The 72,089-nt window shown below is 38.3% G+C and overlaps 2 protein-coding genes across 3 annotated transcripts; both read left to right on the top strand.

The window, feature by feature from the left end:
• LOC109225321 (RNA cytidine acetyltransferase 1-like) lies at nucleotides 13,745-31,124 on the top strand. The gene is made up of 26 exons (XM_019389943.1): nucleotides 13,745-13,958; nucleotides 14,065-14,156; nucleotides 16,494-16,665; nucleotides 16,794-16,916; nucleotides 17,185-17,358; nucleotides 17,608-17,718; nucleotides 19,490-19,623; nucleotides 19,716-19,809; nucleotides 20,103-20,201; nucleotides 20,625-20,761; nucleotides 20,968-21,062; nucleotides 21,764-21,887; nucleotides 21,971-22,058; nucleotides 22,162-22,261; nucleotides 22,353-22,405; nucleotides 23,964-24,140; nucleotides 25,392-25,429; nucleotides 26,116-26,209; nucleotides 26,586-26,765; nucleotides 26,855-26,963; nucleotides 27,289-27,358; nucleotides 27,435-27,582; nucleotides 29,635-29,763; nucleotides 29,956-30,081; nucleotides 30,321-30,386; nucleotides 30,466-31,124. Exons 1-26 carry the CDS (start codon nucleotides 13,854-13,856, stop codon nucleotides 30,718-30,720), a joined length of 3,093 nt encoding a protein of 1,030 aa, XP_019245488.1. The 5' UTR covers nucleotides 13,745-13,853; the 3' UTR covers nucleotides 30,721-31,124.
• Nucleotides 37,196-46,743, top strand: LOC109225322 (alpha-L-arabinofuranosidase 1-like). Of its 2 annotated transcripts, none has more exons than XM_019389944.1 (18): nucleotides 37,196-37,491; nucleotides 38,797-39,027; nucleotides 39,511-39,565; nucleotides 40,049-40,260; nucleotides 41,114-41,235; nucleotides 41,318-41,468; nucleotides 41,948-42,017; nucleotides 42,787-42,932; nucleotides 43,092-43,137; nucleotides 43,242-43,294; nucleotides 43,729-43,873; nucleotides 44,070-44,188; nucleotides 44,293-44,364; nucleotides 44,442-44,545; nucleotides 45,214-45,270; nucleotides 45,374-45,572; nucleotides 45,887-46,033; nucleotides 46,517-46,743. In XM_019389944.1, the coding sequence occupies exons 2-18, from the start codon at nucleotides 38,851-38,853 to the stop codon at nucleotides 46,661-46,663; spliced, it is 2,022 nt and encodes a 673-aa protein (XP_019245489.1). In that variant the 5' UTR covers nucleotides 37,196-37,491; nucleotides 38,797-38,850; the 3' UTR covers nucleotides 46,664-46,743. The 2 variants fall into 2 exon arrangements, with proteins under 2 accessions (XP_019245489.1, XP_019245490.1); XM_019389945.1 differs by having other exon boundaries at nucleotides 41,321-41,468.

Consider the following 72,089-nt stretch of genomic DNA (forward strand, 5'->3'; position numbering starts at 1 on the left):
ACAACCCTAAAGGCAAGAACTACAAGGGAAAAGTCACTGCTTCAACTGGCCAGTCTGAAGAGCCAGTAGTGGTAGTGGCTCCAACTCAGCCTCCTTCCACATCAGCAGACATGCCCCCAGGTCCATCCAGTTCTACAGTTCCCGACATACCTTCCACCTCTGCCTACCCATTGACTGCCCACCGTCTGAGCCAGGCCCTCCTCAGCATCAACAACTGGATGCAGACAGTTTCTTCTAAGTTGTCTGTACTAACTACTATGGTGGCATCCCAGTCAGCACCTCCTCCTCCACAGGTCCCACAGTCCATTGAGGACACTCTCAAGGAGCTTCTAGACAACCAGAAGAAGCTCCTAGAGAACCAGAAATTGATCACAGAGGCCATTGATTCTCATGGGAAGGCACTTAAGGAGCTTGCAAAGGAGTCAAAGAAAATGAGGAAGACTCGGGCTTCAAAGGAGTTGGTGAAGAAGCTCAGGGTAGAGGTTGACTGGTTGAAGGCGGATCAGCTGCCTTTAGATTTGTTATTGCATGACCCAGCCAGAGCAGGAGTTAGACAGGCCTCCCAAGAGGAGGAGGGTGATTCCCCGTGCAGATGATGCAGTCATACAATTGGAGGACCCGCAGGGAGATTCCTCCAGCCAGCCCCAGGAGTCAGCCCAGGACTCGGTTCAGGTCCAGCACAGGACCCCGCAGAGCCACGGGCCACAGGGAGCCAGTCATAGGTTCCCGAGCAAACAGAGGACCCAGGGACTCAGACTCAGGATCCCATCCAGATGGAGGACCCATAGGGAGTTTCTTTTTCCTCCCTTCTCTTTTTGTGCTTATTTTGGTTAGTTGGCATTGAGGACAATGCCAGCTTTCATTTGAGGGGGTAGCCCTATTTGGATTTGGATGATTGTACATATGATAATACTTTTATGCTTTCTTTCCTTTTTATCTTTGGTATGTATATAACTTTAGCATTTAATTGCACTTTTCGTACTTTTTACTTTGGGTCTGAATATAAAGTTACCTTCTTATGTATATATTCATTCTCCCTATTGGATATTCGTCTAAATCCCCTCTTGTACATATTCTTTCTACTTTCCGCATTGTTTTCATTTCTTAGCTTCTTATTTTATGTTTGTAGCTTCTTATTTTGAGTTTTTGCAATAAGCCTTTGATTTTCTTAATGCCACGGTTCTTTCTAGAGGTGGAATTTGTGTGAACCGGGTGGCTCTTCTCGATGATGGATGGCATGACAACCTTTTTAAGGGTGTGAGTCTGTTTTTCTTTTTGCTTTTTAGTAGTAGTTGGTAAGGGTGCCTCAAGCAAAGCTTCACTTGGGCCTAACACATTGTCTTTGATCCCATGGTAAAAAATAAATCGTTGTGTGTATGATGGTGAAAGTTGTGACCTTGAGACTCTTGTGTTGGCCGATAATCATCAACTGGTTTTTCGGGACCATTGTGTGCTCAAATCTTATCTAAGGTTGTTGTGGGCCCCCGGCTTCGTGTCTTTAGCAATCCCAAAGCTTGTGTGGTGAGAATTTGAATTGTAAGTCCAAGTCCCGAGCCATTGGTCTAGAACTTGCCTTGAATGTTTGTCTAGGCGAAATCCTAAGTGGAATTTGATTTGAGACGTGATTATAGGCTCTCCTTGATCCGAATAATATCTTGAACACTTCCATAGCCTACCAATAATAAAATCCCTAGTCAGATCTTTTGAGCCTTAGACCTTTTACTTTCAAGAACCATGCTACAAGCCTTCACCCGTTCTAATGATACCCTCTCTTGGCACCCGATCCTTCCTTAGCACATGGCAAAAGTACAAGTTTGGGGGGAGAGACGAGGATTGAAACAAAGTGGTAAAAGGTACAAAATGAAGAAAAGGACAGGCAATGAAAAAGAAAGAAAATCAAAAAGACAAAAAGAATGTTCAATGTAGAAAAGAATGAAGGGATTCGATAAAAGCAAAGAATGAAAGGTGTGGAAAATTTAGAAAGGAGAAAAGATTTGAAATGTACGAGAAAGAGTGACAATGTGTCTCTCTAACCCTTAGAAAGAAGTAGAATGACTTAAAAAGTCAAGTGAATGTGTGCCAAAATGAAGCAAAAGAAGTGCTAAAGGGAAGATGGAACCTACTTAGACCAAACATTTCCTACCCTACACCAAAAGCCTTCACTATGTTTCCAAAAAAGCCTTATTTGATCTTGAGTTGAATGAAGCTTACATTAGTGGTGACTCACATAAGGGGCAAGCATATGGTACCTAGTGCCGGACTTTTGACTTTTCTTTGAGAGAGATGAGTGTATTTCCATTAACCTTGTTCTGAGTGATACTATCCTAAAGGTGAGGTTTGCTTAGGGAGAGTCGAGGATGCGTGAGTTTGGGTTCCACAATGACCGAAGTAATAGAAAGAGTTCCTTTGATGTGTTGAGTCAACTCTTGATGCTCTTGTGTCGCACTAGATCCATGGTGTTTAAAAGAGTGGATGTTGTTAATGATTCATACGAGTTGAGGGCAATTGTGTGTCCCAATTAATTCTAGTTGAGGTCACCTTAGGTCAACCGAATTTTCTTGGATTTACTCTTAAGGGGTGGGTCTTATTTTGTTTGCTTGAGAACAAGCAAAAGCTTAAGTTTGGGGGAGTTGATAACTAGAGATTTTGATGTATTTTACACTCCTTCTTACTTGAGTTTTGATTAGAAATGTGTACAAAATAGTCCCAAAGTCTTACATGTGTACTTGATTGCAGGGTTTGATCAACAAGGTGACTATTTGTCAAAAACCAACTCAAAAAGGAGTGAAACATGCACAAGTACCAAGAACAAGTTCAAGCTCAGAAAACAGGACCAATGCGGCCGCACTTCATTCTGTGCGGTCCGCAATGAAGAGATTCAGAGAGTGCTAAATTCCAGGCAGCCAAGTGATGCGGCTGCACTGCATTTTTGTGCGGTCCGCGTTGATACCATTGCGGCCGCACTCGATTCTGTGCTGTCCGCAGAGCTCAACTTCAGAGAGTTGTCAAATTGGAGAATTATTGCCAATGCGGTCCGCGTTCCATTTTGTGCGGACCGCAACAGGAGCCACCGAGGCCGCGGTGCATTTTTTGTGCCCCGCGGTGGCCATGTTCAGAGAGCAATATTTTCAGCTAAGAGCCTTAGTGCGGCCGCACTCGATTTTGTACGGTCCGCACTAGCCCCGCAAGGGTATTTTTGTCCAGAATTTTTGGCCTAGTATAAATAGTTTCTTTTCCCATTTTTAGGTCATCAGTTAGATTCTACAGCTGAGTTGCGCTCGTAAATAGTGCTTTCTTGCTATTTGGAGTAATTTTACAATAGTTTTACCATTGAATCTTCAAGTTTTAATTAGTAATTTAATTTTATGGGTTTATCTTCATCTATATCTTTGTTTTTCTCTATTATCATGAGTAGCTAGACCCATCAGCTAGGGTTGTGACTCAACCCTAGTGTGGGTAACTGATGGGTCTTGTGATTTAAGGTTTGAATGTCTATGGGTGTTTGATATTTGGACTAATTTATGGTTTTATTGTTGAATTAGTGGTTGCAAACACTAGTTTATGCTTTGTTGATTTTGGCTCTTCTTGAGAAAGAGAGCCTAAGACTCTAGAATTAGTCCAACAAGGAATTAGGGCGTACTCAAGAGAATTGATAGCCCCAATTAAAGGGTTAAACCGAGATATCGTAATACCCAACTTGAACCTCAATTGCTTGCACAAATGATCATACCCAATTGATCTTGAGAAAGTCAATCGGGGCAAAATCACTCGAACTACCGAGAGGTATAGAGTGAGTAGAATCGTGCAATGGTTATATCGTAATCCCCAAATATGACAACCTAGCCTTAGACACGAGAACCCGTCGATTATCCACCTAGGTGAAAGTCACTCCCCTAGTGCCTTTTAACTAATTAGAACATCTTCAATAGTCTTCTCTTAGCTTAACTTAGCTCAATTTAGCTTCTTGGTGGTATAAATTTATCAAAAACCAAAAATGTTTAGAAGTGCAATTAGGAATAATTACACAACTCTAACTTAGATAGAAACTCAATTCCAATTTCTAGCTCCCTGTGGAAATCGATCCCAACCTTATCGGGTAGAAGCTGCTTCGGCCTCTCTTGCTACTTTATAGTAGTACAGGGTTGGCAACGATCACCCATCGTATAGGGGTACGTGTATACATTTAAAAACCATTCTACATGAGCCATGATGCTCTCTTCCGGTAAAGGTATCTACAATACCACCCATCCGCGGTCTCTCATCACTACCTCGAGGTGCCCCTCTCCTATTAAAGAAATGAACTTCGATGCATGCTCCCAATGACCCTGAACATTGGGAGGTCTCTCTATCGAAAAATCCCTCCTCGAGATAAAACATCTCGGGGTTGGCTCACCAGACGCCGGTGGTGTACCACCGACCGAGCGGGAGCCAGAGGTGGAACTCTCCTCTTCTTAATGAACGAATTTTGGCGTAGCAGCCATAACTATGGTAAAACGAGAGAAGGGAAACGAGAACTTAAGCGAAGCTTCGAACTAAAATGGTGAAAGAGCTGACGCAAGAAAGCAGAACCTCATGAAAAAGTATAGCTGCTCAAAATAGCGGAATCCTCACTCTGGGAAAGCAAAGGGAGTGAAGCGCCACACTAGGTGGAATTTAAGAGAGATGAGCAACAGTTCACGGTCCGCATATCCTCTGACGCGGGGATGATTTGAAGCCCCTCCCCAATTATTTCGGGCCAACAACAACATAAAATCATTGCAATCCTACTCAGTGGGGAAAAGCTCTAAGAAATAGCCATGGCATAACTGGCAAAACCGCTGCCGTGTGACTTTACGGTCACGGGCTTGAACCATGGAAAATAGAGCTTGGATGAAGATGAAGAGAAGAAAAGGGTTAAAGGCTGTTGAAGAATGACTGGATGGAGTTTTGGCCCAACCTCCCATTTATAGAAAGGCAGTAGCGCAACAGACGACACAATCAATGCCTTTGGGAAACGTATCGACAGGGCGCAGTCAATGATTTTTGGGAAACGGATCGGCGACGATATCACCGTTTTTGGGAAAATAAACCGACAGTGTATTAAAATGCTCCTAGAAAGACGAATCGATTGGACGTTTCAGTCATCACAGAAGCTTACGCCATACACATGATGTCATCACGAGAGGATCAAGGAAGAATGGTGTCAAAATCGTTTCATATCATCCTATTCTAAGAAACGCGGGGACTATCTGTATACGGTAAAATCAGAGAGTCCGATTTTATGGTCGTCATGACGCTTCATAAGCACGTCTCCAAAGGCTCGAGGCATGGATCGAGGTTCGACCCCAAGGGTTCTTAATGGTCGATCTCGGGGCAGTACAAATCGATGGCTACGATGGACAAATGGGAAGTTCCCAAGGCACATGATTAAAGCTGACCAAGTCTATTAGGCTAGTTCAAGCCCGTACCGAGGCATTAAATGGTTCTACCAACCACGTATCTTTGTAATAAATGCATCTGTACCATGTTGGGATTTTTCCTCATATATAAAGGGGGTCCTTATCATTTTGTAGGAAGATACAACATAAAAGAACAAGAACATCATCTGCTCTCTAACTTAAACACATTCTCCCTTGATTCTATTGCTTACATTTATTATATTACTTGCATTTATTGTGTTTTCATTGATTGTTCTCCATTTATTACTCATCATTGATCATAAATAGCCCTCATCAAGGCCCTTAGAACTGTTTGTTCTCCGTCGATTGTCCATAGCCTAACACTTAGCTCAACCCCGAGGCCCCGTATAACCTAGCTCGAGGCCCCGATTCTCAGTCACTCGGTTCGCGCATCACACTACATTCAAGCTCTTATCTTTATTTTCTAGTCTCACGCTTAGCATCTACTGTCTAACAACTAGCATAAAAATAAATCACGTATTTTTAGAACCACAAAATCAAATCTAATTATAATTACTATTTTTTCAAGGTAAATATTATTATAAAAATTATTAAAAAATAATAAAAATAAACAGAAAAGCAATTTAAAAAATCCCAAAGACCCAACCCTTCCCGTCATAACCCATTCTGCAACCCCAATTCCCCTATTTCTATCTTCTTTCTTCCCTATTCATTTCCCTTCAAAACCCTTCATTCTGCCCCTCTTTACTAAGCTTTGATATTAAATAAAATTATTAAGATCAAAATACTTTACTAATTCACTTTTAAACCCCCTGCTGGCGTCCTCCTCTTCCTCATCCTCCATTTTTAATTGTTGTCAACCACCATCAAAATTGAGGTTCTTCATCGATCGTCGTGAAATATTTTTTGGCCAACATCGATGAGTTTTTGAAGGATAATATGAAGTTTTTATTTATTGTTTTGGCAGGTTTTATGGGTTTTTGGGTAAGAGTGAGGGCAAGAAAGAGAAAGAAAATTTAGATCTGTTTTTATCTTTATTTGACAAACGTTCGTTAGCTAAAATACAATCTCAGATCTTTTTAGAGAGAGGTTTTAAAAAATAGGATAAAGGAATAGATAATGGAATAGAAAAGGAACAGAGTTTCATGGTGGCCGGAGAAATTTTCCGGCAAGTGCGAAATATGGTGGGCAATAAGAAGAAAGTGATGATTGGGAAGGGAGGAAAAATAAATAAAAAGTCAAACAAGAAAAAAGGTTAGTTAGGGTTATTTTACGTTTTTTGTAAAAATAAAAAATGATATGGCATATTTTTATCTGATGTGGATTCTGACATAGTGTGATTGAGAGACACACATTGTTAGAAGGGTTTGAAACACTCGTTTTGATAAATTAAAAGTATCTAGATGAAACTTTGTGGAGTAGAGGGACCAGGATGACAAATCGAAATAAGTACAAGCGTCTAATAGGCTATTCTGCCTCCAAATTTTGTGACATATTCTCATGTTAGAGTCAGACACTTTGTACTATTCACGGACTGGAGAGGACAAATTGTCTTCTTTTGGGGTTAACTTTATCATCTTTTTTGGCTAACTAATTATCTTCCTTCTTTCTAGTACAATGATCCCTCTATTTTTTAAGTAGAATTTATACCTAGTTTCCAACAATGAAATTAGATATTTGCTTCAAAAAAATCATCAATTGCATGCAGCACATCATTAGAAGAAAAATTGTAAAAAATTGTTTATGATTAATTAGAGCACCCTATTAAATAAAATAACATTCGAACCCTTTGGTAATCAATGACCGAAGTATGTCGTAAGTATAGTGGCTGTGATCTGGGATGGTAGAGTAAGGTCATATCCTCGGAGGGTGCCGGGGGTGAGAAGGGAGGTGGGGAGGGGGTCAGTGGGTGGGACGGGAGGCAAGGAGGGTAAGGGGAAAAAGGGAGCTTGTAGGTTGAGGAACGGGTGGTGGAACATAGGCACGCTGACAGGTAAATCTATTGAGTTGGCAAAGATTCTCCAGAAGAGAAAGGTCAATATAGCTTATGTCCCGGAGACTAGGTGGGTAGGGTCGAAGGCGAGGAATGCTGACGGGTATAAGCTGTGGTACTCTGGGGGCGTGAGGGGTAAGAATGGAGTTGGTATCTTGGTGGATAGGGATCTTAGAGAGTCCGTGGTTGAGGTAAGGCGAGTGAATGATAGGCTAATGTTTATTAAGTTGGTGATTGGTGAGTGCACCTCAATGTCATTAGCGCTTACACGCCACAAGCGTGCTCGAATGAGGAGGTTAAGAGGCGCTTCTGGGAGGGTTTGGACGATATTGTGCGTAGTATTCCACCTACTAAGAGGTTATTTATAGGAATGGATTTTAATGGCCATATTGGGTCGGATGATGGTGGCTATGGCGAGGTGAATGGTGGCTTTGGCCTTGGGGATAAGAACGAAAGAGGTACTTCGCTGTTAGATTTCACTAAGGCCTTCGAGCTGGTGATTGCGAACTCGACTTTTCCGAAGAGGGATGAGCATCTGGTAACTTTCCAAAGTTCAGTGGTGAAGACTCAGATTGATTACCTTCTCCTCAGAAGACGTGATGGAGGGTTGTGCAAGGATTGCAAGGTTATCCCGGAAGAGACCCTCGCGACTCAACATATGCTCTTAGTGATGGATGTCGGTATTATGATAAAGAGGAAGAAGAGGTATGCTCGTGGTCGACCGAGGATTAGATGGGGAGCTTTAACTAAGGATAAATCCCAAGAGTTGGAGGGGAGGTTATCAGCTATGAGAGCTTGGAGGAGTAGTGGGGACGCGAGCATTATGTGGTCAACGACGGCGAACTATGTGAGGGAGGCGGCGAGAGAGGTGCTAGAGATATCGAAGGGTTATTCTGGCAGGTACTAAGGCGACTGGTGGCGGAATGACGTAGTCCAAGGTAGAGTGGAGGCGAAGAAGGTAGCATATATGAAGTTGGCAGGGAGCAATAGCGAGGAGGGGAGGAGAGCAAATAAAGAGAGGTACAAGGTAGCGAGGAAGGAGGCAAAGTTGGCGGTCACGGAGGATAAGAATGCATCGTTTGGTCGTCTGTACGAGGAATTGAGGGAAAAAAGGTAGGGACAAGAAGTTGTTTCGGCTGGCTAAAGCGAGGGAGAGGAAGGCTCGAGACCTAGACCAAGTAAGGTACATCAAAGATGAGGACGGTAGAGTATTGATGGGAGAGTCCCGGATTAAGCAGAGATGACAGACGTACTTCCATGGTCTTCTACATGAGGAGGGGGGCCGGGATATAGTGCTAGGGAATTTGGTGCATTTGGAAAGTCTCTGAGACTTTAGGTACTGCAGGCGCATTAAGGTGGAGGAGGTCGTGAGGGCTTTGCGTATGATGAGTAGGGGTAGAGCGACTGGGCCAAACAAAATTCCGATTGAGTTTTGGAAGTGTGTGGGTAGAGCAGGCTTGGAGTGGCTGACTGGGTTGTTCAATGTAATTTTTAGGACGAAGAGGATGCCTGATGAGTGGAGGTGGAGTATAGTGGTACCGTTGTACAAGAACGAAGGTGATATCTAGTGTTGTAACAATTATAGGGGTATCAAGTTACTAAGTCATACCATGAAAGTCTGGGAGAGGGTGGTGGAGGTGAGGGTGGGGGTGAGGAAGACTGTCACGACCCCAAACCACCCCGGTCGTGATGACGCCTATCACAGTACTAGGCAAGCCGATTCAACACTAATAACATAAAGGTCTTTTGTAAATTCATTTCCAAATTAGTTATATCACAAGTCTTTCATTTTAATATAACAAAATACGCGAAAAACAAATACGCAAATACATCCACACTGCTCGATCGTGGTGTCACTAGTCATGAGCCACTAAGATACTGTCCAATACTGTCTACTCAATACAAGAAAAGACTGAAATAAACACTAAGGATAGGAAGGAGAAAGACAGGGCTGCGAACGCCGTGCAGCTACCTTGCTATCTCCGAAAATACTCAGGAGCTGCTGAATGCCCTCACTCGGATGCTCTGGCACCTGGATCTGCACACAAGGTGCAGGGAGTAACGTGAGTACGCCAACTTAGTAAGTAAATAAAGTAAATAAAGGCTGAGTGCAGTGACGAGCCGTAAAATCACATAAAATTCATAATATAAAGTCTCAGTGAAAAATAGTAAAGGCCAAATCAGTATCCCAGTCCAGTTTTAATGAAAAACATATAAAAGCATTTTTGTTCAACAATTTTCAGTAGAGGCTCAATATAAAAGAAGAGGAGTGAAAACAGTAATTTCATAAACAAGCCCCTCGGGCGAAGTGCCACTCATATATATAGCCTCTCGGGCAAGTATCATTCATATATAGCCCTTTGGGCAAGCCTCTCAGTCACTCGTGACTCAACACTCATTATCCAGCACTCACACTCAGCACTCACGCTCAATAGGCACCATATAATAACCGCTGCGGCGTGCAGCCCGATCCATAAATATATAGTCGACTGCGCTCACTGGGGGTGTGCAAACTCCGGAGGAGCTCCTATAGCCCAAGCGCTATATCGCTGCGGCGTGCAGCACGACCCATTATCGATGCAGCGTGAAGCCCGATCCATATATCGCTGCGGCGTGCAGCCCGATCCATATATCATTGCGGCGTACATCCCGATCCATATATCGCTGCGGCGTGCATACCGATATATATATATATATATATAGCCCGATCCATAATTATAAAATCCTCACCATCAGATCCTCGCCCTCTCTCAGTCATCAACCTCACAAGCCACTCGGGCATTTCAGTGAAAAATCAGGGAACTCAGGCCAAACAACTTTCATATATTTAAAAGTAGAGTAATGAAACTGAATCAAACAATAAACAGGTAAAAATCATGGCTGAGGGTATATTTTCGAATCAAAACAGTTTGAGGATAGTAGTAAAATACCCCTGAGGGTTCAAACAGTATGGCACAAGGCCCCGAACATGGCATTTAGCCCAAGTTAACAGAATCATTCCTAAAACACATAGATATCATATAAAGTTTATCAAAATAAGCAACTCTATAGTTGCCACGGGGCGGACCAAGTCACAATCCCTACGGGTGCATGCCCACGCGCCCGTCACCTAGCATGTGCGTCACCTCATTTATCCAAACAGTACAAAATTCCGGGGTTTCATACCCTCAGGACTAGATTTACAATCGTTACTTACCTCATACCAGATGAAAATCTACTCCGCGATGCCTTTGCCACTCGACTCGGCCTCAAATCGCCCCGAATCTATCCAAAGTCAGAATCATAACATCAATATATGCTAAAGGAACAAAGCCCACGCGAAAATAATCAAATTACATCAAAAATCCCAAAATTGGCCAAACCCGACCCCCGAGCTTACGTCTCGGAATCCGATAAAAATCACATCACTAGAATCTTTATCCTCCCACGAGTCTACACATACCAAGAACATCAAAATCGGACCTCAAATGGCCCCTCAAATCCCCAATTTAAACTCTCCAATTACAAGCCCTAATTCTCCAATTTTAACCCTTAAATTCCACTAATTTCATGTCTAATCAGTTAGAAATCACCTTAGAATAGAGTATTGAGTTCAAAAACCTTACCTCCAAGTGTTACCCCTCGAATCCCTCTCAAAAAGTTCCAAGTCCGAACACAAATTGTGGAAAAATGACCAAATTTCGCGAAGGCAAGAATTTGTATGTTATGCCCAGGGGTTCCACATCTGCGGTCCAACTAACGCACCTACGCTACCGCATCTGCGGTCAACCAAGCGCACCTACGGGCTGCGGATTCCACTTATCCGCCAAATTACGCATCTGCGACTATCCCCTTGCACTTGCGGCCCCGCAGGTGCGATAGAACCTCCGCACCTGCGATCAAGCTTCAACTGGCCAAAAACCGCATCTGCGACCTCCCTTACCCTTCTGCGACCACGCACCTGCGGTCCCCAATCCGCAGGTGCGGTTATGACAGAAAACATCAGCTGAAGCTACTCAATTACAATTCCAATCTTTTCGACAACCTTCCGAATTCATCCCGAGGCCCCCGGGACCTCAAACCAAAAATACGAACAAGCCACATATCATCATTCAAACTCATACCAACCCTCGGAACACTCAAAAAAATGTCGAAACACCAAATCACCCTCGGATTCAAGCCTAGGGATTTCCAAACTTCCGAATTCCGCAACCGATCCAAAAACCTATCAAACCTCATCTGAATTACCTGAAATTTTGCACACACGTCACAAATAACACAACAGACCTACTCCAATTTCCGAAATTCCATTCCGACCCCGATATCAAAACTTTCACTGCTGGCCAGGAAATGCCAAATTTTTAATTTTGCCAATTCAAGCCCAATTCTACCACGGACGTCCATATCACATTCCAAACGCGCTCCCAAGTCCAAAATAAGCTAACGGAGCTAACCAAATCATAAGAATCCAAATCCAAAATCAATTAAAAAGTCAAAACTTGGTCAAACCTTTCAAATTTAAAGCTTCAAGCTGAGAATCAGTCTTCCATATCTGTTCCGATTAACCTGAAAACCAAAGCCGACAATTTACATAAGTCATAATACATTATACGGGGCTAGCCATGCCCGAGAACTGGAAAGCGAAGTGTAAATGCTCAAAACGATCGGTCGGTTCATTACAAAGACGACCTCTATATCCGACAACCAGTTTGGTTTCATCTCGCGTCGCTCCACTACGGAAGCTATCCACCTTATTAGGAGGCTGGTGGAACAGAACAGGGATAAGAAGAAGGACATGCACATGGTATTTATTGACTTGGAGAAAGCGTATGACAAGCTCCCTAGGGAGGTGCTCTAGAGATGTTTTAAAGCAAAGGGTGTGGCGGTAACTTACATCAGAGCGATCAAGGACATGTATGATGGAGCTAAGACTAAGGTTAGGACTATGTGAGGCGACTCGGAGCATTTTCCGGTTGTTATGGGTTACACCAAGGCGATGCACTTAGCCCGTTCTTATTTGCCTTGGTGATGGATGCACTGACACACCATATTCAAGGGGATGTGCCATGGTGTATGTTATTTACTGATGACATAGTTCTAATTGATGAGACGAGGGATGGTGTTAACGAGAGGTTGGAGGTTTGGAGACAGACCCTCGAGTCTAAAGGTTTCAAATTGAGTAGGTCTAAGACAGAGTACCTGGAGTGCAAGTTTAGCGCTGAGTCGAGGGAAGTAGGCAGGGACGTGAGGCTTGGATCACAAGTCATCCCCAAGAAATAGTTTCAAGTACCTTGGGTCGGTGATTCAGGGGGATGGAGAGATCGACGGGGACGTCACTCACCGTATAGGGGCGGGCTGGATGAAATGGAGGCTTGCATGTGGAGTCTTGTGTGACAAGAAAGAACCACAGATACTCAAAGGTAAGTTTTATAGAGCTGTAATAAGAACGGCCATGTTGTATGGGGTAGAGTGTTGGCAGGTTAAGAACTCCCATATCTAGAGGATGAAGGTAGCAGAGATGAGGATGTTGAGGTGGATGTGCGGTCACACTAGGATAGATAAGATTAGGAATGAAGATATTCGGAAAAAGGTGGGCGTGACCCCTGTAGATGACAAGATGCAGGAAGCGAGACTCAGATAGTTCAGGCACGTGCAGAGGTGAAGCCTTGATGCTCCGACGAGGAGGCATGAGCGGTTGACTATGGTGGGTACGAGAAGAGGTAGAGGGCGACCTAAGAAGTATTGGGTAAAGGAAAGGTGATCAGGCAGGACATGGCACGACTGCAGATTTTCAAGGACGTGACCCTTGATAGGAAGGTCCGGAGGTCAAGCATTAAGGTTATAAGCTAGGGGGTAGTAGAGCTTTTCCTACTTCATATCCGGGGTGGGGGGTGGATATGGTTGATCTTAGAAGGCTTGTAGTTTATATTGAGTCCACACTATCCTTTCTGTTTAGCTTAGCCCCAGGCCTTAAATAGTGATTACTGTTATTGCATGTCATTTATCTTTTGGTTTTTATGCTTCTGTTACTATTTCTACGGTTTTTGCTGACGTTACTAATGAATTGTCTCTTCTTGTTTTATTTTCGTCTTCCTGAGCCGAAGGTCTATCGGAAACAGCCTCTTTGCCCCATCGGAGTAGGGGTAGGGTCTGCGTCGTACACAATACCCTCCCCAGACCTCACTTTGTGGAATTTTAGTGGGTGGTTGTTGTTGTTGTTGTCGTCATTGGGGGAACGAGTTTAATTTTTAAGCAAACTTGAGGGTGTATAAAATACTAAAAGTTACAATATTGCCCTAAAGTTAAATGTTACTAGTATAAAATTAAATCCGGTCGGGCCGGTCGTCCTCTTCTTATACATTTCAATAAACCCTCTTTAAACCCTAGTACAAGAACGTAGACCAGAACATACAAAAACAGAGGCAGTCCTAAAAAATATTACAACTGTTGAGCTTGAAGATAAACCCTAAGCAAAAGAAAAAATGAGGAAGAAAGTGGATGAACGCATAAGAACCCTAATAGAAAATGGAGTTAGAAATCGTCACCGTTCTATGTTTGTCATTATCGGCGACAAATCCCGTGACCAGGCATTTTCCAGTTCCTCTTTAATAATTTAATTATATCTCTGTAAATTTTATCAAAAATTTTGAAACTTGTTTCTAATTCCTCTCTTTTATTTATTTTGTAAAACAGATTGTTAATTTGCATTACATGTTGAGCAAAGCTGTAGTGAGGTCACGGCCTACTGTGCTTTGGTGCTATAGGGACAAACTTGAACTTAGCAGGTTCGCTAGTTACTCCAATTTTGCTTTTATATATTTTCCATTATGGATATAATCTGTTCTTGTTAAGTTTTGTCCTTTTATTGAAATATGAAGTGGTTAATTCATGGGGAAGTTAAATTAAATCTTGTACGGAAATGCAAATTAGCTACCATGGATTTTATTTGATACAAAGAGAGTTTCAAAAAGATCAATGAAGCTGCTTCACCAAAATTCTTGACTTTGTTGTAGCAGTTATTCTGTACAGTTGTTTTATGGATAGGGAGATTTTGGTTTTATAGTCCATTACAAATGTTATTTTAGTTAGGTGGGAATACATCGACACCCCCTTAAAGTTGTCAATGTATTTTATTGACACACTCGAGCTAAGACATGTTCCAATCGGCACCTGAATATATGATAAAGTGTTCCTATTAGACACTACCAGCTCAAATTTTGGAAAATCTTATGCGCGTGTTCTCAAATTCCCATTATGTTGATAAGTTAACTACTTAAAATATGCCATCTCCTTTAATTATACACATCAGATATAAGCTTTTGCTGTAACAAACAAAAACAAGATAGGTCAGTTAAAATATATGACCTAATCAACTAAAACAAACTCCTGCTTCGTTAAACAAAACACGCCCTATGTTAAAAGAAGAAAACCAAGAGCCATTTCCCAAAATCTCCCTAATGAGTGTCTAGTAAGAACACTTTATCATGTGTTCAGGTGCTCAATTTGGACGAACCTTAGTTCGAGTGTCTAAGATGTATTTCGCCTTTTAGTTATATGACCTTTTCTACAGTACATCAACAAAAAAAGAGATTTGTAAATTAAACAGAGGAGATCCTTGTAGAGTCATTTGCTTATATTCAAATTAAAAGTGGGTGTAGGAAATCACTTCCTCAGTTAGATGTTAGGGAAGAAATGTGAAATTCTTTTTTGAATATTAAAACTTTAGTCATTCTGTTTGTTGTGTAAAAAAATTAGTTTTAGCTATATATATGGCGTAAATTACTGGCAAATTGCAGGTGAGTGGAACATATGCTAGGTCATTGTTTTTAGTGGTTATTATATTGGGTTGATTATTTTGTGAGGTTGACTGACAGGAAAACAAGTTGTATTGATTAAGACATTGCATAATGATCCGAACACTTTGTGGTATCTCTTCGACAATGTTTTCAAAGGCGCGCTTAAGACCTGAAGCGAGGCTCAAAACATGTTGAGCCCTTCACCTCGCTTAGCGGGCGCTTCAGTGTCCTCATCAAGGCTCTATGGCATACTTTTTCTTGCCAATGAGAGTAATCCTGAAGAGATGTCACAAAACAATTGATTTTCACTTTATTGTAATTTTTTTCTATTTCTTTGTCAATATATTTGTTATTCATGCTTATAATTATTAGTCTTGGGCTACACATACACATTTGTATTTTCTTCTCTCTTGCGCCTTTTTTCATAAAAGCACATACTTTATTTGCGCTTAAAGCCCCAATGGACCTTAGAGCTTTTTTTCGCTTTTCGCCTTTGATAACACTGCTCTTCGATACGAATGAAATAACGATCATAGTGATCTCCACTGGTACCTACTGGTATGTCATGATCCAATTGGTCATGAACATCGTAAGGTGCTGCTTTTCACAAATCCTAGCATACCCTAGAACCTCTTAACATTACACCATTGAATCCCCAATCCTTTGCTTGCTGTGCAGTGAAAATGCCATTTCATTAGGACAACACTTGCTTAGTCTTTTTCTAGCTTGATTGCGAAGCATGGTTTGAAAAGGTCAGCTGAAAGACGGTATATAAACATTCAACCCTATTCCTTTGTGGATCAAAATTACCTTTTGAACTTCTTCCATATTAGGAGTGCTTGTAAGCATCTTATTATCTTCAGAGGATTCACTTTCCGAAATTCCAAGGGACGTGATTCCTCCTCCAGAAGCTAAAGTTGAATGTGAAGTCTCTTTTAGGTTCAGTTGAACAGACCGGAGCGAAGTCATCAACTCAACCATTCGAATGCTCTCCCCTAAGATTGACCTCTTTTCCAAATAAACTGAACCTTGATACCACACCTTCGTGGGTGGAGGTTGGTTGAAGATGATGTGATGCAAGTGAACGCCTACGAAAAAGTTGTCGTAAAGTTTCGTTCTTCTGTTCCGTCGTCGATCAATCTATCACTCAATGACAGACCGCTCTGTCATTGTTTGTTTTTTGGTTGTCAGATCACACTCGAAACTATGTATCTACTTTTTACCCCTGTTCAGTAGTTCTGTAGCAGGTTGTTTCAGACGTTTTCTAGGAAAAGAAGTGTTCGTCTCAGTTTATCATCAATGATAGAGTCAATCATCTTCTTGCAGTCACAAGCAAAAGAGAAAGAAGCAAGTGAAAAAATATATGCAGAGGGGACTACTGGACCCTGAAAAAGTAGAGCCTTTTGAACTTTTTGTTGAAACTGGAGGCGTCAGCTATTGCTTGTATAGAGATTCAGAAAGAATTCTAGGAAACACCTTTGGCATGTGTATATTGCAGGTAAATGAGAGGTGTTAAATTTCCATAAACTATTTGAAGCAGATCGACTACCTATTTCCTCTTTTAAGGCCTCTATGTGATTGTGATCTTCTGGAAAATTTCATTTCTTTTCCCCTATGATGTTCTAGGATTTCGAGGCTTTGACACCCAATCTTCTTGCGAGAACAATAGAGACAGTTGAAGGTGGTGGGCTAATTGTATTGTTGATTCGCACTTTGTCCTCTCTTAAGAGCCTCTGCACCATGGTCATGGTAAGCTCCATCCCAACTGCTCTGCTTTCTGGGCTGGAAAACTTTGAATAAATAGTAGATTAATGACGTCTCTTCCCTTCTTACTTCTTATTTGGTTTTTCTTTCTTGCTCTTTTGTTTTTTAAATAAGATTTCAACTTATCTCACACAGACATACACAAACAAAAAGAAGAGTATTTGAATGAAGAAGCTACTACTAGCTTTCAGATTACTAGTTGATTTTCTATGCGTGTATAATCTTAATACTCGTAAGGTTTGTGAAATTGCAGGATGTTCACGACAGGTTTCGTACAGAATCCCATTCACAGGCTACCCCTCGCTTTAATGAGCGATTTATACTCTCTCTTGCATCATGTGAATCCTGTATTGTCATGGATGATGAACTAAATATTTTACCTATCTCCTCCCACATGAAGAGTATTACTGCTGTTCCAGTTCAAGAGGTAAACTTCTCCCTGGATCAGTATGGTCGTGAATTCTTCTGTTTACTGATTTCTATATCTTAGATGATATGCACTGATTCAGATGATAGTCCATATAAATTATGGTTCTCACATATAATTACACCATATCAGATGTTGAACTGCGAAAAAATTATTCTTTCTGGAGTCACTTTTAGTACAGGGTAAAGTATCTTTGATAATCTCTTGATTAAGCATTCATAATTTTTTCTTTGATTTACTTTGATGAAGGATTCTGAGGGGCTTTCGGAAGCAGAAAGGGAGTTAAGGAGTTTAAAAGAACAATTGAATGAAGACTTCCCTGTTGGTCCTCTTATTCGGAAATGCTGTACCTTGGACCAGGTTACTTACTGTGCTTGAACTGTGAGAATTGGCATTTGTTTCTCAATTGTTCTCTGAGTATGTCATGTGTCCTTTTCTCAAGTAATTTCTTGATCAACATGTAATTGGGTGTAATTAAGAGGGAGCAATTACATTCTTTATTTTCTTCGTTTTGCTTAATTGAGCTACTATTATTCTAATTTCTTGAAGTCATATCTCCTGAGTTCTCAACAAACTGAACTATATTGAAAGATTCCATTAAAGCTGGGTTCATTGTTTAATGAGGTCTTAACCTTCTGTTTTTTTTTTCCTTTTGAATTATCTTTAAATTAATATAAATATTTACTACAAAATATACTTTCTAAACTCATAAATACTTATCTTTTGTTATTTGAATAAATGCAACGAAGCATGAACTTCATGCTATATTCACATGAATTAGTGAGCAATTTAAATTCTTAACTGGAACTTTTACTAATGAATTGAACTTGAAATATCATTTATTTTGAAACTACCAATTATCTTTTACGATATTAGTTACAAATCTATAATTACTTAATTCTATATTTTCAAGAAATGATATGGATTTTTTTTATAAGGTAAGTAATTTTATTAACAATTGGGGAAACCCATATACACGTCGTATACCAAAAAGAAGAGAACCTACACCAAAATATGGTTCTCAACAAAGGAGACCCAATCCTCTATACAAGTAGGGACCTCATGAATACACCAAAAAGAAACTAAAAAGAGAAGACTACTTTGCAATTTTACAAAATCTTGTTCCACCCCTTCAAAAGATCACCTATTTCTCTCTTTCCACATAATCCACATGATTACTTAATATTTCTTATATAGACACATACTTGTCAAACATTAATGTTTATTTACTTGTTCATATGAAAAGAATATTTATGTAGTTCTTGATAATTTAATTTAATTTTAAAATTTAAATAGATCTAACTATGTAATTACAATTGTGCAACCAAACATTAAATTGTAGTTATGTTATGACAACCAAACATATCTTTGTGATTATTATACTGTATAATTACTTTACAAGGTGTCCTTCCAAATAGGCTCTTAATCATTAATGGTGCTTGATCATTTTCTTTTCTTTGTTTGAATAATTCTTTTCCTAGTTTTTTCAATAGAAATTTAACTATCGACATGTCAAAATTGTGAGAGTTGTCAGCACATATAAGTTTTAATGTTTTTCCCCTTAATTTGATGAAATCACTAAAAGCAGATTTCTCCATCCAAAGTTTTGATAATGAATACAGACTGAAATAAGCCGCTGATCAAATTGTGCAATCCTTTAGTCGTAGAATCCTACAGTTCAGTTGGGGCAACCACTCATAAATAAAACAAAGCTTCACGTACTTCTTATAAATAGAACAGAGCTTCACTTACTAAGTAAAAGAATATGGCTTGCTGACTTGAAGTTAGTTAGGAATTTTTGTTACGGCTTAACTAGCATGTTAAATCCTCATTCCTGCAATTATTGTATGTTAAAGCTCTTGCTTTTCCTTTTCATAAAAAATAGTTGCCTATTCTTCCGTGCTTTCATTAAATACATCTTAAGTTTTTCTAATTGTAATATGAATCTGATACTAAATTTTTAAAAAACTATTTTTACTAGCTTAAATGGATGGATTTTAGTGATGATGTAGATTCAACATATTTAACTTATAATACTGAGTTCACCATTAATAGCAGTTGTGGGTCCACTCCAATTTTAATTTTTTGTCTTGCGACTGTATGATGCTATTAATCCAACAATATGAAATAGGGAAAAGCAGTGATCACGTTTCTTGACGCTATTCTGGATAAGACGCTCCGAAGCACTGTTGCTCTGCTTGCTGCTCGTGGCCGGGGCAAGTCAGCTGCTCTTGGGTTGGCAATTGCAGGGGCTGTTGCTGCAGGGTAAATCTGGTTTGGCCGTTTGGGTTTCAATATCCTTTCCTCTCTGTGATCCTACTTTGTTCTTTACTAACTTCTATAGTTTGCTATTACAGGTATTCTAATATTTTTGTAACAGCGCCTAGTCCTGAAAATCTGAAAACTCTGTTTGCCTTTGTCTGCAAGGGTTTCGATATGCTCGAGTATAAGGTAGGATGCAAATATATCTGTTTGAGCAGGGTCGATTTGCATATTCTCTATGAAATCGATCTTTGCCAGGGATTTTTTCCCCTTTGAGTCGGCCATTTGGCCCTTCAAGTATTTCTAAGTGAGAAAATGCTTCCCCTGCTGAAATGTGTAGAAACATAAGCATGGTTTAAAATTTTCTTGAAGTTCTCGTGTAAGGGATTTTTCGTGTCTCATATATAGTTGGTACCTGAGATAGGTTTCATGTTCTGCCTACAGTATATAGAGATTGTAACTCAATATGCCTCTTCTTACAGGAACACCTTGATTATGATATTGTGAAAAGCAATAACCCAGAGTTCAAAAAAGCTACCGTGAGGATCAACATCTATAAGCAGCACAGACAGACAATTCAGGTCAGTAATATTGACGAGGAGTTATATCGTGATAATGGCTCCTTTCCAAGCTCATTCTTGCAGTGAATAATCCTGGAATCTGACATCAATCTCTTTCTCCTTCACTTTCTGCACCTTCTGTTCCCTTTGTCCCTGAACATTAGAAGGCATTTTGAAATTTTGCTTCAATTTAGTTCCGCTTGGTGCCTGTATGCTGGATAGATTTCTTGTATTGCTCCATCTCTTGTGCTTCTCTGTTCTCTTAAAGGTTGTCAATATATGGGTTCCTCTTTTTACAAACATATCTTTTACACCCATACTGTTCATTCTTTGCAAAAACTTCTTGCAAGTATATGATCATTGACGTGCTTTACCATGTCTAATGCAATTAATATTTCTTTTTCTGAGTTTCTGATGTTCTCGACATCATTTATGCAATGTCAGTATATACTACCACATGAGCATGAAAAGCTATCACAAGTGGAATTGTTGGTGGTTGATGAAGCAGCAGCTATTCCATTACCTGTCGTCAAATCTTTGCTTGGTCCTTACCTCGTCTTCCTTGCATCAACTGTCAATGGGTACGAGACGGTTTTCTGCTTAGTTTCCATCTAGTATTTTTATTCTCTCCAAAGAACCTATCCACTCATTTGCCAATATATGTTGCTTCTTGAAGTTTTGTTCTTACTCAGTTATATGCCAGAAGAATTATTTCCACACAGTCTTGTGTGTTTACCCTGGGGTTAACAGAGCTGATAATCATTCTATTCTTGTTATCTTCTTAAAGCTATGAAGGCACTGGAAGATCCTTATCATTGAAGTTGCTGCAGCAACTAGAGGAGCAAAGTCAGAAGTCCAAAAGCACAGATAGTGCACTTTCAGGTATTTTCAGCCTACTTTCTGTAGTCCATCGCTTGACTTATGGTGTGTAGAGTCCATGTGGTCTGAAATATAATTGTATCAGCAGAACTAGGATAGCAAAGAAAACTGAGATGAGAGAGCGCATACATTGGGTTGGAAGTTCCTTATAGTTACTAAAAGGCAGGAGATACATCTGGAATTGTGCTTGTATTTGTTGAAAAACATAGGCCTTCTTATCTTAATTCATGCCTTAATTTGTGCCTTGGGCAATGCAGTTTTGGTTGTTAATTTAGATCTTGGGTGGGAATTTTTCTATGACTGGATTTGCAAGTAAAACCAAGTATTATGGTGAATAAGGATGGAGTTATTCAAAGTAAGCACTCATAATACATGCTTTTGAAATATTCAAACTCCAAAGTTGTTGCAGATCCACTTGTGAAATTTGAATAATGGAATGTTTTCTATGACTGGATGTTCTAAAGTAAACCCTAGTATTATAATAAATCAAGCTGGAGTTGTTTAAGTGAATGTTGATATTACACTCTTGTTGTTAAAAATATTGCTTTCCTTCAAGGCTGTGTTCATTCATGAGTGTGAATCTTTTTCTCGGTGTACTTTTGCCTCTCATGATTATCGTAGTATGATAAATTGTCCAAGGTCTCCGCAAAATCTTGTTTTTTTCATCTAGTTGTTTAAAATCCAAGTTTTCCCATCAAATGTAGGTCGACTTTTTAAGAAGATAGAATTGAGTGAATCCATTAGATATGCTTCTGGCGATACCATTGAGCGATGGCTTAATGCATTGCTCTGTTTGGATGTTACAAATGCTATCCCAAGTATCAGAAGGTAAATCTTCTTTGGCTTAACCTAGTTCCTGGAGAAGCCAATCATGTTCTATCTCCAGTAACAGTTCTCTTTTTTTCAATCAGGTTACCACAACCGGGTGATTGCGATCTCTACTACGTTAACCGGGACACACTTTTCTCTTATCATAAGGATAGTGAGTTATTTTTGCAGGTAAATCACCTATGCCTTTGAAGTAATGTATTCTTCACCGTTTAGGCTGATTTTTGCCTGCTCAGCTTTGATTTATGGTGACCCTTTGGTGTTTAAATTGCAGCGAATGATGGCCCTCTATGTTGCCTCTCATTACAAAAATTCTCCAAATGATTTACAATTGATGGCTGATGCTCCAGCTCACCACTTGTTTGTGCTACTAGGTATAATTTTACCAGTTGATGCTTCTCATAGAACACGAGATTAATTTTGAATTAAGTAAATGCAAGAGTGCCTACCTAACTGTTTTCACAGGCCCTGTTGATGAGTCAGAAAATCGTCTTCCTGATATTCTCTGTGTCATCCAGGTCAGTGGTCTTGTCTGTAGCTGTTATGCAAATGTTCTCTTTGGGATGCTACATTTGTTAGAAATCTTCTGACAATCACTGTGCTACTATTAGTTTCCGTGTTCTTTTATATTTAGCCAATTCTTCTTTGCGTTTACAATTTTACTCTCTTTGCCCAATTTATGAGACACTCTTTTCTTTTTAGTTTGTCCGAGTAACAATGACACCTTTCTATAGTGAAAACAATTTAACTTTAAACTTCCCATTGTACCCTAAATAGGATGATTTATCGCCATGGAAATGAATGTGGCATGTTTTAAAACACAAGTTTCAAAAGTCTTTCATTTCTTAAACTCTATGCCCAGTCAATTTAGAACACAAGTTTCAAAAGTCTTTCATTTCTTAAACTCTGTGCCCAATCAAACACCCCACATAAATTGGGATGGAAGCAGTATCTTCTGTCTGGTGGTCCAATTGGCAGGACCACAGTTACAGTAGTTCCTCATCTTTATATGCAGCCTTCTTACGTTAGTGACAGAGAGCAAGAGATGTTTTGCAGGAGAAAACGAATTGATGTATGTTTTAAAGTATAGCTGTTTGCAACATTTACTCTGCTGGCATGAGGAATACCTTGTATTGAGCATATACGATCTTTTGGACTTGCTAAAGTCTGTTTCTGAGTAGATTTTGTACAATTTTTCTACTCCCTCTTGGTACCTATTTGGTACTGTTTCCATAAATAAAACAACCTACCTTCTAAAAAAGTGATAGAAAAATAGAATATCCTCTACATAAGGTCCTGGTAGTTGATACATGATTGACTTTCTATTTGTGTAATATTTTGGTCCTAAAATACGAAATCACGACTGAAATTGGCTCGGGTTAGTTTTGCCTTCAAATATGTCATCATTATGTTCAAACCATCAGTTAGTAATTTGTGTTGTTGCACTTGTAGTATATTCTGCTCCAGTCCATGTTTTGTGGTCTATTCAGCTCTAGAACTCTCGGAAGGGCAAAACTTAGCTCAATGCCTCTTACTAGGCCATGTGTGTTCTTTCTGTATGGTTAGATTTGGTTTGGGTCCTTAAATCATCTAATATCAGTTGGTTCCAAAGTTCATCTGTAATTGGTCACAATGTTATCTTTGTTTTCTTCCCCTAATGTGAGCTAATCATGTTTTTCTTTTTGCCACTTATTGATCCTCATCTTCTGCTCTGTCACTGATTCTGCCTCTTCTTGGAGGGAGTGCGTGTATTAGTGCATTTTCTTTCATTGTTTCTCATGGACTTAATAGATAGCATATTGAATCATCGTCAAAGATCACATTTTTTCTTAAATTGGATTGATACGGGTCTAAATGGTGCTACATGCTTAATGAAGATTCATAAAGCTGACGTAAACTAGCTTGGGCTTGATGCGCAGTGGTAGTTTATTTTTGATAAGTCAATCATGTAAGGTTGATTCATAAGTCCTTTCGGATATGGATAGTAGAGTTTCTGATTTCACCTTAACATTTTCATGGAATCAAAGAAGCAGCACTAAGAGTTTTTGAGCTGTCTTATTTAATTTTAACACACAGGTCTGCCTGGAGGGTCAAATTTCCCAGGAGTCTGCTAAAAGAGCTCTGATGGAAGGTCGACAGCCCTTTGGAGATCAGATACCTTGGAAGTTCTCTCAGCAGTTTGCTGATGATGTATTCCCAAGCCTTTCAGGTGCCCGCATCGTACGCATTGCTACTCATCCGAGTGCCATGAGGGTAATGCTTTACCAATTCTATGAATTTAGGAAAAAATTTCTGAGACCTCCCTCTAGGTTTATTTTTGTAATATTGATCTCCTTCGTGGTTTATGATGTTACTGTAGCCTCCTTATTTTGCCTTAAAAGACAAATAGTTTAGTATTGGAAAGAAATGGTCCTGAATGGAGTGTACTGGATATGAAGGATTTGCGTAGACGATCCCAACTAGCATGAACGAAGGGGAATTGATTGATCGAATGAAAGAGACGAGGTTCAAATGATAAAATTTCTATACCCCCAAAACTCTATTTGTGCTGCACAATTGGGAAATTGTGGGTAATCTTTTCAAGTTATAATAAGAGATCGACAAAATCCCTTCATATAATTGATTTTGAAACAAATTAGTTCACCGAAATTTATTGGAAGAGCGATAATAACTTTCAACTTTAAGAATTTCATTTTATTCTTTCTTGGTAATTTATCTACTATGCTTCATGTACTTAAAAAAATGGCAGGGCTATTTGTATTAAAATTGCATATATTGTTGTATTTGTCAGATGTAACCAATTTAAAACTACAAATGTTAAATTCACTAACATGTGTAAAACCAATCGAGCCATAAAATTACATTCTAAAAAATAAACTAAAGTATAAGTATAGTACTTATACAAAAACCTTAAGTAGGAGACAAAATATTTATAGCTGCCCAAATACAGAAGTATTTCCCAATTGGACCCATTGCCATTGTTAGTTGATTTATTCTATCATGTGGAAAGAAGAATTTGTTTTACATTCTTTTATTGTTGAAGAGATTGGTGAAGGTTTCACACCAATTTTGTAGTATAAAGAGAATTTATGGGAGATTTACAACAACACAACAACAAACCCAGTGAAATCCCACAAGTAGGGTCTGGGGAGGGTAGTGTGTATGCAGACCTTCGCAGACCTTACCCCTACCTTATGAAGGTAGAGAGGTTGTTTGCGAAAGACCCCCGGCTCAAGAATTATGGGGAGATTTGCGATAGAAAATTTAGCACTAATAATTAAAGCTGCAAAAAGACAGATTTGGAATATCACGGGAATCTTGTCACCCTAAACCAGTCTCATTGGAAAAAAGTTCGAAATGTGGGCAGTCTGCATATCTTACGACAATGGAAGTTTGTGTTTAAACTTTAAAAGCAGACATGGAAGGAGGTTTTTGAAAATATTGAACAATTTATTTCCTTAACTTTATCAGCATGTCTAACCATGTCTCACTGTGGTGTTACAGCTTGGATATGGTTCTGCTGCCGTTGAACTCCTAACCAGGTAGCTACAAATTTCACTGCAATTCTCACAATTTTCGTTTTTCAATATGATTCGGCAGTTGCTTCAATCACACTTGGCTTTATAATCCGTGAAAGATTAAGCAACTCCATAGGTGGATGCTTGTTATGCATACTGGTGCTGCATAATATGTGGAACAACACGCGCGCGCACACACACACACACATATTCTGCTAACCTACTACACGAGCTTAGCAGGTTAACACCATCCCTATTTTTTGTTTGTCCAAACTACCTCTACCCCTTCTTAAAGTCACTTGATATAGGTCATGGATGATTATGTCATTTTAGTTCAAAACCAAAAAGAAAAAATTCTAAACATCATAAACCCTTTCACTGCCTCATGCTATCATCACAGCTTTTGGATAGCAAGAAGCCTTTTTCTCCCACATTTTGGACTTAAGAGTTATCTCTTTGTTTGTTACCATTCAAAAAAGAAAGGAGTAATTTCCTTGTTTGGTCAATCATCAAGATTTAAAGATGTGGCATCTTTTAAAAGTGTTTTCAGTTTAGTACATTTTTGTTTCTTCAACTTATTAATGGGCTCAATTCATCTGTGTTGAGTTTGACATAGTCACAGTTATTGCATATCTTTCATACATGGATCTTTGAGGCACAATAAGTTAATTTACCGCTAATAGGCCTTATCAAAAATTTACTGGTAATAGGTACTTTGAGGGTCAGTTGACTCAATTATCTGAAGTAGAGACGGAAGATGGTTTGGAGACTCCTCAAGTCAGTGTAACTGAAGCTGCAGAGAAGGTATTCTTATTTGATCTAACTTTACAATTTGTACTTTAGGTTATTGGCTTTCCTGTTATCATTCGGTTCAAAAATTGCAAAAAGTTATATCATTGTGCTTTTTTTTCAAAAATTGCAAAAAGTTATATCATTGTGCTTTTTTTTTTAACAGTTTTAAATCTTATTACTATTTCTCACTGAATCCCGCCTTTCCTTCTTATTGATATGGTTTTTCTGCAGACCACCGTCTTGTGCATGATATAGTGTCTTAAGGCCTTATGATTGACCATTTTCTCTAATATGGCAAGTTAGATAGTTGAAATCTACAAAGACTTCTATGTGGAATTAGAACGTCTGTTTGGTTTTTGTTATTGGATTCAAACTACTTTCCTTGCAGGTCTCTTTGCAGGAAGAAAATATAAGACCGAGAACAGATCTTCCTCCTTTGCTTGTCCCTTTGCGTGAAAGACGACCTGAAAGGCTCCATTACCTTGGGGTCTCATTTGGACTTACCTTGGATCTTTTCCGCTTTTGGAGAAAACATAAGTTTGCTCCATTTTTCATAGGCAACGCCCCGGTAAGTCTCAGTCATTTGTTCCTTAAATTCTTTTTAGATGTTTGCAATTGAGGATTAATTGTCATCAAACATGTGATTGGATGAATCAGAATAATGTAACTGGCGAGTACACATGCATGGTCTTGAAGGCATTGAGAAATGATGACGTTGAAGCTGCTGAATCAGATGAGTGGGGCTTTTATGGTCCCTACTACCAAGGTGATCAGTTGGTTTTGTTCTTCCCAATATTTTTTAACCTTATCATCTAAAGGAACTGAAAGGAGATGGGAAGAATCTTTTGCCATGATAAATAGGAACTCAAGTTCTACAATTCCTAATATATGTTCTTTAGCATTTTTCATATGTTGCCCCTTCACTTTCTTATCCCCCTTCCTTTCTATCCACTTCTCGTCAATCTAACGCGATGCAGATCTTATAGTAGCTGGTATTTATTCTATTAGTTTTTTTTCTTCTTTTTTTCTTTAATGGTAGTATTGTCTTTTATTGCTATTTCGATAATTGATGTTGCCTATAACATTCTCAGAATACAAGCGAAGGTTAGTCGAACTGTTGGGTTCTACCTACCGGAAGATGAACTACAAGCTTGCTATGAGGTAAAATTGAACATTTTGGTGGTTAGGTAATATATATGTCTCTTTACATATGCTTATGATGGCCATAATATTGCAGTGTCTTTGATCCAAAGATCAACTTTGTGGAGCAGGTCCCTGCTTCTTCTGCTTCAAGTGAATTCTTAAACTTCATGAAGTTTGTTCTGGAACCTCATGAGATGAAGAGGCTTGAAGCTTACTCAAATAGCCTTATTGACTACCCCTTGGTAAGATTTGAGTTGCTGATTAGTGAGGAAATATGTTATATTAAGTAGTGATGCAAGATCTCATGTGATACAATATCAACAGTCATAAAAGGGAAAAGGCTAAGAGTACTGTCAGCCACTCAAACAACCTAATTACCCCTCCTAGTTAGATCTCAGTTAGTGATGAGAGTGAAAATATGCTATATCAAGTAGTGATAAAAGATTTTCTGGTGGTGCTACTATCAAGTTATGCTTGATGTATGTTTCAATATCAACAATCATATGGAGCTTGTGCTTTAGAAGACAACCATATGGTAAACATGCCCGAACAACTTGAAACACCGAAAAGAGCGTAAAGTTGTCATCTTTCCAATTTGAAGCATCATAAATCAACTAGAATTCAATTTTAGACAGATCTGGTGAATGATTTGATAATATCGTTGGTATGTGGTTCAAGTATTGATGAAAAACTCATATTGGTACATATTACTTTGGCTAAATACCTAGATAGCCCCTTAAACTTTGACACCATTTGTAAGTTAGATGTTCCAGCTTAACTAGTGACCAAACAAGCACTTTAACTCGGTTGAAATGTTTCTCTTAAACACATGTGTTTGCAAAACCAAGCGTGTGACCATTTTCTTGCTGATGATGTGTCAAAGAACGAATAAGATAAAGACACGTGTCTTAAAAAGAAAAAAGAAAAAATTTACCCTCCCCACCCGGCTCTAATCTTTTTCTTCTTCGCTCCAGTGAAAACCAGTCAAGTTTACTTTCAATCTCCATTATTTGCTTCTGCAAATTCACATGTAAGTCATAGCTATCAATTATTCTATTCTTCTCTAATACGTCTGTTGTGTCTCTCCCTTCTCCTTCAGCCACCCCATCTCGTTCTCTCTACTTCTTCTCGCTGTTTTTGTCTCTCTATCAGATACTTGAAGTGAGGAAAAGCTTATATTTTCTTCTGTTTTGCTTTAACTGGTAGATGGAGACCTGAAAGTAAAGAGCTTTTGGCAAACTTTTGTAGTGACTAACTAGGAGAGTAATGCAAATTTTCAAGATTACAGGCATTATTTTTTATTCTAAAGTAAAAAGGAAATTTACAAAATCATTTGAGTTCTTCCTAAGCTTGAACTTGACATTTTATAGAGTTGGCTCTGTTTACTATGTCCATAGCTTCAAACCTTCCGAATAATATTTTGGCTTTTTTTGGCTTCATTTTGTTGTCAAAAGATTATGAAGTTCGCTGGATAAAATATAAATACAGGGCGTGGTATTCAGTCGTAGATTGTGCTGTTTAAATAGGGAGAAGAAAGTTTTGGGACTAGGGCTTTTCTGTTAATAGAGGTGAAGATGAATTTGCGGGAGATGAGGGTAAATTTGAATTTATTTTTAACTGCTAGAAGAACTAATTCAGCAGCTTTAGAAAAGCCTCGCGCGCCTATAATAAACAAAACAATACGCAGTATTCCATGTAGGACTCTTGTGCTTAAAAGACACATTTAAGACGAGTTAAGGTGCCTATCTGGTCACTCCGTAAGTTTATATGTCTATTTTATAAAATGTGCCAAGTTTAAGGGGCTATCTAGGTATTTGGCCTATTACTTTTGACCACAAGAAAATTCTGAACCAAAAATGACATGTGAAACGTCCCTTATATTTCCTTATAATTTAATAACAGGTGCATGATTATCCTTTACTTTGTTTTATGTCTAGGTCTTCAGTATAAAGGTTGAAGTTCTAATTTGATACATGCGAATAAAACCCAATAATTAGACATTTGATATCTAATGATTTTTTTAGCATGGAGATCAGAAGGGGCTTGTTATCCAGTGCATAGAATTAGAAGGACCAATAGTAAAAAATGGGAAAGACATGAAGGGATAAAAGATGTGGCAGAAACAAATCCTTAAAAAGTGCCTGATATTTACTGTGAACATAACATCTAAGGAGGACAAACTACCTTTCTGTTTTTTCCAAATGCAAGCGATATTTAAATATCTCAAAAGTGCCTGACATTTGTTTTTTTTACTTATTTCCACGTTAATTATTTGCATGAGCTATTTTTCACAGATTCGAGATGTTGCTCAAAAACTTGCGCGCGTGTATTTTTTGGAGCATTTGCCAGTTTCACTTTCATATGCCCAGGCTTCCCTTTTGCTTTCCTATGGCCTGCAGCACAAAGACATCCCTGAAATAGAGGTTTGCTGGCTTGCTATTCTTTATTTTGAATAGTTTATTCTGTATTGTCAGGCCTTGTGCAGTGAAATACACTTCTCCTTTTTTTTGGTTAAGGCCACTAGTTATCCGTTATCACATCCAAAATAAACACTAGATACTTTTGTTCACTAAACTCCAGTTTCTGAGTTTTCTCTTTAATTCTTATTTTTACAGGGAGAAATGAACTTGGAGAGGCAGCAGATATTGTCCTTGTTCATGAAAGTCATGAAGAGGCTTTGCAAATACCTAAATAATCTAACATCAAAAGAAATTGACTCAACTGAATCTCGGCTTAAAGCGGTACGTAGAGTTATATTTCATTCTGCTGAAGTCCTATGCTAAGACAAATGAAAAAGTAAAACGTGAACAATATGTGCACGTCGTCATGCTGTGTGTCAATTGTGAACATAAGGAAATATTCCAACACTTCTTGTGTTTTTGTCTCAAGATATGAACAATTAAGTATAATCAAAGAGCAGTTAAGCTTTTGTTCATCTTTTTTTGCTAAACATTAACTGAGGCACGTTTTCCGTTTTCAGCTTAAGATGGAAGCACATTCTATATCTGTTGATGAAGATCTCAATGATGCTGCAAAGAAAGTCCAGGTTTGAATTTGCTTGCTCTTGTCTCTGCAAGTGTTCCCCCATCTCGAAAAGATCTCTAATTACCTAAGGTCATATCTAGGATGAGATGAAAGCCAAGACGGACAGTTTGTTGGACCCAGAACTATTTCAGCAATTCGCTATAGTGGACAGAGAAGCTGATTTTGAAAATGCTCTCCAGAATGGTGGTGGGAAGATAGTTCCTGGCGGTGTAATTAGTGTAAAATCCAACAAAAGCAAGTCGGAGAAACATTCCAAGCCGGAGACTGAAAAGAGTGACAAGAAAAGAAATAAAAACCACTCTGGATCTAAATCACATAAGAAGAGAAGGAGTTGAGCTTGTTGGCACAATAAGTTCTTCCCTCTCGTTTTCTAATGCCCGCTTCATTTCCTGGGTTGTTTCTCCTATTAATTTATGGCAAGGAGGAGTAGAGCGCGATCATACATCTCGTTGCATATTGCCATTTTAATCACAACCATCACCACTATTTATGCAGTCATTTATAGGTCCCCAGATTTTGTTCCTTCATCCCAATTTTGTAAAATTTTCTTGGCAAATGTAACATTTTCTTTGAATAATTCTTTTACTTTGTAATAGGTTAGGAATACTAGTTGTTCCTTCAGTCTGATAGAAGCTCTCCTTCCTGGAATTTTCAAGTATAATGAGTAAGAGATAAGCTTTAGTTCTTTGTCCCTAAAAGAGAAAGCAATTCTTTTAATGTTAACGTCTCTGTTCGAATTTACACGACATTTCTTATTCTGCGATGTTTCAAAATGTTTTTAACATCATTCGATTTCCTTTAAACATTCAGAATTTTTTAAGAATTACGCTACAAGATTCTGCATGCTATTTAAAAGTTTTTATTCTAATTAAATACTCCTACCTGTTATTTTCCATGATCGACATTGTTCTCTTTCTCTCAAATGTCAAAATAGCTCGGGCTAGCCAGTTTTCGGACTGGTCATTCAAAAATAGCTAGCGCTCGCCAAGTTATTGAAAAATAGCCATTATTTTGCTGCAACAGAGATCGGTCCAGCATAATATACTGGGGTCGGTGCGCTTGGGTATGAACTTCCAGCATATTATGCTGGATCGGTATACTTTGCTCGCTCTAGTATAATATGCTGGAGTATTTTTCGGATTTTGAAGAGTATTTTCGTTCAGATTTATCTTTACATGAAAAGTGGCTAAATTAAGATGACTTTTGAAATTGCGGCTATTATTGAATGACCACTTGTAAATCTGGCTATTTTTGAATTTTCCACCTCTTTTGAAGATTAGTTCAAGATNACGGGGTGCAGGGAGTAAAGTGAGTACTCCAACTCAGTGAGTAATAAAGGTAAATAACAACTGAGCGGTAAGAAATCACGTATGACATATCATCATGCTATATAGAAGTAGTGTAAAACCCTTTGAGAAAGCAGTGAAGCTGTGAAATCTTTAGAAATATCTTAGCTCAGTTTAAAACCTCTTTTGAAAATGACTTTTCAACAGTATGCAAACGAATGCAAATCAAATAGTGCAGATAAGCACAGAAGTCTGCCCCTCGGGCACCACACTCAATTAACAGATAATGTCAGGTAATCCGGTAGATATCACATGAAGTAGCACAAACAACAGGTAAAGGCAGGCAAATGAAATAAAGTAAACACACAGAACAGTACTAGTACCGCTGCGGCGTGCAGCCCGATCCACATACCGCTGCGGCGTGCAGCCCGATCCGTTTATCGTCGACGGCGCTCACTAGGGGTGTGCAGACTCCGGGAGGGGCCCCTTACGGCCCAAGTGCAATATCAAGCCATCTCGTGGCATCAATCTAGGCCCTCGGCCTCACATCATATCAGTATAACACTGCTGCGGCGTGCAGCCCGATCCAAACGTATCCTCACAATACAGGCCCTCGGCCTTACCCAGTCAAAGATCAACAAGCCACTCGGGCAACAGTAAAACATGATGCTCAACCTAAAATATTTTGAACATATCATTTCAAGCGTTTAAGGCATAATAAACTTGGCTGAGTTTTAAACCAATGGAAAATACGTGTCTGAGTTCAAGTATATAATTAAAACAGTGAGGAATTATCAACAACAATCCCCAAAGGGTTCAAATAGCTGCCACGAAGCCCAAATATGGCAATTAGCCCAGATTGTGATGATAACAAGTAATTTCAGACAAATATGCAGTAAATTCATCAATCGGGACGGACCAAGTCGCAATCCCCAACGGTGCTCTACCCAACGCTCGCTATCCGGCGTGCAAGTCACCTCAATATAGCACTATGATGTGCAAATCCGGGGTTTCAAACCCTCAGGATATCATTTACAATCATTACTCACCTCGAACCGGCGAAATCTCTAGCTCGCGACGCCTTTGCCCCTCAAATCGGCCTCCACGCGTGTCGAATCTATCCAAAAACAAAGCGAATACATCACAATATGCTAAGGGCACAAAGCCCAAGCGAAAACAAACAATAACGGGCACAAATCCCGAAATTACCAAAATCCGAGCCCCGGGCCCACTTCTCGAAACTCAGAAATTTTCACATCAATAGATTCCCTATCTTCCCACGAGTTCATACATATCAAGAACTCCCAAATTCGAGCTCAAATGGCCTATCAAATTCCAATTTAAAAATCTCCAATTTCCAAGCCCTAGTTCTTTAATTTTAGGCTTAATTTCCATGAATTTCTAGGTGGATTTCACAATATAATCAAGTTTTAAGACCAAGATTCTTACCTTAAGTCGATTCCTCTTGTATCCCTCTTTCATCTCCTCCAAAAATCTCCAAAAACGAGCAGCCATGGGTGAAAATAGACCCAAAATCGCGGATGAAATGAAGTTATAACCTTCTGCCCAGCACATTTCGCTTCTGCGGAAAATTTTTCCGCTTCCGCGGTCCCGCTTCTGCGGACCACGTGCCGCTTTTGCGGCTTCCACTAACGTCCAAAACTTCCGCTTCTGCGGTACTTCGCTCGCAGATGCGGTTCCACTTCTGCGGAAAAACCACCGCATCTGCGGAGCCTGCTGCACCAACCAAAACCGCTTCTACAGTCTTCTCTTCGCACCTGCGATGCCGCTTCTGCGGTCCCATTTCCGCAGAAGCGGAAATACCAGAAGCAGCAGCCAAATCAAAAAACTCCCAAGTCCAAAACTCTTCGTTAGCCATCCGGAATCACCTTGAGGCCCCCCGGGACCTCAACCAAAAACACCAACACATCCCAAAACATCATCCAAACTTGTTCCATTTATCAAAACACCTCAAACAACACCAAAACCACAAATTACATCGAATTCAAGCCTAAGTTCTTCTAAAACTTCCGAAACACGCATTCGATCAAAAACCCGACCAAACCACGCCCGAATGACCTGAAATTTTACACACACATCCCAAATCACTTAACGAAGCTACATCAACTCTCGGAATTCTATTCCGACCCTCGGATCAAAATCTCACCTATCAACCGGAGTTCGCCGAAATACTAACTTTGCCAATTCAAGCCAAATCCTTCCACAAACTTCCAAAAATGCATTCCGATCGCGCTCCTAAGTCATAAATCACCTAACGGAACTAGCCAAATCATAAAAATTCCGATCCGAGCTCATATACAAATAAGTCAACTCTTGGTCAACCATTTCAAATTCAAAGCCTTCAACTGAGACTATTCTTTCAAATTTATTCCGATTTTCCTGGAAGCCAAAACCAACGATCTACATCGGTCATAATGCATAACACGGGGCAAGTCATGCCTGAGAACTGGCGATCAAAGTGCAAAAGCTCAAAACGACCGGTTGGGTCGTTACAGTTTGATTTTCGGTTTGGTATTTTTTGGATTTTTATGAACACCAGCGAACTTTGTATTTGAAAATTGTTTGTTGTTTATAATTTTTTTTGGCTGTCGTTTATAATGTTGTCATATACTATTTCTAGCCTAATTTTGTATATTTACAACAAAAGAAAAGGACAAAGAGAGGTCATATTGATATTATCACCTTTAAAATTTAATTTCTGAAAACTACTTGTATGATATAAATAAAAAAATTTCCAAGTCTTGAAATCAATATAAATAATTAGTATGGTGGGACCTTTAAAATCTATTATCTAAATAATTAGTATAAGTTTTGAGTTCTAAGTCTTGAAATCAATCTAAAGTTTCTTGATAGGAAGTATTTTTTTTTCTTTAAAAATTTATATCAATCAAAGAAGTGGATTTTCAATGCCAATATTGAATGGTTAAATGAATTAACAAAAAAAAAAAAAGAAGACGGTGGTTTGGAACATCCAACAGGACACCTGATCCAGCAAATTGGTAACCTCTTTTATTCCATTGCAAATAGATAGCCCACTACCCTTAAAGGTTGTCGAAAGTATTCCTTCATACTCAATTAGAGGTATCAAATTTGAATTTAAGAATGTAATTGTTTTTTGTAGAAAGTATTTTATTTGCAAAGTAGGACTTTCCGATGTTTATAGCCTGTTTGGCCAAGCTTATTTTTGGGCCAAAAGTGTTTTTTTTTGGGGTTTTGACACAATTACCCACAAAAATAAAACTATTTACCCTTGTCTACCCATTTATTTTCCTAACCATAGTAGGTTTTTGTGGAAAATTTTTTCTTTATTCTCCAATTCTTTTTTTTTATTTATATGCTTCTTTTCTTTTATTTTTTCTTTTTTTTCTTTTCTCCTTTTCTTTTTTCTCGTTTTCTTCTTAATTTCTTTTTTCCTTTTCTAATTTCATTTAACTTTTTTTTTTTTTATATTCTTTTTCTCTTCATAATCTAATTTCATTTACTGTTTTCACTATTTTTATTATTATTTTTTATATTACTAAATAAAAATCAAATTATGTACTTATATATATATATATATATATATATATATATATATATATATATATTGCATTTGCAAAAGGAGAAAATATACAAAAAAATATATCTTCTTTTAATTTTGGTCAAAATTAGTAAGTTAGTACAAGAAGTGATAACTTTCCTATTCTAGCTTTTGTCANTTCATTTAACTTCTTTTTTTTATATTCTTTTTCTCTTCATAGTCTAATTTCATTTACTGTTTTCACTATTTTTTATTATTCTTTTTTATACTATTACTAAAGAAAAATCAAATTGTGTACCAATTAAATGTAGCTAATACAACCAAAAAATATTAACTAACATATGATACCAGTATAGTATATAGATATACCAACAGGGTATACAATTGTACGTAAAGAGTTAAAAAAAAATTAATTCAATTATTAAACTGAAATAATATAAGATGTCAATAAAAATTTCAAAAAATTTTAAAAGGATCTAATTGTACGAGTATATCGTTACATTATATAGCATACTATATATATATATATATATATATATATATATATATATATATTGCATTTTCAATTTGCCCATCACGCTCGGTAAAAGCTTAAAACAAATTAAAAGGGAAAAGGCAAGTGAATTTACGGGTAATAAGTATACTATTATAGTATATTGTATACTATTACAACATATTGTTACAGTATCTTGCATATTATTACAGTATACCATAATAATATATTGTATACTATAATAGTATACTGTTGCAGTATAACTATATACTCCTATAGTATATTAGTATACTGTAGCGGTATACTGTTTTGTAAACTATAATAGTGTACTGTTGCAGTACAGCTATATACTCCTACAACATATTGTATACCGTAGCGGTATACTGTAGTTGTGTTCTTCTTCGATTTTCAACTGAAAATTTCGATCTCAATCACCTCAAATCAGCTCCAAATGCTATCAAATTTCAGTATGAACTTCCAGAAGGTACTATAAGCAATATTTAACAGCACCCACTTTGAATCAAACAAGAAATCTTCAAAAATAAAATTGAGCTTCAAGCCCAACAATGGTGGATAATGGAAAGATTCTCAAAGGATGATATTAGCATGGGACCAGAGACGTAAATGACCAGAGACTTCTGTAAATGCCATACCCACAAATATTATTACTGCCACACAAAACTAAGGTTATTCTTTTGGAGTTTGAATCTCTATTTCACCACTTGAGGTTCTCTTTCAAGATTCCTTATTTGCGGGAACTATTTCATTAAAGTTCGTACTCAACAACTAAAGCCCTTAATTTAATTGCATGCCAGAAAAAAAATTATGAGGTTGCTGGACAAGATAATAGAGAAAAGAAGAAAATCCAAAGAAAAGTTTGATGATTTTCTAGCTCAGCTTTTGTTTGCAGGTTGCGGCTGGAAAATTAGCGGGTAATTAATTTGGGCCCCATGGGTAAGAATAGTAAATAGTTTGGGCATGAGCATTAAAGGGTAAATAGTTTGGATTTAATGGGTATAAAATGAGATTTTCTCTTTTTTGTGGCTAAAAATTGAGGTGTTTGGCCAAACTTTTGGAAGGGAAAAAAGTGCTTTTGGGGAGAAGCATAAGTAGTTTTTTAGAAACAGAAAAAAGTAGCTTCTCTCCAAAAGCTTTTTTGAGAAATACTTTTGAGAAAAATACACTTAGAAGCAATTTTCAAAAGCTTGGTCAAACACTAATTACTGCTCAAAAGTGTTTTTCAAATTAATTAGCCAAACACAAACTGCTTTCTCATCAAAAACACTTTTTTAAAAAGTACTTTTGAAAAAAACACATTCTCAAATAAGCTGATTTTAGAAACTTGGGTAAACAAGCTATTAGTCGGACCAAAGAGAACGGAAAAAAACGAAGAAAGATAATTATCCAGTAACATCAATTTGCAGAGTGTGGGGCCACGCACTAAAATAGGATAAGAAAACCTCTTGAAGAATTGGTCCCAAGATACTCTGCCCAGTACTTGAAGGAAACAAAACAAACTGCATACGTGAAAGCAAAGAGAGACAAAATCTCTTGCTTTACTCCAAGCAATAAACAAACTCTCTTTCTTCCTCTATTCCACCATCTTCAACTCTATATATATAATTGCATGTATATACTAAAATATCAGAGTCATTATTTACAACAAGACTTGCAGCAGTGAGCTCACTCTATAACTAACCTCGACTCATCCTTTCTCTGTATAATCTTATACTACGTCAGAGCAGCAAAACCCACAAGTTTATTTGCTGGGCCAGCTCATTTCCAGGTGAAAAAATAAAGTGATCTTTCTCTGATATATACATCTGAATTCCTCATATTTGATCGTGCTATTAGAAATTAAATATTTGAGTTTTTCCAATTCTCTTTTCCTCTTTGATCACTGTAATCTATTCATTTCTGCATTAACTTCGGCAATCCATGTTCAGTTAAGGGAAATGGAGGAGAGTGAAGGAAATTAATTGCGTTCCCTTATTTCGTTTGACTGCAAATTAAAAGTTGCGTTTTTCTCTTGGTCAACAAATTATACACCGACGGATTATATAATATAGGAAATATAGTAGTACAGTTAATAATAATTACCATAGTATATGCATTGATTATTAATATCTGGGTATATATATATATATATTTCCAAACATTTGTTTACAACAACAACAACAACAGACCCACGGTAATCTCACAAGTGTGGTCTGGGGAGGGTAGTGACTTAATAAGGCAGAAGAGGTTGTTTATGGAAACCCAAACCCTTGTTTAAAAATAAAAAAACAATAAAAAAAATAGAATTTGTAATTATCAAATTTTAGTATATCAAAACAAGAAACGCAGCCTTATCTTGCATTCCTACAAGAGACAATATTTCATGACTTGAACTTGTAATTAGAGGCGGACCTAGGTCGCGGATGCACCTTTGGATTCAAGCAAAATCTGCTTTGTATATAAGGTGCCCATTACTAATATATCACTAATTTCTAAAGACATATACATGAAATTTTTGCCGAATTTTATGGGTGCCGGTGACCCCTCTTTGTATAGCATGGGTCCGCCTCTGCTTGTGACCTCCTGAGCACATGGTGGCGACTTTTTCCCTTGCATCAAGGCAATAGCTTCCAATTCTATGCTCAATAATTTAGTGTAGCACAATAAGTTTGGGTTTTGAGCCATTATATCTAGCATCTCCTTATAAATTCAGCTTAATGAGTTTCATTTGTATTACAGATATGGTCAATTTTTCATTCTTCAGTTCTATCATTTTAATCTGTCAAAGCTTATCCAGTAACTTGGATACTTTGGGAACTAATGTATGAGCCAGTAAACATAATATTTGCACAACAACTTTCTCCTTTTTATGGCTTATATTTTATGTATTGAATTGTATTCCTTGATAGCTGTTACTATCGTGCTAGTATAAGCAGAAAGATCCGACAAACCTGACTCTTATTGTTATTAATTCAGACAATAATCTTTTCGGTTCTGTCTTATGCTGACATTAGGTTGTTGTAAAAGGTAGCAACTTGATAACTTTATACTTCCATTAATGATCAAAATCTAACTGAATTTGTACCTTTCTCAGAGCTTAAATAGGCTACAGGCCTACAGCAGCAACAGCGAATAGACTGAGAAGGAGATGGGGTCGAGGCATTCCCTTTATCACGTACTTCTTTTAATTTTGTGCGGTCTGTCTGCCCTGTGTCAATGTTCGGCTACTGGGGTTGAAGCAAACCAGACAGCGGTATTGTTTGTGAATGCATCTGAAGCATCAGCAAGGAAAATACCTGATACTCTTTTTGGTATATTCTTTGAGGTGAGTTTAGTCGTTTGGGTTCTCAATTTGTATTGCAAAATGAGAAGTGTATACCTTCTAACTTATAATGTGTAACTCATTTCTTGTATTAGGTGTTTGTTTGCCATTTTCTTTTTCATGCAATCTTTTCCTCTACCGGATAACTATTTCTAATGTATATGATACTCAGAATCATAACATCGTGCTTCTTGAAAATACATCTAGAATACGTTTTAATTAGTTCATTCCGGCAAGCCAAAATCCCCATTCTCAATTCTTGAAAAAATTTCCCATTTGAAGAGTTTTTGAACAAAAGAAGAAAGTAGGAATGTCAATTGATTTCCTGTTTCAACATTTTCCAAATACCTGGAAGAGAACAATACATGCTTTCTTTATGTGGGCATAAGGGGAAAAGTTTTCCTGAATAAATTGGATTGAATTTTCCTTGAAATTAGATAATGTCAATTGATTTTAGTTTATAACACATGGAATGTTGTATTTCAGGAGATCAATCATGCTGGAGCTGGTGGATTGTGGGCTGAGCTTGTCAGCAACAGAGGTCAGCTTGACTTTATGGTTTCCTTAGAAAAGGAAAATTCTCTAAAAAGAAAAATAATACATGCTTCGCTTCGTAGTGATTAAGTAGTAATTGGCTTTTTTTTTTTTACCTTAAAAAGAAGGAAAAGAAAGGACAAACAGGAATCATACGGAAAGGATGAAGTATTTATGTTTATGTTGCTCAAGCAGAAAATTAGAGACAAACATGTTACATGATTCTGTGCTTTTTTTTGGATTGTCATTATTACTTTTCCCTTTCGAAATGTTTCTTGTTGGGTGGCTGTTAACTTGGAGTGTTTTATACTCAGTACGCTACTATAGTCCAAGAGGTTGTTTTTTGACTGAAAGGAAGACTTCGGTGAAAATACTAACAAGGCACTAAATGTGAAATTGCAAGTTCTATTCATGCAATAAGAGTTTTACCTCCTATATATTCTTGACATTTATTTTATTAAACTGTTAGATTTCTTGAAACCACTTTCAGGTTTTGAAGCTGGAGGCCCAAATGTACCTTCGAATATCGATCCTTGGTCCATCATCGGGGATGAGTCCTCAGTGATTGTCTCAACAGATCGTTCATCATGCTTTGATCGGAATAAAGTTGCACTTCGAATGCAGGTGCTTTGTGACCATAGAGGCACCAATATCTGTCCGGACGGTGGAGTTGGTATCTACAACCCTGGTTTTTGGGGCATGGTATGTTTATCATGCTTGACTGAAATGTTCTTCATGCTCTCCTTTCTTCCTCTCTCAAGGATTCACTGGGATAATGTCCAATGTTCCTCAATAGTATAAGCATATTAGATAGTCACAACCCGAGCTCATGTCACATATTGTCCGCTTTAGTCCAAGCAACCTCACGGATTTGTCCGTTATTGTACGATGCCACATCGAGCCGAAAAAGCGCCTACCATGTGAATTTGTAGTCTATCTTATATAACACTTCATCTTCCTTTTCCTTTTTGATGTGGGATTTGCCTAAGGTATCGTATGTACTCTTTCTTCAAAAGCCTGTCAATCCTTCTTTTTGACCTGTCCTCCGTCATGGGCGTCATATACACCCCCGCAGGGATTCAGCGTCTTCATTGAGTTTTTCCCCACCATTGTACTGCGAGAATTTGGCGTCGATACCATATTTGTCACAGCCCAATCCCATGGGACGTATTATCTGCTTTGTCCCATCAGACCTTACATATTTGTTCTTTGTTGCACTGTGCCACATGGAGACCAAAAGCGTGCGTACCATGTGAACATGTGCTATACAAGTGAAGTTCTATATTAGATAGAATACATGTTTACATGGTACGCACGCTGCTTGATATGGCGTAATCCAATAATGGACAAATCCGTGAGGCTTATTGGGAAGCGGACAATACGTACTATGGGCTTGGGTAGTGACACATTTCCTTCATTTGTATCATCAAGTCTTTGCTTAGACTTCAATCAGAATTTTATTATAAACTAAGATGCCGATCAGGGTGGTGCTTTCTTTAAGAATATTTTGGTGCATGTTCTTTATTTATTGTCCTCATTTTATGCTTTCCTGCAGAATGTTGAGCAGGGAAAGAGTTACAAACTAGTGCTTTATGTTCGTTCACAAGAATCAATCAATATATCTGTCGCTTTAACTGGTTCAAATGGATTGCAAAAGTTGGCTACTTCCAACATAGTGTAAGTATATGTCTAGTTAGCTTTGTTTTCCATGTTTTTACAAAGTTTAGTGCTTGCACACAATTCATTCAACATGTTCTAGCAGAGCTGCCGATATTTCAAGTTGGAAAAAAGTGGAAATCCTGTTAGAAGCAAAAGGAACAGATCCCAATTCAAGACTCGAATTGAGATCAACAACAAAAGGTGTTATATGGTTTGATCAAGTATCATTGATGCCTACAGACACATATAAGGTACGTAACTTAGAACTTTCATGTAGCCATTCAGAGAAGGCTCAAATTTAATCAAGGAGACTGGCTTTAATTCAGCTGGCCGAGTTAATGACATATTTCTGAACCAAAAAACTCCTAAAGTGGATTGTTTATATCAATCAGTAAACTAACCTTTTATCCAAATAAATTGGGTTCGCCTATAAATGAATCCTCTCTCAATACTTCAGAGGATTTTATTAGGTTTTACATTTGGGAAAAAGTAAAACTTGTTGACCATGTGGGCATTGTTAACTAATAATGCATAACATTTGTCAATGAAGATAAATTCACAAATTATTGCAACTGGTTTTTGCTCATTATTTGGCCGTAAATATCCAACAATCCTTCTGTCAATGAGTATGACATTGTTTTCGATTATTTTCTTTCTTATTTTTCATTTTTGTAGGAAATTAGATGTATTTGTGTGATAAATGTGGTTTGTGGCAATTTTCTTGGCACAGGGCCATGGCTTCAGGCAAGATCTTTTTGGAATGCTTAAAGATTTGAAACCAGCATTCATTAGATTTCCAGGTATTCTCGAATACATTTCAGCTTGTTCCATGAGGATCATGTTACTGTACCAGCTGATGGACTGGAATTACAGTTATTAGTATTTTATACCTGCTACTTCTTGATGTAACTTTTTTCACTTGAGCCCTTCTTGATGAGGAAGAATAATATCACTTGAGAGGAATTATTCTTGAGTAAATTAGAAACAGATAGTATAATAAAAAGAAGCCCATATACAACTGTCTTGTGTATTTGTGTAATTTTTTCTCACAGGAGTTTCAGTAATATGATTTTTTCGTTTCTTTAGACTCGGTTCAAACAGAGACCGAGTGATGTAATTCTATTAAAGGAAAAATTATCCTGTAAAGATTGAATTTAGGTGAATTGATAGATCAGTAAACGGGTAGTGTAATAAGGCAAGAGACTAGTATAGGTGAATATCCTCCCTAGACACTTAATGAAAGAGTTGGAGGAGTATTTTACCTAGCATTTAATTGAGCGGAGGCTTCTAAATATTGGATGATTCCAACTGCATGTCTCATGTAAATATTTACACTTTCTGGTTTTTGAATTCCATGTATGATTCTTCTGATATACTGTATGAAATCACCTGAAAAATTCCATAACAGAACAATTAGAGGACTTACTTTTCCAAGATTGTGCTGTGTGTTCTTTACAGGTTCCCCTTTCATTTTGCCTTTGTGAAGGCCCCCTATCAGTCTTCATATCTTCTATATGAGCTTCTTAATGATCACGATTATCCAATGTTGATAAATCTTTCATGTTATAGGTGGATGTTTTGTTGAAGGTGACTATTTAAGAAATGCATTTAGGTGGAAAGAAACCATTGGACAGTGGGAAGAGAGGCCCGGGCACTTTGGTGATGTTTGGAATTACTGGACTGATGATGGGCTTGGCCATTTTGAGTTCCTGCAGGTAATAACTATGTTCTATGGCCATTTCGGCTGGTCATGCATGCTAACCACACACACACACCAAAATAAAAAATAAAAAATGAAAAGAGCACGCGTGCACACACTTGATGCAAACATTCGTGTGCTTCTAAATGTGAATAACTCCAGTCCTTTTCTGCAGCTTGCCGAGGACTTAGGTGCACGACCTGTGTGGGTTTTCAACAACGGTAGTCCCCCCACTCCCGCAAATGCACTATTCTTTGTCTATTAGTTAATTTCGTTTGTTTACTTAATTTACTTCTTCTTCTTTTTATGCTTCTAAATTTTTCAGGAGTCAGCCACCATGATGAAGTTGACACTTCCGCTATTTTGCCTTTTGTGCAAGTAGGTTTCTTGAATGTTTAGCTCATAAAATATGATCTGAGATTTAATAGAATAAATATTATGTAGATTTTATTTGGTGTTGTAAACCTTTCTCTTGTTTGTTAGCTGTGAATTCCTAGCCATTAAAAACTCACATCACTAAAAGCTTCATTTTTATGGCTATAATACTCGCTGGTTGAAACTTTACTTGGCTAAACTTTACTTGGCTTGTGCATTAATAGGCTTATTGTGTTACATATTCAAGTCACCTAAGTAACTAATATTTTGAAATCAACTTACAGAGTAGACATCATTTTTATTGTTTGCCTAAATTGGTTAAGAAAGTAAAATTAGCTGTTGAAACACACTCTTGCTTCCTGCTCTGAAGCAACAATTCGTCTTCATTCAGTCCGTACTACATTACATTTATACGAATATATTTTGTGTCTATGCAGGAAATCTTAGATGGTCTTGAGTTTGCAAGAGGTGATCCTACCTCAACATGGGGTTCTGTGCGAGCCAAAATGGGACATCCGGAGCCCTTTGATTTGAAATATGTGGCGATTGGAAATGAGGATTGTGGAAAGTCAAAATACCGTGGTAGGCATACTTATCGTATTTAGAAGATCATATTTGTCCGTTGTTTCACAGGGAACTTATTAATAGCGCATGAAGGATTCATATTTTGCATAACTTTCTAGCAAATATTTTTTACAATTTTCTGCATAGGTCAACGCAGCGCACCTATCTAAGAGAAAAAGATTCTCGTCTGTGATTTCTGTTCCTTGTGATACAGGAAATTACCTCAAGTTCTATTCAGCCATCAAAGATGCATACCCAGATATTAGGATAATCTCAAACTGTGACGGTTCTTCCAGTCCACTGGATCACCCAGCCGATTTATATGATTTTCATGTAAGATCTTGACACTTTTCTGACTCTTTCAATGTATCTGAAGCTTTAACTTTGCTTTCTTTGTCTTTGAACGAGCTTTAACTTTGTGATTTTTCTATTGTTAGATTTATAGCAGCGCAAGTTCTGTATTTTCTAATGCTCGCCATTTTGATAGTACACGACGCAGTGGACCAAAGGTCGGTAAAGCTTCCTTTTTGATGACTAATGAGTTAAATTACTAAGTGATGCTTATGTAAAACACATATTTCTACAGGCTTTTATAAGTGAGTATGCTGTGACTGGAAATGATGCTGGTAAAGGTAGTCTTTTAGCAGCATTGGCTGAAGCTGGATTCCTCATTGGGGTAGAAAAGAACAGGTACCTGTGTAATATTTGTCTAATTTTCTTTTTAAATTTTCCCATGTGTATGTGGAGTCGGTGGCTGTGTCACTGCTTCTTTTGAGGGAAAAAAACTGGTACAGCAAATTCTTTTGAACAGTTCCTCGGGCGTGGAAGAGGGGGGGGGGGGGGGTATTTCCAACTCTTTTGCTTTCTTTTCTTTTATTTTTTCCTCGTTATAGAAAACTTATGAGGAGCAGACCACATTCAGAAAAAAAATTCAGGGACAGCTTCCACTCCCTAATAGCTAAAGCTATTGCTATGTAGACCTTAGATCATCCAATTAATGAGTTTATTTAGTCCTACAACGATAAAGGGTGATATATGATTTTTACTTTGACGAATTACTTAAAGAAAGGGTGATATGTGATTTTACTTAAAGAAGTCTACGTTGATTAACGCCCTTCTCTTTTTTATATGCAAATAACTGATCTTTCCTTTAGCTTTTACTTGAAAATGTTATAATCTATGCCGATCCATCATATAGTATACTATGTGGTACCTTTATTAACTGTATGCTGGATGACTTTGATCTTAGAGATCCAGGCATCGACTATGCTAATCACCTTAAACTAATCGATATTCCATCTTTTTTCCTTTTCTATGTTCTCTTTGTTTGATGTTACTTGAAATTTTCCTCTGTGCAGCGAAGCAATTGAAATGGCAAGTTATGCACCCCTATTTGTTAATGACAACGACAGGAGGTATATCTGATTGCTTCTCCTCTTTTTTCTCTTTTCTTTTTTCTTTTTCCTTAAAGATTTTCTCTTAATCTATTCTATTGAACAAATATGTTCTTTCATGTAGGTGGAACCCAGATGCAATTGTCTTCACCTCTTCACAAATGTATGGAACACCAAGTTATTGGATGCAGCATTTCTTCAAAGAGTCAAATGGCGCAACTCTTCTGAGTTCATCACTTCAAGCTAATCCTTCAAATTCACTTATAGCATCTGCCATCACTTGGCGAAATTCAGATGATAACAATGAGTATTTGAGAATAAAGGTGTGGATATTTTCTTATTTTGGTTCATCACTCTTGGAGGGTTAAGGTAGGCTAGTTTTTTTATGTACGTTAGCTTCTTCTTTGTTGGTTATCGTTAGCACTTCAAGACTTTTGAATGGTCTACGTTCACCCTTAACAGCTATTTAGCATCGTTTTATGGTGAGTAAATGATAGTTCAGGTTCTTCAAAAGGGATATCAGATTTTATTTCCATAATCCTATGATGCGCCATCGTCCTGACTATTTTGCATTTACACAGTACTGTTCTCCACCTTTAATAGGTTCATTACTCATATGTTGAGATATTTTCCACAGGTCGTGAACTTTGGGACCACCGCCGTTGCTCTTAAAATCTCTATCAGCGGATTGGATCAGAACACTTTAGAGTCATCTGGAGCAATAAAAACTACATTAACATCCACCAATGTGATGGATGAAAATTCCTTCAAAGAGCCTAATAAGGTACAAACATCCTTTCATTTAACTCTTTTATATCCTAAAAAGGTTCGTTGTCTTTCACGGAATATACTATTTTCTGGATCTGCTGGCAAGATTTGTTGGTTTGGCATAAGTTGTTTCACAGTTAGCAGCTAAACTTTGAAAATGAACTTCTTTCTTTCTTACTTTGCCTCGTCAACAGTTCCATATCTACAGAAATGTTGTAATTTAGCGATATCTAAGTTACAATTTAGGACTTTCACCTCTTTTAGTGTCTGAAGAGCATGCTAAAACAAGAACAACAAAAAACCCAGTTTAATACCTCCCACAGGCGGGGTCTGGGGAGGGTAGTGTGTACGCAGATCTTACCTCTACCTAGTGAAGGTGGAGTGGTTGTTTCCAATGGATCCTCGGCTCAGAAAAGAGCATGCTAAAACAATTATTTAAATTTGTTACCTTTGTTAGGTGGTTGCTTTTCTTAAAAATTTGGTTTTTCTATTTATGCAGGTATCACCAGTTAAAGCGATGCTTGAAAAAGTTAGCGAGAGCATGGATGTTGTACTGTCTCCACGTTCCCTCACTTCATTTGACTTGTTAAGAAAATCAATCAGCAGTAGTGTTGATACTGCTTCTGCCCTTATATCTTCATACTAAGACTATGTACCATTTATGAATGCGTGGTTATAAATCCATAATATCAATTTCATATATATTCATGCAGTTAGTTCTTAATATCTCCTATTTCTTTTAATTTGTTGTTCTCTGGCACTTTGCTGAACTTCTTAGAGAAGTCTACTTTGTGAAACAATAGCGCCGGGAATAAATTAAATTTACTCATACTCGATGATTACATCAAACAATTAAATTCGCGACTGTACTTCCAGAAGGAGTAAGAAATAATTTCTTAGATGTATTACCGTATAGATCCAGTTTTTACAAGTCTGAAATCTTTAGGCTTTAATAAGTCTCTCGCTTAACTATGATCTTTTTTCTCGCTATGATTGATTAATATATTTCTCACCTTTATTTTAGAGATAACAGGTTAAATTAACTTGGTTTGATGCAAACATTGGATTTGAATTTTTCCTTCTTTAGCTAAGTAAAACTGGCCCATATATTATCAGATTCTCACATTGCAGTGGACATTGAAAGTATGATAACACAAACAGCAAGAAAATCTGCAAAATTAAAGGCCAATACCTGAGCATGAGTATGGTTATCCAACTGCACCATATGTATATATACTGACAATATCTAGTTTCTGTTCATTTTATTTCCAAAGAAGAATCACAGCATGTAGGCAACGTACAATAACTTGGTTTCCACTTGGACATATCATTTTTTTCGTTAGACATCTAATATTCGAAACGGAAAAGGGTCAAAACTGCCCCTAGACTATTGGAGTTGGTACAATAATGCCCTCCGTCCACCTATTTTGAAAAAATTGCCCTCACCGTTATCTTTTCGGCTCAAGAATGCCCTTACGACTAACGGTCATGTTAGATAAAAAAAAATTTAATTAATTTCCACGTGTCATAACGGAAAAAAGGTCAAAACTGCCCCTAGACTATTGGAGTCGGTACAATAATACCCTCCATCTCAAAAAATCTCTCCCCCCACCCCCTCTACCCTCCCCCTCTAGCGTGTGTGCGTTCATATTTTTCTTGTTCTTCTCATCCTTTTTTGACCTTGCACTTCATTTGAATAATCTCTACAAACATCATTAAAGTTTTATTTTCAGACAACCAAAATTTTTTATCACCAATACTTTACGTCATACAACTTTCAAAGGCCCTGTCAGGAAAAAAAAAACTTAATTAATTCCCATGTGTCATCGTCCCATTGGCCTAACTTAAGACTCACCTAAATTAAAATAAACTCACCCACATTCTAAGACCCTTTTCCTCTGTTTCTTTCTCCTCTTTCTTTTAAAAATTATTCCACCAATTAGAACTCTCGTACACCCATTTTTTCCCTAAGCAAACAAAACTGTCTCGTATAGTTAATCACCTTCCTCTTCCTATTTCTTTGTATATTAAATGTACACATCAATACTCCTATTTTTTTCATCACAGAAATATCATTCATCATCAATTTTTCTTACTACACTTTACTGCTTTATACAATAAGCTCAATCAAGTGTTTATTACAGTTACATTCACCAATAAATCGTATTCTCTCATATTCTCAGGCATATGATCTCAAATATTTCTCTTGATTTAACCGTCTCTTTTTTAAAATTGGGGTGTTGATATAACTTGAAGAGCATCCTCGTACAATGGCTTAATTTATGGACATGGTCAGATGTTTAGACTATGGTAAGCCAATAAAAAAAAAAGGTCGAGGTCCGAGCAGAGACCAAATAAATCATTGGTATAATCAAAATTGGATGCGGATTTGTCAGGAAATATACAACAAAAAATATTGCAAATGCTCAATGATCATTACTATTGGCAGAAAAATAACTTATTAAACCATAAAATCATACAATGAAATATTAATTTCAAAGAGTACCTGATTTCACTCAGAAAATTGATTTAATAAAAAATGTTAATTTAAAAATTAAATTAAGGCCGAAAAATCTGAGATGAAGAGGGAGATCCGTGGGTGTTGAAGGGTGAAAATCTAAGGCGAAGTAGGTTAATAAGTGGATATGGGGTGGGGTTTTAATTTAAGCCAATAGGAAATTAACACATACTCCCTCCATTCCAATTTATGTGAACCTGTTTGACTGGGCACGGAGTTTAAGAAAAAATAAAGACTTTTGGAATTTGTGGTTCTAAACAAGTCAAAAAGGGACCCAGAGTATTTGTGTGGTTATAAAAGCTTCTTATTAAGGGTAGAATTGTAAGTTTAAGCTAAATTGTTACCAAATTTAGAAAGGGGTCATTCTTTTTGGAACGGACCAAAAAAGAAATAGATTCACATAAACTGGAACAGAGGGAGTAATAAATAATAAATTTTTTTCTTAATCAAAATAGGGCTGTTAGTTTTTAGGGTATGAGTGGGCCGAAAAGTTGACGTTAGGGGCATGAATGGGCCAGATTTTTAACGGTGAGGGCAATTTTTACAAAATAGGTGGGCGAAGGATATTTTTAAACTTAAGCGAATAGTTTAGGGGCAGTTTTGGCCCTTTTCCGTATTCGAAATTCACTTATTTGACTGATGTTATTCTATTCGCACGAGTAGGGAGGATCAAGCCCTCCCTAACTTCTAAACATGTCAATGTTAATTGTGGATGAACAATATAACAAAAAGTCCAAGCATTTTAGTATTATGTAAAACTGAACTACACTTTCCAATTATCTTAAAAGATTGAAGAAGCTTTGCAACAATAACTTGCTGACATTATATAATATCGTACGTGCATGGAAGCAGCCTTTTGCATGAATATAAATTAAGATTGTGTACAATAAATTTAATATAGTCCGTCCTTCCTTGAACCCCATGCATAGTGATGCATTGTGCGTTGGCCTGTCTTTTATAAGCATTATTGAAGAACTAATATATTATTACTAATTTATATCTCAAGGACATATCGAAATAGATATCACATGCATGTTATATAAGTTAAAGGAAAACTTAACACTTTTGACAAAATTATACAATAATGCACTTCATAAATAGACCTTGCACTATTTTAGCCCAGTTACAAGTTTGCAAATGTGTAGCCAAATATCAATAAGACCTTTTCTTTTACCATTCCCTCTAACTATAACAACCTCATCTTTTTTTCTTTCATGACCTACCTACCGTATTGTAGCTCTCTCCTCATTTTTCACCCATAAATATTTAATTTAATTAATAAAAAAATATCATATGCAAACAAAAAATGAAAACAAAAATCAGTTCCCTATTTTTAGTGTAACCATTGATCGAGACACTCAGTCAACACTCATTCATGCCTTCTCTCATAATCAATATTTCTCCTAATTGTTTTTTTTCGTTTTCTTATTTTGTGTAACTTTAGGCGAGAAATATTCGTGAGTTTTTATTCTCTTTTTTCCTCAAGTTTATACATAGCTATCACAACTAGAAAAAGCAAAATCAGACCGAGAAACCTAAAATCTCATCTCGTTCAATGCTAATCTTCTTAAATTTCGATTATCATTCTGTGAGAAATTTGGAGTGGGTATTGTTTGAACTTATTAGAAATAGTCTAAGTAGGTTGTATACCAAGTTCGAAGTTATTTGCTGGAGATTTGGACTAGTTTTATACCAGAATTACAAGTGAAAATTGTACAAAAAGTTCATCATAGATGCTTATTCACTTTTATACAATATTATACACTTTTATACAAAGAGGTACATTATGTATATAGTTATATAAAAGTGTATAAAGATGTATAATCTAGTAAAAATATTCGTGATACACTATATATATAGTTGTATGAGAAGAATGAGAAGAAGAAGAAAATGTGAGAAATTCACCAAATACCTGTAAATAATGTATCAACCTTGTATAAAATAGTGTATAAGAGGTGTTTATAGACTTTATATACTATTTATACAATATTATACATTATTATACAAATGAAATCTATCAATGGAGCTTCACGGGTTCTTCTTCTTAATTGGGCATCCTCTGAAATTTAACTCAAATCCAGCATAAATCTACTTCAAATCACTTGAAATTTAAGTTTTGAACTCCTGTTGATAATTCCAATCGATTGGGACAACACCCATTTCAAACAACTAATAAATCGGAAAACCCAATTTTCTAAAATCGAATCTTTGAACCAAAAGTGACAAAATTTCAGAATAATGCACTTCATAAGAGATTACCATCTTTGAATCTGGAAGAAGAATTGAAGGAGAATAACAATGGTAGAAAAATTTTGGGGTGCACTGTGCAAAGGTGGGCTAACTGATGAAAAATAATTTTCAGGTTATGTACAACCTGGAATACACTGGGTAAGAGTTTCAAACGTGAGCCATTTTCTGATGGGTTGTTAGGCCAAGTGACAAGGGGTTATATCTAAGAGGATATAAGCTTTTATTAGATGATACAATTTTACATTCTAAATCGTCAAATTTTTAATCAATATTTAATCCCAAATGTACATTGCATTGATATAATGAAAGATGTAATCTTTATACTATATAAAAACTCTAAATAGTAGATATACTAGTATATCAACATTTGAACAATGATCATGAAAAATGACAACTGAACAAAGTTTACCTTTTCCGTCATAAAGAACATCTACTTAAAATCCCAACCTAAAAAATCAACTCTTAAACTTGAAATTAGATGGAGGAGCCAAAAAGTTGGAACTGAAGAAAACAACATTATATTTAACGTATGAGTAACAAATATAAGCAGAAAATATTACCTTCATAAGACCAATCATACGTATGAGTAACAAATACTGTCATGTTACAAACTTCGAAAATTATTACCGCGGTCTGTTGGAAAGAAAAATTGTGGTTTACGAGACGCATCTAAGATTTCTTGCATATGGGTGCACCACTAAAGAAAGGAGAAAAAAAATATTAAATGAGAATTAATTTTTATTTTTTTAGTAAATAACTCAGTATTTACAAGTGCATCATTTAATTTTTATGAAATATAGATGCCATCAAATAATATTAAATTAATTTTAAAAAATACATACATAAAATACGTAGTTTAATGAAAAATCACGAGTTCACGTGCCCGTAATAGTGTTGGAAAATGTTTTTGATGAGATAAGTTGTTGAGACTCGAAAGCAGTAAAAGTTAGTTGGGAACTTGGAACTTGTATTGAACTATGTTGGCTTCATTAGTGTAAGGAAGACATTAGTTATTTTAATCAAAATCAAAGTTAAATATGCTAACCAGTATAATGTAGGGATAGTAAGATTTTTACTTTAACTTGTCAAATAAAGAATAAATAAAAAATTATTCCCTAAATGACTACTCTAACTTTATCCAGAAAATTGAAATACAAATGAGATTCACAATGCCACCGATAATGGTATAGTAAGCGAAGTTCTCCTCTAACAAAGTAATAGCTGACATAGGATGACTGGCATTTGTTTTTTTTGATTTGCTGCCCCTATAGACTCTTCTTTATTTTTTGGAATTCCATGTGATTATTACATGTATATTCATCATAATTAATAATTATTATAGAAATTAAGCGTATAACAATATATATTAAATACTAAAACAATTTACAGCTGATATGAACACAATTCTAAAACATGTCAAAATTGTGAAAATCGTTAGAAAAATATTTACTCAAAAGTCAAAAGGGTATTGCAGAGAAAAGTAGAGAGAAAGAATATTAATTTATTTCGGATATATTACAATGGAAGAGAACCCCTTTATTTATAGCCAGGGGAAAAGTAACTTAGCCATTAAAGTAACAAACTCTAAAATCTCTCTAAAAGATAGACATTCACCATAAATGAAATACTATTTATAACACTTCCTCTGGAATGTCTATTCAACAGATAATGTGCCTAATTAAAACCTGAACTAAAATAAAATCAATTGGCAAAAAATTCTAGTGAAGGAAAAAGAGTACACATGTTTAATAATACGCCTTCTGGTTGCCTCGTTAAAAACCTTGCAATGAAAACCTAGTGGGACAAAACCTTATAAGGGAAAAAGAATACAACGTATATTAACTCCCCCCGATGAGATAATCAATTCATATCTTTGAGCCTTCACATTCCAATCTTGTGCACCATTTTTAAAAGATCGTTGGTAGAAAATTGATAAATAAATCAACCATATTAACTTGAATGAATATGTGCATTGAAATCATCACCATTCTTGATATATATATATATATATAATGTCTTCATATAATGTCGTGAAATGACCTTTTCCATATCTCTATAGAGGTAAAAATTCTCGCTATCACATTATCATGCTTATATTATAGCAAGATACATATGTGCACAAATTGCACTTAAGATGTGGTATTTCAGGACCAACAATTGTACTTGATTTAAGTGATTTAAATCCTTCAGGGATTGTCGTATAAGTTAAGTCATATAATCCATATAAATAGACTTTAGATGCATATCAAGTTTTCATGTCATGCTAGATATATAAGATAGATAAAAGTGATTTCACACACTATTGACTTTATACTTTCAAGTGCTTGAACTGCAGGTCCAAAATTATATGTCTTTCATATGAAACCCATTCTACTAGAATTGTTTCTCCAGACTTAAGATCATCATCATATATATATATATATATTTAGCATTATCAGAGATGTAGTCAACGAACATTTTATATCGGTTCCAACCTTCTTTTTTTCCATAAAGATATAACATAGAGATCTCTTCATTCATATTTTCAGGTACCTGAACCTCTCTTGAGATTTTATGAAGTGTTATGTCATGTGATCTTCTATATCACCTCCTTCTTATTATGAACATTTTCTCATCTTCTTTATTAAGAATTTTATTTAAAACTGATTTGTCTACACGCTTTAAGCGTATCATAGACTTTGTTCTTTTAGGACTTATTCTGACAGGAGCATTTGCAGTGAGAATATATTAACTCTTTTTGAGTCAGCAAATGCGTCTGGCGTGCTTTGCAATATATTGTAGATGTGTTATCTTTTTATGAACTTCAAGTTCATATTATCTTATTCGAGGATCTAGATATACAAATGACAATTCATTCCACATCTTTTTCTCAACTGCTTATCATGTCTCCCCCTTATGTTAAAAAAACTAACTTGCTTCCTCAACTTTGGAAATCCACCTTTTGTGCGTCATGATGTTAATCAAAATTTACACCGCACATCAATAATAATAATAAGATGTAGTTATTTGGTTCCTGACTTTGAACCACTTGTGAGGGAAAAGTATTTATATATTTTCGTATATAACGTATATTAAACTAATATAGATAATTTTGTTCTCATGAGCAATAGTTTATCTATTAATTGGAAGCACTCAATAAATTATTTTGCTAAACCAACTGTGATGTAAACTAACTTATCAAGATACAACAACAAACCCAGTATGATCCCAACAGGTGGGGTCTGGGGAGGGTAGTCTGTACGCAGACCTTACCCCTACCTAATGCAGGTAGAGAGGCTGTTTCCAATAGACCCTCGGCTCAGGAAGGGCAAGAAGAAGAAAAGGAAAGCAAGAAAGGAAGAAAGAAGGAAGAGACAAGAAAAAAGGAGAGATAAAGGATAAGTAGTACCAAATAACAGCAACGGGCAATACAATACCTGAGGCGAACAAAACCACATAACGTAATAAAAATCTAAGGATATGAGGAGACATCTATGCTACTAAGACTATCGCTAAACACTAAAAACTACCCACTAACCTTCTACCTTAATCCTCGACCTCCACACCCTCCTATCAAGAGTCATGTCCTCAGTGAGCTGAAGCAGCTCCATGTCCTGTCTAATCACCTCTCCCCAGTACTTCTTAGGCGTACCTCGACCTCTTCTAAAACTCTCCATGGCCAACCTCTCACACCTCCTGACCGGAGCATCAATGCTTCTTCTCTTAATATGTCCGAACCATCTCAGCCTCGACTATCGCATCTTGTCCTCCACGGAGGCTACTCCAACTCTGTCCCGGATAGCTTCATTCTTAATCCTATCTCTCCTGGTACACCCGCATATCCATCTCAACATTCTCATCTCTGCTACTTTCATCTTCTGCACGTGAGAGTTCTTGACTGGCCAACACTCAACCCCATACAGCATAGCCGGTCGGACCACCACTCGATAAAACTTACCCTTAAGTCTTGGCGATACATTCTTATCACATAAAACACCGGAAGCGAGCCTCGACTTCATCCATCCCGCTCCGATGCTATGTGCGACATCTTCGTCAATCTCTCCGTCACCCAGGATAATAGACCCGAGATACTTAAAACTTGCTCTCTTGGGGATAACTTGAGCATCAAGCTTAACCTCTGCGTCTGCATCAATGGTCTCATCACTGAATTTGCACTCCAAGTATTCTGTCTTGGTTCTACTCAGTTTGAAACCTTTAGACTCCAAGGTCTGTCTCCAAACCTCCAACCGCACGTTAACTCCACTTCGCGTCTCGTCAATCAACACTATATCATCGGCAAATAGCATGCACCAAGGCACCTCCCCTTGGATTTGTCGCGACAGTACATCCATCGCCAAGGAAAATAAAAATAGGATAAGAGCCGATCCTTGGTGCAACCCCATCTCCACAGGGAAATGCTCCGAGTCACCACCCACAGTCCTCACTCGAGTCTTAGCATCCTCATACATATCCTTAATCACCCAATGTACGCTACCAAAATGCCGCTAACCTCCAATCACCTCCACAGGACCTCCCTCGGGATTAAATACCATGTTGCGGGTTAATAATAATCGCACATGTAACCATCTCATAGATGCATCTTATGTGGTATACATGGCAGGTGAATGTGCCATAGTCACCTTTGATATTTCTAGAATTCATGGTATTTAATCTCAATTTTAGTTGGTCTATTAGTTAATGAGAACAAGAAATATATGAGAATTCGTAAAGAACTTTTTACTTCTTTAATTATAACAGCCCGGCCGCTCGTTTTGAGAGTTGTAGCCTTGTTCCCCTATTTACTGCTCATTTTATGCTTTATAGTTGTTATGCAACTTGCTAGGAGTAGTTGGTTCGTGTCCGGAGAGGTTTCGGAATAAATTGAGATACTTAGTCTCAAGGTTGAAATCTTAAGTTGAAAGGTTGACCGGATGTTGACTTATGGGTAAACGACTCCAGAATGGAGTTTTGATGGTTTCGTTAGCTCCATTGGGTGATTTTGGACTTATGCGCGTGTTCGGATAGTGATTTGGAGGTCTGTAGTTGAGCTAGGCTTGAATTGGCAAAAGTTGGAAATATGGAAGTTTGACCGAGAGTGGACTTTGTGGTTACCAAGCTGGGATTGGGTTTCCGAGAGTTAGAGTAGGTCCGTAGTGTAATTTGCGACTTGTGTGCAAATTTTGGGGTCAATCAGACGTGATTTGATGGTTTTCGTCATCGAATGTAGAAATTAGAAGTTCAAAAGTTCATTAGGCCTGAATTGATGCGCGATTCGTGGTTTTAGAATTGTTTGATGTGACTTGAGGGCTCGACTAAGTCCGTATGATGTTTTGAAACTTGGTGTGTTTGGTTGAGGTCCCGGGGGCCTCGGGTGAGTTTCGAATGGTGAGCGGATCAATTTTGGACTTGGAAGATTGCTGAAGAATTTCTGGTGTCCAGTTCTGGTTTCCTTCTATGCGATCGCGTGAGTAGGTACGCGATCACGATGGCTTGTGTCACGATCCAAAATCCACTAAAGGTCGTGATGGCGCCGAACGTTGCTGTCAGGCAAGCCAACCATAAACACTTAATTTAGTTCTTGTTTTAGTATTTTTGAAACCATGATTTTTCTTCAATTTAATAGTAAAAGAAGAGATTTCAGAATAAATAATAATATTCTAACTATGTTATCAATAAATAATCCATAATCATCCCAAAACCCGGTGTCACAAGTGCATGAGCATTCACTAGGAAGTAAAAATAACATACAATAGCTGTCCGAAATACAATTTGGTCAGAAAAGAAAATGCAAGTACTCTGAAGGAGACTCTGCTGGCTGCGGATTGTCTCATCAGATGCAACCCACCTAAGTCCCCGTCAATCACACCGCTGCCATCACAAGGCCACTGAACATACATGTGCCTGTATAACAAAATGTACAACAAGTGTAGTATGAGTATGCAAACAACACGTACCCAGTAAGTATCCAGTCTAATCTTGAAGAAGTAGTGACGAGAGGTCGACTCCGACACTTACTAGTGGTCCAACAATAATGTACTAACAATATGACTAGTCACGGATTTTATTAAAAACGCCAGTAAACTCAAGGAAATCATGAAGCAAGTAAACAATTCTTTGATAATAAGAGATTTCCAATTTCATATTTCATCATTTATCAATTTATCTCAGACCAGGGAGGCAATATCATTATTTATAAATTTCAAGGCAAGCAATACAAGCATGCGCAAATCATGTCGAGTCGAATGACGCGAACCATGGATGCATCTATTTAATCTACCGAGGTGTTCGGCCCGTTCCACAAAAGATAAACACATTCAAACAGTTAATCAAGAATTCATCAAAGGGCAATTATCCAAGGAAAAGGCAATTCCTCTTTTAACAGTCAAGAAAATGTTGTTTAGCCTTTTAGAAGTTTATTTACCAAGTTCGATATTATTTAAGCATTTTAAATTAACAATCAGGTTGCAAATATTACAAGTAAAACATGCTTTTGGGTCCTAGACTACCCGAACTTAAGCATAATAGTAGCTACGCACGGACTTTCGTTACCTCGTGCGTACGTAGCCCCCACAAATAGGACCACTTATTAAATTATTTCACCTATGGGGTTAATTTCCTCTTACAAGGTTAGAAAGGAGACTTACCTTGCTCCAAAGTTCCATAACCGGCTCCCAAGTCATTCAAGCAACTCAAATCGACGCCCAACGCTCCAAAACTAGTCAATAAACGAGCAAATTATAAATATATACTCAAATACTCATTTTAATTATGACAATTTCTAACCCCGATCAAAAAGTCGATAAAAATCACCCTCGGGCCCACGTGCCCGGATTTCGAAATTTTCGAAGATAAGGTTTACCCATAACCTCAAGAACTCAAATACATAATTTATGTCCAATTCCACGCTCAAATTCGTGGTAAAAATCCAAAAATACCAATTTCTAGGTCTTCTACCAAAAACTCACAATTTCTACTAATTTCCATGTTCCAATCCATTTATAATTCATGTATTTAACTCACAAATGGAAAGAAATCACTTACCTAGTGATGGGTAATGAAGAAGCTCCTCCAAAATCGCCCTAAGCTCGGCTCCCATGAAAGATTTGAGACAAAATAAGCCAAAACGCGTTTTTAAAACAACTCACTGCCCAGTCCGACCCTTCTTCGCGAACGCGGCACAGCCCTCGCGTTCGTCGAAGCTCTACGACCTCGCACCCAGAATTCTCACTTCGCGTTCGCAACCGCTTGATTGCGTTCGCGAAGGCCAGCTGACCCGCTCTTTCGCGTTCGCGTTCCCTTCTACGCGTTCGCGTAGGCCAAAGGGCCTTAGGCCTAGCTCCCTCCTTTCTTCTTCACGTTTGCGGTTAGGCCTACGCGTTCGCGAGGCACTGCCAGGATCACCTACGCGTTCGCAGGCCTCCCACCGCGTTTGCGTAGGGAAAAAATCACCAGCCCAAAAACCCTTCTACGTGAACGGGTCTCTTCTCTCGCGTTCGCGTAAGACAACACCAGCACCAGCAAACCAGCAATAACTTTTCACCGAAATTCGATCCGAAACCACCTCGAAACACACCCGAGGCCCCCGGGACCCCGTCCAATCACACAACCCAGTCCCATAACATTACACGGACCTGCTCGAGGCCTCAAATCACATCAAACAATGCTAAAACCAAGAGTCACACTCCAATTCAAGCTTAATGAACTTTAGAATTTCAAACTTCTACATTCGATGCCGAAACCTATCAAATCACGTCCGACTGACCTCAAATTTTCCACACAAGTCATATTCGACATTACGGACCCACTCTAACTTCCGGAATTGGAATCCGACCTCGATATCAAAAAGTCCACCTCCGGCCAAACTTCTCAAAACCTTCAAGTTTCTAACTTTAGCCAAATGACTCCAAAATGACCTACGGACCTACAAATCCACTTCTGGACGCGCTTCTAATACTAGAATCACCATACGGAGCTACTCCCGGACTCGGAATGCCAAACGAACATCAATAACAGTGAAATGCACTGCAACCCAAATTTATGAAATTCTTCCCAAAATGCTAACTTCCACAATAGGCGCCAGAATGCTCCCTGGTCATCCAAAGCCCAATCCGGACATACGCCCAAGTCCAAAATCATCATACAAACCTGTTGGAACCTTCAAATCCCGATTCCGAGGTCGTTTACTCAAAATCAACCCTTAGTCAGATTCTTCCCATCCGAAATGAGAATTCTCTTTCTAAATCAACTTCGAACTCCTCGAATTTCAATTCAGACTACGCATACAAGTCATACCACCTGAAGTGAAGCTGCTCATGGCCTCAAACTGTTGAACGACGCGCTAGAGCTCAAAACGACTGGTCGGGTCGTTACATTCTCTCCCACTTAAACATACGTTCGTCCTCGAACGCGCTAAGAACTGCGCTGGAGTTGTCCGAAATCACTACTTAACACCTCATGCGCCTACCGATGCTACCACAACACAATTGAGCATTAGCTCGATCAAATCTGAAGATTTTCACTTTTATTTAGGCAAATAAGCCTTAGAACCCAGTTCCAACATCCAGAACTCTTTGCCAGGTCTGCTTCCAACATACCAACACCGTATCAATCACCACACGATGTACCAGAACATGACTGCATACCTTTGCTGAATTCACACCATGCACCGCATCATTCACACGACCATAATAACATTTTCTGCTCATAATAGCTGACATTTCTCGAATCTAGTGCTCACAATGCACCTCATGACATATATAAGTCTTGTCGCAACTCTCGCAATACCGCCACGACAGAAGAGGCGTGTAGAAACTTATAACTATTGACGAGTCAACAAAGCATTAAATCTCTCCTCTTGACTAGAACCATCACCCCATTATGAACCAAATAACGGTATTTGCTCTTCAATATACTTCATATAATCCGATCGCACTGATCCCAGATCCAATGATCTCATCTCACCCAGTATGAGTTGTTCAGGCAGTAAGACGCCTCAGATGCTACCCAAAAGTCTCATGTGACGCCACAATGTGCCAATAAGCTACAAACTCGAACGCGATACCTAAGGAAAACAAACTCTGGAAGGGACTACTCAACCCACGTAACTAATTAGACCACCGAGAAGGTGTTATGAACCTTCCTTAGAAACGGGAAACAATACACACAGAAATAGATATAGGGGGATGTACTCAACATCACACTATTGCGTCGTGCAACCCGATCCAAACAACATACCCGTGGCAGCGTGCCACCTGATCCACACATAAAATCTATAAGGAAATACTTACCGAGCTAAAATGCTCATAACCACGAAATATCCGAATATCGGACACAAGCACACCAAGTGCATAATACCATCCATGGGAGGACAAACAGCGCCATACGCTACAAAACTCGAGCACAACTAAGGTGCGATATATGATCTGAATCTCGAGAGCAATCCTGCTCACACAATACCATTGTTACACGGAACCTCAACACATAAGAAATTTATCAAGCCGTTTCACAACCCACACGGCACAATATAGTATTACATGAAATGGCCAATGACGATATTGTATACGGTGAAATCAGAGGAGCTTATTTCATGGCCATTATGATGCTCCATAGATACGCCTCCTAAGGCTCGAGGCAAGGATCGAGATGCAACCTCGAAGGGTTCCCAAACGCTCGACTCTGGAGCAGCGCAGATCGATAGCTATGATGGAGAGATGGGAAGTTCCCTAGGCACTTGATTAAAGCTGACCAAGCCTATTAGGCTAGTACAAGCCCGTACCTTAGCATTAAATGGTTGTACCAGCCCCATATCATTGTAATAAATGCATCTGTATTATGTTGGGATTCCCCCTCATATATAAAGGGGAACCTTGTCATTTCGTAAGGAGGATACAACATAAGACACAACACACAATATTGAGTACAAGAACATTCTCTGCTCTCTAACTTAAATACATTCTCCCTTGGTTCAATTATTTACATTTGTTGCTTACATTTATTGTGTTCTATTAATTGTTCTTCATTTATTGCTCATTATTGATCATAAAAAGCCTTCATCGAAGCTGTTAGTCCTTCACCGACTGCCCATAACTTAGCATCGAGCTCGACCTCGAGGCCCCGTATAACTAGGCTCGAGGCCCCGATTCTCAGCCACTCGATTTGCTTAAACATACTATCTTCAAGCTCTAATCTTATTTTCTAGCCTCTTACTTAGCATCTGTTGCTTAACAACTAGCATAAAAATAAATCACATATTTTTAGAACCACAAAATCAAATCTAATTGTTATTACCATTTTCAAGGTAAACAGTTTGGCGTCCACCGTGGGGCTAAAAATAATAGTGGTTGTTTTCTTGCTGGTTTTACTATATAACGCAAGTTATCTTTCACGCTTTTTCTTGTCCAAAGCATCTTTGATTTCAGGTCAAAATGGCAAACTCAGTGAATGCACAGGAGAACAATGGTCCTGAGGACCATGGGGAGAATGGTGTAGATGTTCCAGGTATTGGTGTACCACCGCAAAACCCTGAGGATGCACCAGAACCAATTCCCGTGGACGTGGTCTCACGTAACACCTAACACATCGACATATGCTCCCATACTGACATGAGTATACGCCAAGAGAACCAACAAGAAGCTCAGAAAACCCCAGCTCGGGAAGAGCGAGAGGTTAGCCTCCACGTCATTTTTGAGATGTTGCAGGCATAACAGCTGGCGATTGCTCAACTACAAAGCCACCAAAAAACTCCAAGCACGGCAGCACCGGAGGCGGCTCCTCGAGCCGGACAAATACCAGAAAGATTAAGCAATAATGGGTCTGCAGCCGATCCTGCTATCATGAAGATGCTCGAGGACCTCACGAAGAGGATTGAATCGAGCGAGAAGAAGATAGAAGCCAATGACAAAAAGGTGGAGACCTACAATTCTAGGGTTGATCAAATCGCGGGCGCACCCCCGATCCTGAAGGGTGTATATTCGAAGAAGTTCGTACAAAAGCCATTCCCGCAAGATGATGCTCCAAAACCCATCCCGAAGAAGTTTAGAATTCCCGACCTTTCGAAATACAACGGAACCTCGGACCCCAACGACCACGTCACCGCTTACACTTGTGCAGTGAAGGGAAACGACCTAAAGGACGACGAGATTGAGTCCGTCCTACTAAAGAAGTTCGGAGAAACACTTTCGAAGGGGGCCATGATCTGGTACCACAACCTCGCCCCGAATTCAATAGACTCATTTGCCATGCTGGCGGATTCCTTCATAAAGGCACATGTCGGTGCCATCAAGGTGGCTACAAGGGAATCCGACGTCTTCAAAATCAAGCAAAGAGAAAACGAGATGCTGCGGGAGTTTGTATCCCGCTTTCAAATGGAGCAAATGGAATTACCACCAGTCTCCGATGACTGGGCAGTGCAGGCTTTCACCCAAGGCTTGAACGAATGAAGCTCGGTGGCTTCAAAGCAGCTGAAGCAGAATTTGGTCGATATCCTGCCGTGAGTTGGTCGGATGTCCACAACCGATACCAATCAAAGATCAGGGTCGAGGACGACCAACTGGGAGCCCCCTCGGGCTCGGTATATCCAAGCAGACTCCTGGCAAAGGATCCAAAGCCAAACAAAGAAAGGTACCAATCATAATACTGAAGATCGAAGAAATGCCCCAAGGCGAAACATACCCCGGAACGACCGAAGGACAGATCGAGGTCAGAATCCTCAGGGACTCGTAAATAGAGCCAGATTCGACAGATACACAGGGACGACAGAGGCACCCCGATTATCCGAGTATAACTTCAACGTTGATGTTTAGGACATCGTGTCAGCCATAAGTAAAATTAAGGACACCAGGTGGCCAAGGACCGTACAAGCAGATCCATCACAGAGGAACCCTAACATGGTGTGCGAATTTCACGGCACACACGGTCACAAGATCGAAGATTGCAGACAGCTCCATGAAGAAGTATCCCAATTACTCAGCAAAGGGCACCTCTGAGAGTTCCTTAGTGACCGGGCCAAAAATTAGTTCCGAGAAAGAGAGGCGAACAGAAAAAATGAAACAAATGATCCGCAACACGTCATCCACATGATTGTTGGGGGAGTCGACATCCCACAGGAACCCACTATCTGTAGAACAAAAATTTCCATCACCAGGGAAAAGCGAACTCGAGGTTATATACTCAAGGACGCCCTCACTTTCAGCGATGAGGACATCGAGGCCCTGTCTCAGCTTCATAACGGCGCACTGGTAATTTCTTTTCTTGTGAATACATTCCAAATTAAATGTGTACTTGTGGATCCAGGTAGCTCGACCAACGTTATCAAGTCAAGGGTCGTAGAGCAGCTCGGACTGCTCGACCAGATCGTGCTCGCCTCTCGAGTCCTCAACTGATTCAATATGGCGAGCGAGACAACCAAAGGGGACATCACCCTCTCGGTCAACGTGGCCGGAACAACACAGAATGCCAAATTCCATGTCATCGATGGAGACATGAGGTACAACGTCTTGCTCGGAAGGCCATGGATACACTACATGAGAGCAGTACCATCAACCCTTCACCAAATGATGAAGTTCCCGACGAAGGACGGAATAAAAACTGTATACGGGGAACAACATGCAGCGAGGGAGATGTTCGCGGTGCACGATGTGGCACCGGCATCTACGCCTCCTACATCGGAGGAGCCAAAGGATGAGCAAACAATGAGGTAGTAATCACGAGACACATTCTCGGCTACACCCGAATAAAACAAGCAAATGACCGTGTCGCGTCCTCGGAGCAAACGGTTGGAGCATATCGAGGCTCGAAGCGCCATCAACATTAAGGTATAATCATTTCCCCTTTTTTCATTTACATTTTACACTAACCTGTGCGCAGGTGTCCGATTGGAACAGTCGAAGCGATCTCCAGCTTGAAGACCTTAGGTTTCAAATCACGTGTTGCACTCTTTTCCTTCGACCGAGTTTTATCCCAAGAAGGGTTTTACCGGCAAGGTTTTTAACGAGGCAACATCTATGTGCTACCTAAGGAAAACTCAACAAGTATTCAAGGCTTCTCTTCAATCAACCTCGAATACTGGGGGGCATCCCCCCCGGGAGGTCACCTCATCGGAGAAGTCAAGATGTGCCAAAAAGGGTTTCGATAGGAAAATGATGTATCGGGCCAAACGGTCGAACGAACCGTGTCCGTATAGAATAATCGAGCCCTTGACAACGAAAACATGTATACTTGTGCCAAGTAATCAAGAAATATTTGTTCCATCAAAACGCTTTGCGCTTCGAAGAAATCTGCTATTTTTTCAAGAAACGGCTCCAGAGCCAGAAAATTCCCGAACACTCGAGGACTGACGTCAAAAACTCGAAGTCACATGACCTCTGGGCCAGAAACTTCGAGCTAGTAAGCCTTCAATAAGGCAACTCTAAGTTTACACAAAACGGCTCCAGAGCCAAGAAACTCTCAATATCTCGAGGACTGTCGCCGACTGCCACCCCATCGACTTATCGAAAACTCGAGGCTATAAGACCCCATGCGGGCAACCCCAAGCTCATAAGACCTTCATAAAGGCAAATACCAAATCTGTAAGACCTCAAGCAAGGCATGAATTATACTCGGAACAAAGTAACCAAATCTATAAGACCTCAAACAAGGCATGAATCATACTTGTACCAAGTAACCAAATATGTAAGACCTAGAGTAAGGCATGTTAAAATTTGTAAGACCTTACAAAAGGCATAATCCCGTTCTTAAAAGTTAAGGCTATATATCTGTCACGACCCCGGTTCGCCCTCCGTGAACCATCGTGATGGCACCTAGTCTCTACGACTAGGTAAGCCTAAATTTGCGGAAAAGAATCAAAATTTGCGGAAGTAAAACAATTTAAAACAGAAATAAGAAATAACCAGTGTATAAATGTGCCGCTCGGCATACACCATATTTAACTCTCAAAACCAACACATAAATCCAAGACCAGAAAACCCATGAATCACAAGCTAAGAAGTACTACATAGCTCTAACTCCAGATTGTCTAACAAAGAAAAGAAATACAGAAGGGCTAATATTTAAAAGCGAGAATAGAAAGGGACTCCTCGGTCTGCGGGCGCGACAGATATACCTTGAAATCTCTACGGAAGCGCCTCGCCTCAAGGATGATAAGACTGAGCGAATGTACCTGGATCTGCACATGAAAAACATGCGGAGAAGGGGCATGAGTACACCACGCGGTACTCAGTAAGTGCCAAGCCTAACCTCGATCGGGTAGTGACGAGGAAGGTCAGGGCCCTACTGAGGTTAAATAAAATATAAGAGTTAATAGTGTGAAATAAAGAGTATAAATAAGTGCAACAGTAAGAAATAACATAGAATTGGAAGAACAACAACAACTAGAACAGAGACAAACAAACCATGGAAAGAGTACAACTCAACACAGAGATAACAACCGGGGCACCTTCCAGGATACCGTCCTGTAGTCCCAATTACAACTATCCAGTGGAATTCCCGGGATACCGTCCCGTAGTCCATCATAAATGTGTCCGAAGAATCTTCCGGGATACCGTCCCGTAGTCCAACTATAAATGCGCGGGGGATCTACCGGAATCCCGATCCGTAGTCCCCAAATATAAATACCCAGTACTGGGGGAATCTACCGGGTGCATTCTCATAGTTCCATATAACTGTGCAGGGGGATCTATCGGGAATCTAACCCGTAGTCCGAAATCAATTGTGCTGGGGGATCTACCGGGAATCTAACCCGTAGTCCCAAAGTAAATGTACAGTTGGATCTACCGGGAATCTAACCCGTAGTCCCACTGTAAATACACAGCAGCGGCAAGAAAATATTCAGAGAAGGGAAACTTCATATTAAGGCAAAAAATAATTCTAGCCTAGCATGCTCCGAGAGTTCAGGTAAACAGATTTGAACAATTAAAGCAATTAAATTACTCAGACATGCTTTCCTAAGCTAACGACAAGCTTAATAGTACAAGTAATAAAAACAGGAGAAGAAACATACTAATAAGTACTTAAAGAAAACCGGATTTCCAATAATTTGCACAAGTACGTGTGAGCACGTGATTTTTGCCCTATATGAATTACTCCCATAAATTCCAAAACAAAATATTTTCTTTTTATTATTTGCAATTTGGTGGATTTTTGTGACATTTTCTGTTGATTGTTTGCATTTTTGTTTGTGCATTTTAATTAATGAAAATATAAAAATATACTTGGCATTTGCATTTAGGGTTTAATTTCGCATTTTAGGATTAATTAGTACTTAGGTTACTTCAAGAACAAAAGAAAATAACAAAAATGGTTCTTCTTGCATTTTATACTTTAATTTGTCTTAGTTTGCTTTTAAATTAGGAATTTGTGTATTTGGAAATTAAGTAATATAATTTTAGAGTCAATTCGGGTCTTTATTTTTGATTTGGCATTTAATAAAAATCAGAAAAAAAAATTTAAAAAAAAGAAAGAAAAGGAAAGGAAAAGGAAAGGGTTGTGTTTAAACTAATTTTGGGCCAATCTTGAATTTAAATGCTGAGCCCAAATTATTCCCTTCCCAAACACATGCCCCAGCCCAAAGAGTAAACCCCTAAACCCGTCCAAAATATCCCAACCCAAACCCCCGATCCGGTCCGTCCTTTTACCTAACCAAACGACCCCGTTTCGATAGGATTCAATCCCAGCCGTCGAGGATCTCTGATCCAACGACTGGGAACTAGTTTGAATTTAATACTTAAATGTCGGAGACCACCCCCTACCCCCCTAGGTCGTCTCTCTCACCCCTCATTATCAGAAAGTAACGCCACCCTACTCCGCCATAAGCCGCCGGCCGGAAATCATCTCCGCCGGCGGCGATGCTTCAAAGTCGCTCAAAATTACACCGCTACACCGCCTTAACCCCCTCAATACGAATCCATGACCAATTCCTCTCAAATCCCAACCAAACGTCCCAAATCTACCAAACCCTAAATTGCATCTCCGCCGCACACGGTGGCACCGGCTCCGTTCACTGCTGAAATAACATCACAGAATCTCCTCACCCTCCTCTCTTCAAATTCGTAAACCTTTTTCCTCAAATCCCCATTGAAGTCCTTGAATCGTAGATCAAAGATTTCGTCAAAACCTTTAACCAACCAATCCTCGTCAAATCAGTATCATTTGGCTTCCTCACTCTCCTCATGAAGATTCCACCACCAGTGACGCTCAAATATTGCTGGAGCTGTTCCAATTTCAAATCCGAAGCGGCAGAACCCTAGGAGCTCATAGGCAAGCTTTCCTTGGTCTTTTGCACTTGTTTCCCTTCCATGACCATTTTTTTTTCTTTTCTCTTCAAATTAGTCAATCTGGTTTTGTTTTCTCTTCTCTTTTGATATCCCGTTTAGGATCACTAGTCGAGTCTATTTCGTCTGTTCTTATTTGCTTATCTTCATGTTTATTTGAATCTTAATTCACTAATAATGATTAGCATAGTTTTGTTCGTCTAATTTTGTCATTAATTTAGTCATAGTTCTTGGTTAAGTTGTGATTGTTCATTCTAAGTCTCCTGTGATCAATTTTCCTTCATAGTTATTTCCTGCCAACAGTCCTTTATCTAGATTTAATTTTGTTCTTTCTTTGGTTTTCTTTTTGCACTTAGTTGCGATTGATTCTATTTACATTTTCTGACTAGTTAGTCTAATATTCATTTCCTATTCTGTGATTTTTTAGTGTAGGTTAGGGTAATGATGATTTAGTTTGATTGTTAATTTGTTAATAACCGATGATAGTGTGAATTAGGGTCAGATTTCAGTCTCGATTAGTATCAATTGGATTCAATCTTAGAGGTTTGGACTTGTTGCGATTACAGCTTAATGGTCTAGACTATTATTTAGTTAACCACGGTTAGTAAGATGGGCTGGGGTCAACTAGTATAGGGTGGGTAATTTCAGATTGAATTCAGGGTTAGTTTGGGTACTTAGGGAGCATAGGAAAGCTGTAGTTAAATCTAGAACCCTCTAGAATCTTCTAAATAGGGCCTTAGTTATAATTTCAGAAAGTTAGTGGGATAACTTGAGTAACAAGTCAGAAAATAGAGGGTTAAATAAAAATAAGTGAGGGACTAATGTGTAAAACTAAATATCTGAAGCTGCCCCTCATTTTTTGCCTATAAAATGGCACTTTCATGCCTTGTTTCACAAGTTTTGGCATATGAAAAATCCCTCAAAGTATCTAGAAAGTTTTGAGACCCCCCAAAATTCCCTCCCAAAATCCTCTTTATAGATCTGATCCTGCATTTTTGAATTTCAAATCATTGAAAGTTCAAAAAATCTTCTTCTAGAGCTTAGTTTTATACAGAAAAAACAAAAAAAAAAACAGTAGAAAACTGTCCAAAATCAAAAAAAAGAAAAACTACTGTTTCATTGAAACTGAAGATGAATTTCGACTCTTAGCTACTGGTTCACATTTTTAGTTCAGTTCTGGTAATTTGAAGGTTCAGGGGTGTTGCTGCTTGATTTCGAGTAGTTTTTTTTTGAGGTTCAATTAGTTTGCTGTCACCTGCTGGTGCTGTGTTTCTGTTAAAGTTTCCTGGGTTTATTGTGAAGCTGTTTTGGTTCAAATTGCTTCTGTGTGCTGGTTATTGCTGTTTGTGATTGCTGGTGCTGTGTTTGGGAATAATTCATCAGTCTAGTTGTTGCTGATCTCCTTTCTTCTGTTGTGATCCGATTTACCAGGTACATTTTGTAATCTCCAGGCTTTTGAAATGAAATTGAAGCTGAATCTATGCTGCGGAATTGTAACTTTAGTAGCTCTGTCATGTTTTAGATAAATTTTTGTGATTTAATAGGTTGCTCATTATAATCAAACTGTAATAACTCTGAACTGTGTAATAGTAGACTGTTAAAGCAGGTACTTCCTCTTTTATTAATTTAGTTTGTGCTGATAATGTAATGCAGAATTTCAGTAGGCTTCTATATGTACTTAATTAGGATTGTTTTGGACTGTTAAGTGTGTAGTTATTAGCTGAGCTTTAGTATGGTTTAACACTTACTTCAATTAATTTGTTGCTTTGTTTAAAATAAAAAATCAAATAGATTAGATTAGCAACTGAACCTGAGATCAGCGTATGGGGCCTAGGTCGATTTTAGTTCCAATTTGAATGTGTCTTTCAAACAATTTAACAATGCAGTAGCTAATATTAGTAGATGATGTTATTAATGTCAACTATGGTTTTTTTTAAAACAAAAATCCAATCCAGATTTTCATTTTGCTTTTCAGTCTTTAGTCGCGTCTAAGAGCTCCCCGGTAGCCAAGTAAATAAATTAGTCTGTGCATGAAATTAGAATTCAATTGATTAATATCTTTTAGATTTGAATAAATGCGTATTGTCTTCCTTTGGCTATCATTTTGAACACACACAGAGAAGAGTTTGGGATAATGTGGTGGGCAAACGTTTAAACAAAACCTTGGCTTGCCAGAAGACAAAAACTCTTTAAAAAGAAAAGATTAGGAATAGGGGATTAATTTGCAAATATAAATTTGGGTTTTCGAGTTAGGTGACGGGTTCAAATTAAGAGGGTCCTCCCTTTTGTTTGAATTCGGACTTGAATTCAAGGCTCAAATTTATAAATGTAAATTAATTAGATCCTTTTAGAGACATATTAAATAGAATCGTAGTTACTTTAGGATTGGCCTTTAAATAAAAAGTGAGACGAGCCTCGCCAAATAAAAATGCATAAATTGCAGGGCCCTCATTAAATGCTTTATTAAAAATATTTTAGAAATTCGGGACGTGCCATTTAGCGAATTTTCATGGCCTCCCGCAAAGTTAACAAGACGCTAGCCACTTTAGGCGCGTTTTAATAATTTTACTTTCCTAAATGCGGTTGTGCATTTCATGCAACCCAAATCCAAATCCCAAAACGTTGAGTAAAAATGTGTCGAGGATACGGGTGCATTTCATGTGACGTGATCCAAAAGCACGTTTTTAAACGACGTTCACTTTCTTAAATATTTTAACTAAAAGCGGTTAAATAATTTTTAAAATTGCTCTATAGGATGGCATGGACAAAAATCAGATTTTAGCCAAATATAGCAGTTGAGCGACCGTGCTAGAACCACGGAACTCGGGAATGCCTAACCCCTTCTCCCGGGTTAACAGAATTCCTTACTCTGATTTCTGGTTCGCGACTGTAATACAGAGTCAACCCTTTTCCTCGATTCGGGATTTGAACCGGTGACTTGGGACACTATAAATCTCCCAAGTGGCGACTCTGAATTCTTAATAAACGAATTCCGTTTCGATTGTCCTTTAATTGGAAAAACTCCTTTTATTATACCCTTCACGGGGTGTAGTAAAAAGAAAAAGGAGGTGTGACAGCTCTGACGACTCTGCTGGGGACAAGAACCCAGAACTTTAGTTCAGGGTTCAAGAATTCGAGCTCAGTTAATTGTTATATTTGGCTTTATCTGATTTTCCTACATGTTTGGTGCCTTATGTGCTAATTGTTTTACCGCTTTGATATTTGTTGAATTGTATATATAAAATGTCGCGAATCCCTTCCTCTCTCTGCGTCTTCTACATCATGGAGAAGGGTGCACTTCGTGTAGCTTCTCTTCTGTTTAGAGTCTTTTCCCATTTAGAACGAGGTTTGGATAAGTTGCAAAGCCGGCGGAGCTTCTGTATCTCCGGTACACTGCCTCCCCCTCGGCTCGAGTTGTCCGCTCGGGTAAACCAGGTCTAGACCAATAAACCTAGGGTTAAACCTAGAAGAACAAAACCTCATGCCGGATCCCTAGTAGGACGCTTGTTTGCATCATGTGCATTTGACTTAGGGGACTCAACACAGGGGTTGGGTCTGTCTAGGACAGGTGACCTGAAATGGAAAGACCATCCTGATGCATCTTACGTGCTACTTGTGCATTCATTTGCTTTGGATTTGCATGTTGACCGGCTTGTATATAATGAGAGAAAATTGAGAAATAGCAGTGTTAGGGCTAAGTGAGGGTAACCACTTGTTTGAAAAAACCAATGCCCAAATAGTACCGAAATGCTGTCGGATTTTTGAAAAAAAAGAGAGATTGTTCAAAAAAAAATATATTTGGTTTTGACAAATTTGCCCGAACTACGCCGGTTTGATTCTCACCGGATGTGAGATACGTAGGCAACCCTCATCGGGTCCAACCTCCCTTTTTGCAAAAATAGCCAAAAAATGTCAAAATTTTAATTTTTGTCATAAATAAGTCGGGTGATGCCATTCTTGTCTAAAATAAGCCGAATGTCCCTAAAAGGACGCCGGAAGGCCGTTTTTGCAAGAACAGCCACCTTGAGTCATTTTTACATGGTTTGCGGGCACAACCTTAAAATCTTCCTCCCAAAAGTGCTGAAAGGCCGTATTTGCAAATTCAAGTCCTGTTTTTTTAAATAAAGAAATTTTTGCACAAATAGCCATTTTTTAAAAATAAATCATTAAAGTCCCCTAATAAATGTGCAGGATGGATTCAAGTAACATCGAAACCTTCTCAGTCCTGAGCGAGATCCCTTTGAAACTCCATATGTGGTGGCATGATTTGGGAAAGGGAAGCAGAGATACCGTGGTCAAAAGTTTGGGCGGTCTCGTAGATTTATTGAACATCAAACCAAGAAAGGATGTCATTGAGGCACTAATACCATTTTGGGATCCGACCCGCAATGTATTCCGGTTTTCAGATTTTGAACTCACACCTACATTAGAAGAGATTGCTGGATACACCGGTCTCAACGGGAACCTCCGAGGTAGATACCCATTGGCCCCACGACCGGTAACCCTTCATAGGTTCTTGGATTTATTGAACATCAGCCGGGATATTCAAGACCCGCATCTGGCGGAAGGGTGTTGTACATTGCATTTCTTATATCACCGGTATGGTAACCCCAACGGTTTCGAGGAACCCAACACAGGATTGACACATGCTGGAAATAAAGACAAATGGGAAGCCCGACGGGGATTAGCCTTCATGGTAGCCTTTTTGGGAGTGGTAATTTGTCCAAGAAAAGATGGTCACATAGACCTTGGCCTGGTAGGGATGCTAGATGTTGCCATGAAAAAACCTACTAGCACAGTGGTTCCCCTGATTGTAGCAGAAATGTACCGAGCTTTGACCAAATGTCGGGAAGGGGAGAAATTCTTTCAAGGTTGCAATTTGCTCTTATAATTGTGGATACAGGAACACCTCTGTCACCGCACAGGCTATATGAACTACGGTTTAACCGGGTTGAGTCGTATTGCAGAATTCGAGACCCGGGTAACAGGTATTGAGTTCCCTGAGGGTACTGAGGCCCGGTCGTCATGTTTAAGATCCCTGACCGCAAATAAAGTTGAAT

The sequence above is a fragment of the Nicotiana attenuata genome, chromosome 5 (assembly GCF_001879085.1).
Source record: "Nicotiana attenuata strain UT chromosome 5, NIATTr2, whole genome shotgun sequence".
NCBI lineage: Eukaryota > Viridiplantae > Streptophyta > Magnoliopsida > Solanales > Solanaceae > Nicotiana > Nicotiana attenuata.

Excerpts from the sequence above, each read along its gene's own strand:
- LOC109225322 (XM_019389944.1), top strand. The coding sequence starts at position 38,851 with ATGGGGTCGAGGCATTCCCTTTATCACGTACTTCTTTTAATTTTGTGC. Across the intron at positions 41,469-41,947 it reads TGCCTACAGACACATATAAG|GGCCATGGCTTCAGGCAAGA; the intron begins GTACGTAACTTA and ends TTCTTGGCACAG. Across the intron at positions 43,295-43,728 it reads CTATTTTGCCTTTTGTGCAA|GAAATCTTAGATGGTCTTGA; the intron begins GTAGGTTTCTTG and ends GTGTCTATGCAG.
- LOC109225321 (XM_019389943.1), top strand. The coding sequence starts at position 13,854 with ATGAGGAAGAAAGTGGATGAACGCATAAGAACCCTAATAGAAAATGGA. Across the intron at positions 26,964-27,288 it reads TTATGGTCCCTACTACCAAG|AATACAAGCGAAGGTTAGTC; the intron begins GTGATCAGTTGG and ends TAACATTCTCAG. Across the intron at positions 30,082-30,320 it reads CTGAATCTCGGCTTAAAGCG|CTTAAGATGGAAGCACATTC; the intron begins GTACGTAGAGTT and ends TTCCGTTTTCAG.